The 72,089-nt window shown below is 41.6% G+C and overlaps 1 long non-coding RNA gene across 1 annotated transcript; it reads right to left on the reverse strand.

Annotated features, from left to right (window-relative positions):
• Window positions 1-9,858: 9,858 nt before the first annotated feature.
• On the reverse strand, window positions 9,859-46,852 carry LOC126215096 (uncharacterized). The gene is made up of 3 exons (XR_007542084.1): window positions 46,738-46,852; window positions 45,976-46,171; window positions 9,859-10,337 (listed from the first exon to the last, which is right to left on the reverse strand). It is a non-coding gene; the product is annotated as an uncharacterized LOC126215096 (long non-coding RNA).
• Window positions 46,853-72,089: the final 25,237 nt, after the last annotated feature.

Raw genomic sequence — 72,089 nt, forward strand, 5'->3', positions numbered from 1 at the left:
TAACTGTTGCAGTCATTTCGTAAATACACTGGTTATTAACCAATCATGGGCAAAAGTATTGTTACAATCAAGCACAAATGCTGCATATAATGTTTTCTTTTCCCTCTTTATGTTAAAGTTTGAAATGCATTTTCTGAAAAATCTTGTCAGAACAAACTCATACGGGCATTTACAAACTAATTCCTGGATTATGACATGTATTAGTAATTCATCCAGGACAATGAAAATGCTTACCACTAAGATGAAAAGTTTACTGACCCCAAGTTTGAAGAACATGTAATAAACTACAAAAAGATATGTATAGAAAGTTAATAATAAAATCAAAAGTACTAAGTAGTGATATATTAATAAGAAAATCGGGCAATAAATCAAGAACTACTTGGGAAATAATGAAAAGGGAAACAGGTAATAACCTCGTGGATCAGGAAATAGTACTCAAAAATTGTGAAAATATTGAATTAAAAGATGAAACTCTGGCAAATTACATTAATAACTATTCTTTAAGTGTACATGTGTCATTAAGCAAAAACTTTACCAAATGCAAGAAATTAACATCTTTGAAACTAGCCAGTAGCATGATGTTAATTCCGATTTATTTATTTATTTCATGTTCCTTAGATCCATTAGTGAGTCAATCACAAGGATATGGAACGTGTCAAATAGTACATGTTTCAATTTAAACCTACAATAAATACAAGGGCAATTCAATGCCAAATTGTACATAATTCAAGTAAGCCATACTATAAATACAGTAATAGATACAATGTCAGCTAGATAACATAACAACCATTTAACAGAAAAAGGAGTTTGAAATAAAGGTTAAAAATAAGAGCACAAAGTTAAATCAGATATTAGGCCTACAAGAGTAAATACAGGTACAGCCAATCTGTTGTTACAAAAAGTGTGCTAATGCTCAAATGCACAATAAAATCAATTGAACTACTTCTAGACACAATAAGTTTAGTGGTGGTATACATTTTCTTTCGAATAATCGTCCACAGTATAAAAAGATGAAGGTGACGAAAATTTAATAGTCATGGGTAACTGGAATTCGAGAGTAGGAAAAGGGAGAGAAGGAAACGTAGTGGGTGAATATGGATTGGGGGAGAGAAATGAAAGAGGAAGCCGTCTGGTAGAATTTTGCACAGAGCATAACTTAATCATAGCTAACACTTGGTTTAAGAATCATGAAAGAAGGTTGTATACATGGAAGAACCCTGGAGATACTAAAAGGTATCAGATAGATTATATAATGGTAAGACAGAGATTTAGGAACCAGGTTTTAAATTGTAAGACATTTCCAGGGGCAGATGTGGACTCTGACCACAATCTATTGGTTATGACCTGTAGATTAAAACTGAAGAAACTGCAAAAAGGTGGGAAGCTAAGAAGATGGGACATGGATAAACTGAAAGATGGTGGTGGTGGTGGTTAGTGTTTAACGTCCCGTCGACAACGAGGTCATTAGAGACGGAGCGCAAGCTCGGGTTAGGGAAGGATTGGGAAGAAAACCGGCCGTGCCCTTTCAAAGGATCCATTGCGGCATTTGCCTGAAACGATTTAGGGAAATCACGGAAAACCTAAATCAGGATGGCCGGAGACGGGATTGAACCGTCGTCCTCCCTAATGCGAGTCCAGTGCGCTAACCACTGCGCCACCTCGCTCGGTGAAAACTGAAAGAACCAGAGGTTGTACAGAGTTTCAGGGAGAGCATAAGGGAACAATTGACAGGAATGGGGGAAAGAAATACAGTAGAAGAAGAATGGGTAGCTTTGAGGGATGAAGTAGTGAAGGCAGCAGAGGATCAAGTAGGTAAAAAGACGAGGGATAGTAGAATCCTTGGGTAACAGAAGAAATATTGAATTTAATTGATGAAAGGAGAAAATATAAAAATGCAGTAAATGAAGCAGGCAAAAAGGAATACAAACGTCTCAAAAATGAGAATGACAGGAAGTGCAAAATGGCTAAGCAGGGATGGCTAGAGGACAAATGTAAGGGTGTAGAGGCTTGTCTCACTAGGGGTAAGCTAGATACTGCCTACAGGAAAATTAGAGAGACCTTTGGAGAGAAGAGAACCACTTGTATGAATATCAAGAGCTCAGATGGCAACCCAGTTCTAAACAAAGAAGGGAAGAAGGGAAGGCAGAAAGGTGGAAGGAGTATATAGAGGGTTTATACAAGGGCGAAGTACTTGAGGACAATATTATGGAAATGAAAGAGGATGTGGATGAAAATGAAAGGGGAGATATGATACTGCATGAAGAGTTTGACAGAGCACTGAAAGACCCGAGTCGAAAAAAGGCCGCGGGAGTAGACAACATTCCATTGGAACTACTGAAGACCTTGGGAGAGCCAGTCCTGACAAAACTCTACCATCTGGTGAGCAAGATGTATGAAACAGGCGAAATACCCTCAGACTTCAACAAGAATATAATAATTCCAATCCCAAAGAAAGCAGGTGTTGACAGATGTGAAAATTACCGAACAGTCAGTTTAATAAGCCACAGCTGCAAAATACTAACACGAATTCTTTACAGACGAATGGAAAAACTAGTAGAAGCCAACCTCGGGGAAGATCAGTTTGGATTCCGTAGAAATACTGGAACACGTGAGGCAATACTGACCTTACGACTTATCTTAGAAGAAAGATTAAGGAAAGGCAAACCTACGTTTCTAGCATTTGTAGGCTTAGAGAAAGCTTTTGACAATGTTGACTAGAATACTCTCTTTCAGATTCTGAAGGTGGCAGGGGTAAAATACAGGGAGCGTCAGGCTATTTACAATTTGTACAGAAACCAGATGGTAGTTATAAGAGTCGAGGGACATGAAAGGGAAGCAGTTGTTGGGAAGGGAGTATGACAGGGTTGTAGCCTCTCCCCGATGTTATTCAATCTGTATATTGAGCAAGCAGTAAAGGAAACAAAAGAAAAATTCGGAGTAGCCATGTATGGAAGTGAAACATGGACGATAAATAGTGTGGACAAGAAGAGAATAGAAGATTTCGAAATGTGGTGCTACAGAAGAATGCTGAAGATTAGATGGGTAGATCACATAACTAATGAGGAAGTATTGTTGGTGGTGGTGGTTAGTGTTTAACGTCCCGTCGACAGCGAGGTCATTAGAGACGGAGCTCATGCTCGGGTTAGGGAAGGATTGGGAAGGAAATCGGCCGTGCCCTTTCAAAGGAACCATCCCGGCATTTGCCTGAAGTGATTTTAGGGAAATCACGGAAAACCTAAATCAGGAAGGCTGGAGACGGGATTGAACCGTCGTCCTCCCGAATGTCCAGTGTGCTAACCACTGCGCCACCTCGCTCGGTATAAAGGAAGTATTGAATAGGATTGGGGAGAAGAGAAGTTTGTGGCACAACTTGACCAGAAGAAGGGATCGGTTGGTAGGACATGTTCTGAGGCATCAAGGGCTCACCAATTTAGTATTGGAGGGCAGCGTGGAGGGTAAAAATCGTAGAGGGAGACCAAGAGATGAATACACTAAGCAGATTCAGAAGGATGTAGGTTGCAGTAGGTACTGGGAGATGAAGAAACTTGCACAGGATAGAGTAGCATGGAGAGCTGCATCAAACCAGTCTCAGGACTGAAGACCACAACAACAACAACATAAAAAGTATTCTCTGTCAGGTAATCTTTGAGAACTTGTTTAAATTTTGGCAGTTCTGTATGAACACATTTCATATGTAGTGGTAGAGCTCTGAACAGCTTAATGCTGGAATAGTAAACTCCTTTTTGTACCAGAGTGAGACGTTTCATTTCAAAATGTAGATTGTTTTTGTTTCTGGTGTTATAGCCATGGAATTTACTGCTGTCTTGGTAGATAGAATAATTTTTCCACACAAAGGCCAGCAAGGAAAAAATATACTGTGCGGCAGTTGTTAGGATACCTATCTTGTGAAACAAGTGCCTGCAAGAGTGACTTTGATGGACCCCACACATTATTCTGATTGCTTTTTTTTGGATGGTGAATACCTTTTTTGCAAGTGGTTGGTTCCCCCAGAATATGATAGCATATGACATCAATGAGTGGAAGTAGCCAAAGTAGACAGCCTTAATGGTGTCAACTTCAGCCACTGAAGAAATTACCCATAATGCAAATGTTGCCGAGCTAAGTTTTTCACATTTATGAAGATTGTGAACTGACGAATTACATTTGCTGTCAATGTAAGCACCCAGGAATCTTCAACTTCCTGTACTGGTTGATCTCTACATTTTATGTTAATTTCATCGAGATTACTTTGTGATGTATGGAACCTCATATAATGAGTTTTATCTGCATTGAGTGAGAGACCATTTGAGGAGAACCAATTTAAGATGTCATTAAAAACAGGATTTGTAATTTGTTCAAGATCGTGATCTATCAAATCATCAATTAGAATTGTGGTATCAGCAAACAGGGTAAATTTACTGTTTGTCTCAGAACAAAGAGGAAGATCATTAATGAAGATGAGGAAAAGCAGTGGGCCCAAAACGGAGCCTTGAGGCACACCACACGTTATCGTGCCCCATTCAGACGAGGCAGGTTCTCCAGAAGAGCCATTTAGCATTACAGTCTGCTTCCGATCCTGTAGATATGATTGTAGCCCCAAGCCAACAGTACCACCTAAACCATAGTATTCTGCCTTTTTCAAAAGAATTTGGGGGTTTACACAGTCAAAGGCTTTCGTAAGATCACAAAAAATACCCATTGGAGACATTTTTTTGTTAATGGCTTCCAAAACTTGGTTGCTGAAAAAGAATACTGCCTGTTCAGTAGAAAGACCGGTACGAAAACCAAACTGATTTTTGCGTAAGATACTGTGGAAGTTGAGATGGTGCACGAGTTTTTCAAGAATTTTCGAGAAGGTAGTTAATAGGGTTATTGGGCGATAGTTTGTAACAATGCTTTTATCAACTTTTTTAAAGAGAGAAATCACTACAGCCAGGGACAATCCCTTCTTGTAGGGATGTACTGTATACAAGATGGGACTAACAAATTTATAACAGTGTTTCAGTATTTTACTAGAAATATTGTCCACACCAGCAGAATTTTTATTTTTTAATGATCTAATTACTCTTATGACTTCGCTTACAGTTAACTGGACTGCTACAGTGCTTGAGAATGCTATAGTAAAGTTTGTAGTGTTGTTGTTTCTTTGGATCATTACAAGTCCTGAGAAAACTGTATAACATCCTCTTTGTTCTACAAGATGTTATTATCCCTGTAGTGATCAAAGACTTCTTGGCATTGCCTATATGACTATTTCTGACTAATTTTTTGGGAAAGATGGACTCAAATACAGACATGAATTAATTTAAAAATGAATTGTACTTTTTGTTTACATCTGTTTCCCTATCAACTGGGCTCCAATCTCTCTCTTTTAGGCTGTCATTGAATTTTTTAAGGCCCTGTTCATTTATTATCCTAAAAGATTTCCAAGAATGCTCAGAACTGTTGCACACATTGATGTGATTGAGCCTAAGCAATTGACCACCATGATCAGAAAGGCCAAGGATTGGATGTACAATGATGTCATTGCATTTAGACTTATCTATAAATATATTATCTATCAGACTTTTACTGTTAACAGTAACACTAGTTGGGAAATGTACTATTGCCATCAGATTATAATACTCCATTAAATGTACTGAATCAGCTTTACTATTGCTCTCATTTACGAATTCAACATTAAAGTCACCAGTAATTATCAAGTTCTTGGACTTTGATTACAGTATGGATAATAAAGAATCGAGGTGCTTAAGAAATACATTCAAATTCCCTGAGGGAGATCTATACAGTGCTAACACTATAGCCGTGAAGTCATTTACAGTAATCTCAACACCACATGCTTCAATTTGTTGCTCTATATAATGGCTCTTTAAATCTAATGCACTGTAAGATATGTTATTTTTTACATAAATTACCACTCCACCTTTTTCCATGATGGTTCTAGAGTAATGTGTTGCCTGACAGTAACCACTTAGCTGCAACCTTTCAATATCTTTCACATGATGTTCACTAAAACATAATACATCAGTATCTTTTATTCCTTGTGGTTCCTCTAACAGAACAGTAATGTCATTTACTTTATTACCAAGTCCTCCCACATTTTGGCACAAATATAAATGAAACATTGAAGGTGATAAAAAGTCTTAAACCAATAATGTCTGCAGGTATGTATGAAGTGTTAGTAATTAAAAAAGTTACGCAACAAATTATAAAGCCCCTGGTACATATTGCAAATTTGTCATTCAGCTAAGGGGCGTTTCTGAAGAGGTTGAAAATCTCTAATCATTTTCCAAAATTTTAGAGACGTTAGTGAAAAATAAGACTTCAAAGTTACTTAGATGCATACAAACTTCTGGACTGCAAGCAACATGGCTTCTGTTCAGGCCACAGCACACAATCAGCCATCCATCCCTACACTGATGACATTGTTAGGAATCTTGACAACAAAAAATGTGTAGTGGGAAATAACTTAGGTCTATCAAAAGACTTTGATACAGTAAATCACCAAATTTTGTTAAACAAGAAAGAGGCAATAGGAGTAAGAGGAGTGGTGTGGAAATGGTTTGGATCTTACCTTCAAGACAGAACTCAGGTCATAGAAATCATCTCAGATCACAATAACAAGAAAGTAAAATGGGTTTCAGATGCAAAAAAAAAGGGGAAATATGCGTACTGCAGGGCAGTGTTCTTGGACCCTTCTTGTTCTTGCTTGATATAAATGACGAAGAATCTAAATATTGCTACCAAAATTATGTTGTTCGGAGAAGAACGAGCATAATTAGAAATGATGATAAGAATAACTATCCACCACAACTGACATAGTCCTGAAATATATACTCCAGTGGTTTGTTGTTGTTGTTGTTGTTGTTGTTGTTGTTGTTGTTGTGGTCTTCAGTCCTGATACTGGTTTGATGCAGCTCTCCATGCTACTCTACCCTGTGCAAGCTTCTTCATCTCCCAGTACCTACTGCAACCTACATCCTTCTGAATCTGCTGAGTGTATTCATCTCTTTGTCTCCCTCTACGATTTTTACCCTCCACGCTGCCCTCCAATGCTAAATTTGTGATCCCTTGATGCCTCAAAACATGTCCTACCAACCGATCCCTTCTTCTAGTCAAGTTGTGCCACAAACTTCTCTTCTCCCCAATCCTATTCAATACCTCCTCATTAGTTACATGATCTACCCACCTTATCTTCAGCATTCTTCTCTAGCACCACATTTCGAAAGCTTCTATTCTCTTCTTGTCCATACTAGTTATCGTCCATGTTTCACTTCCATACATGGCTACACTCCATACAAATACTTTCAGAAACGACTTCCTGACACTTAAATCTATACTCGATGTTAACAAATTTTTCTTCTTCAGAAATGCTTTCCTTGCCATTGCCAGTCTACATTTTATATCCTCTCTACTTCGACTATCATCAGTTATTTTACTCCCTAAATAGCAAAACTCCTTTGCTACTTTAAGTGTCTCATTTCCTAATCTAATTCCCTCAGCATCACCCGATTTAATTTGACTACATTCCATTATCCTCGTTTAGCTTTTGTTGATTTTCATCTTATATCCTCCTTTCAAGACACTGTCCATTCCGTTCAACTGCTCATCAGAGTCCTTTGCTGTCTCTGACAGAATTGCAATGTCATCGGCGAAACTCAGTTTTTACTTCTTCTCCATGAATTTTAATACCTACTCCAAATTTTTCTTTTGTTTCTTTACTGCTTGCTCAATATACAGATTGAATAACATCGGGGAGAGGCTACAACCCTGTCTCACTCCCTTCCCAACAACTGCTTCCCTTTCATGTCCCTCGACTCTTATAACTGCCATCTGGTTTCTGTACAAATTGCAAATAGCCTTTCGCTCCCTGTATTTTACCCCTGCCACCTTTAGAATGTGAAAGAGAGTATTACAGTCAACATTGTCAAAAAATGACTTACTAAGAAACGTAGGTTTGCCTTTTCTTAATCTTTCTTCTAAGATAAGTCGTAAGGTTAGTATTGCCTCACGTGTTCCAACATTTCTACGGAATCCAAACTGATCTTCCCCAAGGTCCGCTTCTACCAGTTTTTCCATTCGTCTGTAAAGAATTCGCGTTAGTATTTTGCAGCTGTGACTTACTAAACTGATAGTTCGGTAATTTTCACATCTGTCAACACCTGCTTTCTTTGGGATTGGAATTATTATATTCTTCTTGAAGTCTGAGGGTATTTCACCTGTCTCATACATCTTGCTCACCAGATGGTAGAGTTTTGTCAGGACTGGCTCTCCCAAGGCCGTCAGTAGTTCTAATGGAATGTTGTCTACTCCCGGGGCCTTGTTTCAACTCAGGTCTTTCAGTGCTCTGTCAAACTCTTCACGCAGTATCGTGTCTCCCAGTTCATCTTCATCTACATCCCCTTCCATTTCCATAATATTGTCCTCAAGTACTTCGCCCTTGTATAAACCCTCTATATACTCCTTCCACCTTTCTGCCTTCCCTTCTTTGCTTAGAACTGGGTTGCCATCTGAGCTCTTGATATTCATACAAGTGGTTCTCTTCTCTCCAAAGGTCTCTCTAATTTTCCTGTAGGCAGTATCTAGCTTACCCCTAGTGAGACAAGCCTCTACACCCTTACATTTGTCCTCTAGCCATCCCTGCGTAGCCATTTTGCACTTCCTGTCATTCTCATTTTTGAGACGTTTGTATTCCTTTTTGCCTGCTTCATTTACTGCATTTTTATATTTTCTCCTTTCATCCAGTGGTTTAATGCAAATAAATTTACATTTAACTTAATTAAAACAAATTATAACCGATATGGCAAAGCAACTGAAGGAAATAACCTCCTGTTAAAACCAAGTGAGATGGAGAATGTGCAATCCATCAAGTTTCTGGGCATGCACATTTATCAAAACATAAGCTGGAAAGAGCATAACAAATATTTATCCCACAGGCTCAATTCGGCATGTTTCACATTGAGGATAATATGTAGAGTACCCAGCATAGAGTGTGCTAGATTAGTGTATTTTGCTTACTTTTGGTCTATTGTGTCTTATGGTATAGTATTCTGGGATAAACAGTGTAAATGAAGGAAATAACAGATGAAGTAAAATTTAAGACAGAGCTTAAAAATTACCTTTTAAGAAAAAGTTTCTATGATGTAGATGAGTACTTTGAATGTGTGTAAAATTGTCTTAACATTTACGTACATGTTCATTACAAATGTTGAACTCTCAAAAGTGCATTGAAAATAGCTATTTAAGTGGCATTCTGTTGTTATGTTTGTACTACATGTACTTTGCAAGTTAATTAAACTTGTGACAATTCCTAAATCACATAAATTATTTACAGGAAGATAATAAAATGAAATGAAATTATACATGTTGTATATCATATGACACTCTGATCATTTATGACAGTCATATATGAAAACTCAGCAATCTATACTTTGTATGCAATAGTATACTATGTGTATTACAACAACATTAGCATTGACAGTCATGAAGTGCTAGTAAGTAGTAACTGATATATTTGTATTCTCTTCTATCTGAATTTTCTCCTCCTCACATTTTGTATGTGCAATGTTTTCCTCACACTGTGACCTTTGAGGGAAACAACACTTTTTAGTTTTAATGTAAGTGGAGTACAAGAAAGTACATTTTAGAACATTTTTATGTATGGTAAGTTACTGTCTTCAAGTAATATGTACATATGCTCACAGTTAGGTTCTGATTCATAGGAAACATTAACCACAGTGAACTATAATATGTAGGCTGACAATATCTAGGAACATGGTTACATACACAGTATCTTATTGATGGTAACATGCACACACAGTGAAAATTAATACACTAAGTGATAAAACAATAGTTCCATATGGTGTATAGCTAATATGAATTGACTAAATGTTGTACAAGGTAACAGAAACACTTCATCAGACTGCATTGTATTGACAGTTACATATGAAATGCATTTCATGAGTTATCTCCCTTGATACACAGAATAACTGATAATGATCTCTTGGTGGTCGAACAATGATGTTTTCTCAAATGCTTACGAGCCGTGTGGTACTGCCATCACAAAATACGCAATAAAAGTATTTTGTGTACAACAGTATTGTTATGTTTCCCTTATGCAGTATGCCCAATCTATGTAAGGCCAAAGGCTGCTGTGGCTTTGTTGCTGTGATCACTTTCAAAGTGGCACTGTAGAGCAACAACACTTGTGGCATGTGCAAACACACCACCTGTTGATATAGCATAAAGCAACACATAGCTCTAGACTGCAGATTTGTCTTGCTTGTGTTGTCAAGAAAAGGACTTAGGCTTGTGATTTATGCTTTGGACTGATGATGCTGAAAATGAAGCACACAGATAAGACATTAGGTGAATTGGCAGGGAGAGATATATGTGCAAAACAACTCTGCTAAAACATCAGGGAATAACTTCCATTTTACAGCAGGGACTGTAGAGGGCAAGAACTGCAGAGGCAAACAGAGATTAGAATATATACAACAAATAATTTAAGGTGGTGGTTGTTATTGCTGCTCTGTAGATGATGAGACTGACACAGGAGGAAATTTGCTATATGTAAATTAACATGTAGAGCTAAAGAAAACCTAAATATTTCCTATCACTGAAGTTGTAATTACTGTGTAAATTGGTACGTGGGAAGTAATCCTACATTTTTCTACAGTAGAGACTCTGGAAAGTGTGAGAAGTTGTTCACATTTGTCTTGTTACTGGTAGAGAGGCCAAATGAGCACACTTCTATTAATAATACAGTTCAGTGTCTTTAGCTACTGGAGTATTTAGTGTTAAGTGTTTAACTGACAGCAATAAACTTCATGTAGGATACCTACGTATCTTGCCCCTTCCAATAACTATTGGCTGTTCCAAAGTGTAAAAATAATAAAAGGGAGAATATTATTACACATTATTTATCCACAAATTTTGTCATTATGGCTTATAATGCCATTTTGAAACAATAGTTGTTACAACATAAATCCCAACTCTTACTTCGCCTCACTAAGAAACACATCCATGAATAGCCCCGTTTATGAATAATGACTTGCTTGCCCACCAGCTCTTCCTCCCCCCCCCCCCCCCCTACCCACCACCTCTCTCTCTCTCTCTCTCTCTCTCTCTCTCTCTCTCTCTCTCTCTCTCTCTCTCTCTCTAAACGGGCTGAGAAGATAAGCAGCAGACCTGCCTTGCATGTGTTATCAATGAACGATGCATGTGTTTTGATGCACTTTTTGGTGAGGTAGGAAGAGCTATAATTTTTCAAAAAAAATTTTTTTTCTCTTCACCAGATATTTTATGAACAAAATATATTCCCAGTTAAACTGGTCTTTAAGCAATATATGTTATTACAGCTATTGCTTGGAAAAACTGAAAGGAACTTTCAGAGGTTCTCATGTGCGTGCATGAGCTAGGAGCAGACAGTGGGCAGACAGCTCAATTTCTCCCTAGGACTATCGACCACTCTGTGTTCACAGCTCAATTTTCGTGTGGTGTGACTCTGTCCAATTTGTCAACACATAACCCAACTACAGTTTGTGAGTTCACTTGGATGCTCAAAGCGCATTAATATTTGTTCAGTTGTTGTAGCAATAGGACAGCTTGTTTGTAGAGATATTCAGATTTTCACAATGTAAACAACAGTTGAAAATGTGGATACAGTTTTTGTTTACAATCACTGTCGTCAAACTGTTGGAGTAGTGGTGTTATCCTGTACTGGAACATGTCCTGATTGTTCCAATCCCACACGATCTTCAGTTGCAAACATAATGATAAATTCAAGAATTGCATTTTACTCTTCATATTTCCACCCTTAAAGAAAGAACAGTACTACATGAGAGAAATGGAACTAACATTGTAACTGCAGTAACACAAAATCAACATGTCACCAGTAGGAAGCTCTAGCAGATGAGAGGGATTAATCAAAACGAGTTTTCTGCAAATAGCGCATCCCGACCCATTTTAACCATTTCCACATTTCACTCCATCAACAGTTCATGTGACTGTTCTGGTGTCTATGAATGCAGTGTTCCTGTGTAAGATTTTGTTTATGGACAAAGCATCATTTACAGATCATGAACAAATAGATTTTCACAATATGCACTACCTGTCCACTTGAAAATCCACACTGGTTGAAAGAAATGGATAAACAGTTACCTCGGTCACCCAGTGTGCTGAGCAAACTTTATAGGAATCCTACCATTGGTCCCCGTTTTACTGATAGAAATTTTAAATGTATCTGGCTATATAGTCCTCAACAGAAGTTATTACAAACTATCACAACTAAGAAAAGGCAATCCATGTGTGGCACCAACATGACTTCCTGTTTCATCCAGATATCTAGAGCCCTTAACAAATCCAGAAGAAATTAAACTACATTTTGAGCACCTAATATAAATGTGATAACAATATACACACGAACAATACCAGAGTTAAGAGATTACTTACATTTAGAACATCATGGCAGATACTGTTATCTTGCTAAGTTCCACACACTATGGTTTTGAAATTCCCTTTGAAGACACATTGTTTCATTTAAAAATAAAAAAAATTAGTGTTATAATTTGGCATAAAAAACATAAAATTGTTTTGTACATCAGAAAATTCACCACATTGTCTGCTATAACTGAGTGAAAACCATACCTCGATATATTTACTACTTTTGTATATGTTTTGGATGGTGTGTTTCAACTGCACATCTTAAGTTTTCCCTCATTTATGACTTGTCGTGGGTACTTAAGTAGTTTAGAGGCCCAATGATGATCTCTTAGTTTGTAAGAGGTAGCATAGTAAACAGATTGATGTAACAACTGTGTGCAACTATTCCAAAACAACTTTGATACCTCCTGTGCTTTTTGTGCACCAATAACTTTTTTCAACATTCTCCATGGCCACTAAGTGAACTGTTAATTGACATTTCAACTAATTGTCTCTTGAAGACAGGTCCCTGAAGTCAGACACTGATGAATGGGCCAGAGTGGGCAGCTATGAGGTGTGGCGAGAGCTTGAAGCTGTCGAGTTGAGTGACCTGGTTCAGAGGCGGCTGCACAGTTTACGGAACCTGCAAGACTGTAATACCGCTTGCAAGCTCGTCCATGCCCTCAACAAGCTAGGTAGGGGTGTCAGTGAGTATGAAGTTGATGCTGGGCTTGCAAAGCATCGTATAACTGCCCCAGATACTCAGCCTGTTTATAATTAACTAGCTCATTATGTGGTATTATTTTATGAAAATTGTATAGCAATAAAATGATGCAGTGAGAATAATGGAAGGAGGAGATATAGCAATCACCATATAGTTTATATGTTTAAGACAATTACACATCATTGGAGGTTGGAAATGATTGCTGTATACTCACTTTAAACTCACTAGGGGGTCCTATGACATCATCTTTGAATTGGCCATCTCTGCAAACTGTTAATTTTTAAAATATTTATTCTCTATTCGGAAAATGTCTAACAATTATGTTACAAATACCATACAGAAAGGATCAGTTCAAGACACAGGTGACACAAATAGAGAACTGGAGCTCCAAACAGAGAGGCGCCAGGAACATCATAACTAAGAATTCTGTACAGCACATACCACAACTAATAGCAGATGCCTGGGGTACCAAGCTGACAGCATAACCCAAGTGCAAATTTTTTATGTACTGTACATCACAATTAGTAGTGGAAATTGACATGGATGAAAGTGCACAATGGCAAATGTGGTGAGGGAAGGGGGGAGGAGTACGATAAGTCACTTGTGCAGAAAAATGTTCCTGAATCGGCCCTTCATATTGTACATGCACTTAAGATATGTCGAAAATTCTTTGATGACTGTAGAAGAAAACTGGACATGGGGATTATGTGTATTCACTAAATACTAATCAGATAAATTTACAATAGTCTCCAAAAAAGTTACAGAAATGAGTGATAAGCTAAATAAATCACTATTAATCTACTATTGTAGGTTCTCATGACCAGTAGAATACAAAAACAGTGCGCTTTTAGGTTGTAGGGACGTTGCTCTGTGCCCACTTTCTATTTAATGGAGCACAATTGTGTGTGGTGGTGGAATAAGCAAGAATACAACTGTTTTGTTTGCATCAAAACAAATTTTGTATGTTTTTCGTCTGAAAGTTGGAATGTAGCATCAAACTTTATCCAGGCATCATTCTTTCTTTTATGGAGCATATTTGCACACCCAAAATCATCTTGCTCCTCACACCAGCAGCACCCTTCCACTTAATCCCCAAATCCAACAATCCCGGGTGGCCCATTGTAGCCAGCTATTGTGGTCCCTCTGGAAGAATTTCTGCTCTTGTTGACCAATACCTCCACCCACTTGCCTGAAACCTAGCCTCCCACATTAATGATACTAACCATTTCCTTCATCTTTCCACCATCCTCACCTCCTTACCCCCTGAACCCATATTGGTCACTGTTGATGTCACCACCTTCCACACCACAAAAATCCAATCCATGTAGCCTAACCACCTGTGGACAACACATCGGTAGTGACAGGAATTCTTTTCCCCACTACGTTTAAGGTCTCACAAAGGTCTTTAGACAGGCAATACCTTCCCCTCCCCCTCCCCCCAAACCAAGTCCACAATCAGATTTCCCATGCCATTTCCTTATACACCCCAAATACCACCACCACCACCACCACCACCACCACCACCACCACCACCAATCAGCCACAAAGGTGCATCCCCCTCATCAGCCAATATCAGTCCTGAATGAAACAACTGAATCATATCCTTCACAAGAGCTATGATTCTCTCTCACTCTTTCCTGAAGCGGGAGACATCCTACCCAAAATCCTTCCTGCACTTCCTAAAGTGGTGTTCCACCGCCCACCAACCTACACAACACCACCTTAGTGCATTCCTATGCCACTCCCACTCTGAAGCCCTTGCCACAGGAATTATATTCCTGTGGCAGACCAAACTGCAAGACCTGCCCAATCCTCCCACACCAGGCACCTCCTACTCCAGTCCTGTCAAGTGCTTATCACCACCATCAGAGGCTGGGCCACTTATGAAAGCAGCCATTTCATACATCAACTATTCTGCAAGCACTGCACAGCCTTTTATGTTCGGATGGCTACCAACCAATTGTCTACCAGGATGAATTGCCACTACCAATCTGCTGTCAAGAACATAGTTTACCACCCAGTGGCACAACATGCTCAGTTTCAATGGCTGCTTCACAACCTGTGCCATCTGGAACCTTTCCTCTGCCACAAGCTTCTCTGAACTGCACAGATGGGAGCTATCCTTACAACACATCCTCAGCTCCTGTAATTGTCCTGACCTCAAACTCAGGTACCCTCCTGTCCCCACACACTCCATCCAACAGTTTGCCCTTTCTCTGTCCTGAGACCCTCTTCCTTGTTGCATCCCCATGCGACCTCCAGCATGCATTGCTTCCCAACACCAGTTATAATCGGACCAACCCATATACTTGGCAAATGTTCCTCCCAAATTCCTAGATGGCAATCTGGCCACCTCCCTCCAAACTGCTAGCCACCCATCCCAGCCCCTCTTTCTGCCTCCTGCCTGCCTCTCCCTGTACCCACTCTATCTACAGGGTGTTTTGGAAAAAATATTAACATACTTTAGGGGTGTGAAAAAGGAAGCTGCCTGGTAGAATTTTGGACAGAGCGTAATTTAATCATCACTGACACTTGGCTTAAAAACCATGAAAGAACATTGTACACACAGAAGAGACCTGGAGACACCGGAAGATTTCAGATTGGTTATATAATGGTAAGAAAGAGATTTCGGGTACAGATTGTAAATTGTAAGACATCCCCAGGGGCAGATGTGAACTCTGACCACAATTTATTGGCTGTTGACTGTATATTAAAAATCAAGAAACTGCAGAAAGGTAGGAAATTGAGATGGGGCCAGAATAAGATGAAAGAACCAGAGGTTCTTGGGTGTTTCATAGGGACCATTAGGCAACAATTGACAAGAACAAGGGAAACAAATGCAGTAGAAGATGAATTGGTAGCTTTGAGAAATGAAACAGGGAAGTCAACAGAGGCTCGAAACAGAACTGATTTTAGTTATCTACTTCTCAGCCTTTGTGTTGTACAGAAAGGAGTGTGGTATTCAGCCATGAAAAATTGTTGACCACCTAATTAATGAAATAAACAATTTTAACAGATGATTTGGACAACCTGTATACTGCCATACTTTCCACTTTTAGTGCTAGAATTATGAAACTGGTTCATTCTATATCATAATGAGAGATTGCAATTATGATGCATGGAACACGGAAATAAGTAAGACATTTGTGTACTTTTTATATTAGTCTGCACTGATTCTTTCATTTACATGGTACTAGTGAACTACGTGATAAATGTTCTGGTCAACCATCAGGATATACATTTTGCGAGCAGGTAAATATGATTTTATGTGAGGCCAAGTGAATGGTAATGTACACAAGGCTGTATGAGAATGTGTTTCTGGATAGAAGACAACCTTCAGCGCTGTTTATCATAAAATTATTGAGATAAGATCAGTTGCAACACAAATGGTGCATCAAGTTGGGCTAAGACTTGCTAGAAGATGTGACAAAAATGTATGCACAAATCAGATTGTTGAGGATTCAGTTGTCACCATTGGAGAGACAGGTGTACCATGTGATGCATCTCATTAAGCCACATGGACAGTACATAACAAACAATTTTGTGTATGGCCTTCAGTGTCTCTTTTCCCCACTAGTAATAGGCCATGAGAGAACTACTGCCATTGATCTGTTCCACCAACTGCTAATCCACAGTTTGTGTCTTCTGTATTGTTTACACATGAGCCAATATTTGAAATAAATGGGATAGCAAATTTTTGTGAACAATTTTTGTGGGTGGATGATAATCCTTTTGTTACAATAATTCAGATTAAACACCAGTTGGAGTTTCTGATTAAAATGTAGGCTGAAATTGTAGGTAGCTGTCTACAAGAAATATATTGAAAGCACTCAAAGACTTCCTGCAGGATTGCCTCATGAAAATTTGAAGATGAGGCTTCAGCATATTTCAGTCACATTACCAGAAATGCAGAGGATAATGTTACTGAGTTTGGGCACTGATGATCTGCTGGACTGTTGTTGGAGGCATATATGGATTTTGACTAATCTGATAATGCGGAGTCCTGAAATGTGTAATGATGAGATGTTAATAAAAATTATGTTGATGAGCGAGACTAGTGTACTTCCATCCACTGCTAAATATGGTCACAGATCGACTAAGATGCTACCTGTCAAACATGATACAAAAAAATTTTAGTGATAGCAGTTGGATATATCGGTGATGATTAGTGCTACTGTCTACATGTTCTGCTGATGTCTGGCCATTATTTGTGGGTCCGCTTAAGACAATAAGCATATGCAGCAACATTCCTAATGCAGTGACCCTTCATCAGACCATCATGGATACTAGCTTACCATTTGACATAGGCCAGGGGTGTTTCAAAGAATTTGACTGTCTTTGGTGTCTATATGCTAACAGGGATATTTTGGTATTTGCCATCACTTTCTGATCTTATTATCATGGAGATTGTTTTTTTTCTCAATAACAAATATATTTTTTATGTATTATGTAGGTATATGTGTATATCAGTTTCATAACCTGAGCTTCTTCATTAGGGGAGAGATATCTGTACCGAAAGGATTTAAAACTATTTTTGTAACATGTTGCATATCACATTATTTGCTCACAGAAATTTATATCTTATCATATTAATCAATGGATTCCATTATTTCAATGTCTTCTATTTTTTAAGTTTGAGCAACATGAATAATGTTGAAGAAATGTGAGCTGAAAGCTAAATGGTTGGGATACTTGATGCCAAGTGTAATCCAGAACCAGTATTTTTGTCTAGATGTTTGTGACAAACCACCTAAATGTGCACTAAAACTGGACACTATATCAAACTCTGAATGCCCTAGAATTGCATTAACACAGTCCTGCAGTACCTAGTTTGATGTGTTGTTGAGCAATTTTGTCATTGTGTTACAGAATGGTGTCATTTTCTCTCTACACGTTGATGGGAAATACACGACACTTTAAATTGATCGAGATCAAAGGTGCAAGGGTGAAACCAGTCACAGTCTGGTTCTTCAGCAATGACACTGTGATGTGGAAAGGGAACTGAAAGATCACTTTGTTTTTATATTTCCAGAGAATAATGATGGCATTTCCTGGAGTAAAAAATTCTGGAGGTATATGTGGCCCCCTCCCAATTTGGATCTCCAGGTTGGCAGTATTTCAGGTGTCATCAAAAGAGATGACTATTTTAATATGAACACTTCAAAAAGCAGAGGAACTGGAAAATCTGAAGAAAGAAATGGAGAAATGTGATGTGAACATAATGTGTTTAAGTGAAGTGAGGTGGCTAAATAGTTGTGAAATACTGTCAGGTAAGTACGTGATGTTTTGTTCAGGTGGAAAAAGCTTTTAACACGGTGTAGCAATAGTGATAGTGATTCAAATACTGCAAAGTGTGATTCACGTGCTGTACCATAGTGATCATTTAATATTTGTGAAAACAAGTGCTGAACCAGTGGACATTCTGATAGTTCAAGTGTTGTTTGTTTGTTTTGTTTTAGGGTGCAAAAACAACTAGAGTCATACACGCACGCATCAGAACTGTAGAACGTGAAGACAAAAAGAGGAGTTAAAAACGACTACACGTTAACCCCAATCAATGGAAGAGAAGACAGCTAAAAAATGGAGAAAGGTCTATAAAACACACCATAGAGAAACAGAAGTCAGTGATACCACCTGCTGACAGACGGCAACACAGAGATCATTGGAGGGAATGTAAGAACTAGCAGGCTGAGGTACAAGGACTACAGCCTTGGTAGCATGCTCAGCAGCCTTGTTTCCTTGCAGACCAATGTGACCAGGAACCCACATAAACATCACAATGGCTCCATCAAGACTGAGCAAATGACAGCTTTCCTGGACCCATTACATTAAGGGATGGACTGTGTACAGCACACAGAGGCTTTGAAGGGCACAGAGAGATGACACCATCGAAGAGCCCGTGTCACTGGATGTACTGCAAGGCATGATACAGGGCAAAGAGCTCTGCTGTAAATACTGATAAGTGTTCCAGAAGGTGATACCAACCCCACCTGTGAAAATGGTTAAGGCACATTCGACATCACAGTCAGTCAGAGAGCCATCACTTTACACAAAGATACTATCACAAAGTTCTGTGCAAAGGTCACGAAACTGAAGGTGATAGAGCGAAGCTGGAGTAGTGTCCTTAGGAAGCTAATGAAGGCCAAGGTGAACTCGGGCTGCTGCACGAAGCCAAGGAGGTGAAGGGTTTACAACCATTGTGAAATTTTGCAGGTAGTGTGAAGTTAAATTGCCAGAGGAAGAGCCAATAGTTAACTCCAGGAGGTAACATAGAAAAGGGATGCACCCCATACTGGCAATCAAAGGAGTCATAGGATGGGTTGCCGCACGTGGCAGACAAACAGCATGCATACCTATTGAGGAGAATGTCACGGCAGTAGAACAGCAGTAGTTCGGCAGCTTCTGCATACAGACTCTCAACCAGGATAGTCTAAAAGGCGCCAGTGACCAAACAGATGTCACATTGGTGGATGGTATTGAGATGGCACAAGAGGGGTGGATGTGCAACTACATAAATGAAACACCCATAGTCTAGTTTTGAAAAGACAAGGGACTAGTACCAATGGAGGGGCGTGGTTCGATCTGTTCCTCAGGAAGTACCATTGAGGGGCCACATACAGTGGGTTGCCTATCAAGCATGAGCCCCTGGAATTCCCAAAAGACCCAAGATGTAAAAATGGTGGAAGAAACCAACTGCAGGAATTCATACAAACAGTTTTGACAGTGGAAAAAAGAAAGTCACTGTCGATGCTCCATGCGTAAAGATGATCAAGACATTGCTGAAGACGTCACTCAATGAGACAGGTCCATGGAGAACTGCAATAGATAGCAATTTCGTCAATGAACAGGGAGCGGGAGGTGCCCGGCGGGAGACAGCCCATTATAGGGCTAATGACAATAGCAAAGAGAACAACGTTCAGGACGGAACCCTGAGGCACACCATTTTCCTGGATAAAGGTGTCTGACAAGGCACAACAGACACATACCTTGACAACACAGCCTTTTAAAAATTCCTGAAGAAAACAGGACAGGCAGCCATGGAAGTCCCACATGTAAAGAGTATGGAGGGTACCAGTCCTCCATCAGGTATCGTAGGCTTTTTCCAGATCGAAAAACATGGCCACAGTCTGGGATTCCCGCAGAAAACCATTAATGGCTTATGTGAACAAAGTGACAAAATGGTAAACTGCAGAACGGTATGCTCGAAATCCACACCATGTAGGGGTATGTAAATTGCGAGACTAGCCACCGTAGCAGCCAGGCATGAATCATTTGTTCCATTACCTTGCAAAAACAGCTGGTGAGAGAGATGGGATGGTAGCTAGCAGGAAGGTATTTGTCCTTACTGGGTTTAGGTATTTGTATGGGTATGACAGGTGTCCTCTTCCCAGATGTGGTTGTACATATGAAACAGAAAGTGCTCACCCAAAGAAAAAGTTGCTGCAACACTTGAATGTGAACACTATCTGGTCCTGGGGCAGAGGATTGGGATGAAATTAGAGCATGATCGAGCTCCCTCAATAGTAAAGGCGCCATTCTAGCATTAATGATTCTGATAAGAGAAGGGTATTGTCCGAACATTCTCCGCTCATTTCTGATGGAGGAAGCCTGGGTGTTAGAGGGAGGAGCTCGAAATCTCCACAAAATGGTCATCCAAGGAGTTGGAGATAGCAATAAAATCAACAATGACATTGTCTGCTACTGTTGGGCCAGAAATTGGGGAATGGATTTGGTCCCAGAGAGCTGTTGGAGGTTGGCCCACAGAACAGAAGAGGGAGTGGAACTGATAAAAGAACTAGTGAATGAAATCCAGCTAGCTATTTTGCTATCCTGAAGAATACAACGCTGTGCAGACAACTGTTTACAATGAATTCAGTTGGCCATTGTAGGATGATGGTTAAAAATATGGAGATAACGTCTCACATGGGACATGGTTGCTCGAGTAAGTGTCAGAGAGAATGGACCACTCGAGACGATGGGCAAGCTGGGCAGTGCAGAAGATGATGATGATGATTGATTTGTGGGGCACTCAACTGCGCGGTTATCAGCACCCGTACAAATTGCCCAACATTTGCCCAGTCCAATCTTGCCACTTTCATGAATGATGATGAATTGATGAGGACAACACAAACACCCAGTCATCTCGAGGCAGGTGAAAATCCCAGACCCCGCTGGGAATCGAACCCGGGACCCCATGCTATGGAAGCAAGAACGCAACCACAAGATCAAGAGCTGCAGACCAGTGCAGAAGGATAGGTCCAAATGGCAATAGGTGTGTGTGAAGTTTCAAAGGAATGTGGGTACTCCTATGTTAAGACAGAAGAGGTTAAGTTGATTGAGGTCAGCCAAGAGGTCACCTCTCAGACAGGTTCTGGGAGAACTCCAAAGGGGATGGTGCACATTGTCGGCCGTGGTGGCCGAGCGGTTCTAGGCGCTTCAGTCTGGAACCGCGCGACCGCTACGGTCGCAGGTTCGAATCCTGCCTCGGGCATGGATGTGTGTGATGTCCTTAGGTTAGTTAGGTTTAAGTTGTTCTAAGTTCTAGGGGACTGATGACCTCAGATGTTAAGTCCCATAGTGCTCAGAGCCATTTGAACCATTTTTGGTGCACATTAAAGTTACCGAGCAGCAGCAGAAAGGGATGAGGTAGCTGCCAATAAGCTGAAGGAAGTCTGCCCTGGTGACACCCAATGATGGAGGGATGTGAACAGTGAGGAAGAAAAAGGCAAACTTCAACAGCGATGCCGGGTAGTCAGGGAGCTGGATTGACCATAAACGTCATCCCATATAAGGAGCATGACTCCCCCGTAAGAGGGAAGGTCAAAATGGACCAGGAAGAAATGCAAGAGCTACAAGTGGCTGTGGGGATGCAGTTTCATTTCCTGAAGGCAGAGAACAAGTGGACACTGCAATACTAAGAGCAGCTGCAAACCCTCTTTGTTGGATCAAAGACCATGAAAGTTCCACTGAAGGAGAGCAGTGACAAGGAAAAAATGAAGGGGTGACACCTCACCTACCACTGAGTGACAGCCTTCGAAGACTCACTGCTGCAGGGCACAGAGGCTGGAGGATCCTGCCCCATGAGGACTACAGAAGCATCGGCTTTCTCCTTCAGTCAGCCTGCACAGTCCAGGGCAGACAAACAGTTGGTAGTGTGCACCAGCGACACGGAGGTCGGCCAGACAAAGGTATCACATGGTGACACTGCTGAAGGGGATTTTTGAGTCGGCGAAGGAGAAGACCATTTGCCTTTGTTTGACTTCTTTGAGCCTTTCCGGTTGGCAGAGGAAGATTCAGATGTTGGTTGGCTGGAGGGACATAGTAAGTCTTCATGGGAGTATTCCTTCTATTCTTTCAGGCATGCCAGTTATGTAGCTGGTGACTTCGCTCTGTGAGGCAATAGTCTGGTGGCATGTTGCACAGCTGGAGGAGGAGAGGGGAAGCTACCATGATGCTGGGCGATTTCACAACCACGGTGCTAAATTTGAGGTCACATGTCTGCATGGCCATGTCCTTCGTGGAGTGAGACGTTGCAAGAACACAGGGTTTCCGACTAGTCAACATCTTGCGAGTGACCAAGTAAGGCACTTTTTCCTTCACCCGGATCTGCTGGACAGTCCGCTCATCGGGGTACAGGGGACAATTGCAGGAGGAGGCCACATGGTCGCCATTGCAGTTGATGCAGTGGGGAGAAGGAAATGGACAATCACCCTTGTGAGCATCCCTACTACAGGTTACACATTTGGCTGGGTGTCGACAGGCTCTTGAATGTGGTTGTAACAATGACACTGGTAGCAGCACATGAGGTTCACTATATATGGTCAGACTGTGAGCTTTGATGAAAGAACCGCTCTATCAAATGTGAGAAAGACAATGTTTGTGAGCACTAAAGAGGCCTCTACTTTTTTCATCACCTGATGGACTGCAATGACACGCTGATCAGAGAGGTACATTTGGATTTCTGCCTCCATCAGACCATTGAGCAGCCTAGTGCAAATAGCACCACGTGAAGAATTCAGCAATCGATGGGCCTTGGCACAAACAGATTAGCCATGGAGGAGCGAAGCTGCAAGCAGTTGTGCTTGACAGTCAAATGTAGTTTCCAAGAGCAAAGTTTCATTGCTTGCACAAGAGAAGGATTTCACAGGGCCAGGAATTGCATCATCACATTTCTGAATAGTAAATGGTGAATGACTGATGTCTTCAGCACATGAAACCATAAGGAACTATGGTGCAGCTGGGAGGGTCTCTGAATTGTTAGCCTCATTTTGTTTACATTTCATAACTGTTGACGGTGAAGATGACTGGCTCATTGCCAGAAAATCCCCACACGATTTCCTGCATCTCTGACAGCATGCTCCTTTTAACTGTGGGCCCCCTTCAGAAGGGGCTGCACCGACTTTAGGTGACTGTTTACACTTCAGGCCACACTCCCTGAATACCTGATAGAGGGACAAATTAGGCAATTTGGGAAGATTGCTGCTCAGGCCATCATCCCTCCCTGGGCCTGGCCTGTACCAGAGGGTACGTGCGAACCCTACCTGTCGACCTGGGGCTGGGAATAATGCATTATCCAGTCACTTATTACACATCAGATGCATGGGCCAGCCTTCGGGAGCACACAGAGAGGAGGAAGAAAAAGAGAACCTCACATGCCGAAGTGGAGGAAGAATAGGAGAAGGTGAATGAGGGAAGAAGAAAGCAATGAAAAACAGTGGAGAGTAATCTGATATTGATTACCAAAAATGCAGAATACACTTACAAAAACAGCCCAGGCATGTTCCCCCATGGGAGGGGAAAAAGAACAGGGTGAGGATAGACATGCAGCATGGAAGGGAAAAGATACTGTAAAGGCTGGGGCCCCGTGGTAGCCAAGCACAAACCTGCCAAAGAGTGGTGATCCTCCTGGGCAGCAGTTCAAGTGTACGTGCCAATATCAGACCATGATAACAAAGGAAGAAAAATGCACTATGAAATAGGAGACATCATCTGCACAGAAGCAGAGGAAGAGTAAACACCATAGTCGTGGTTGCCTGGAATAGTGTGGTTGGGCAAGGTAGTGATGTAAACATCATGGGACAGATGCATTAGGAAGAAGAAATTACAGGACGAGGAATGGTGGTGGAATTCTGTTGGTGAAACAACTTGGTGATGAACACTTGATTCAAGAAAAGGAAGAGTAAATTGTACATACGGAAGAGCCCCAGTAATTAATAGATATCAGATAACTGCATACTTGACAGAGGTTTTTAGAGCAGCATAGAAGATACCAAGACTATGCTGCCTGCTGATGTCAGTTAAGATCTTGGCCTTTGGGTTGTAGGTATCAGTACAAGGCTGAAGAGGATAGGGCAGTGAGGGAGGAGGAAGCAGGGATGGGACCTGGGAAAGCTACGAGAGAAAAATAAAGCAGTAAGAGAATTCTTGGATCAACAATTTAGTGAAGTGTGAGGTGAAAATGCAAGCATAGAAGTGCAGTGGCAAAATGTTACTCTGGTTTTGTTCAATACATTAAATGTTGGGAGCGAAACAAAGAGAGTAAGGAAATGCTGGATCACCACTAAGACGTTGGAAAAGATGTAGGCAAGGAGGAAGTGTAAAAATGTTAATGAAGATAAATACAGAAAAGTTAACAATGCACTCACGAAAGAAACAAAATGAAGGAAAGCACACAGAAGAAATGTGTGATGAATTAAAGCAACTACAAAGAAGAGGAAGGTACAACGTCATAACCAGAAAATGAAGGAACTGGGAGGGAGTGAGAACAAAGGAGTAAGAACTTTCAGAATGGAAGACTGTAGATGATATATAGTTACTGAACAAATACACATGCTGAAAATATGGGAAGAATATGTAAAAAAAACTTTATGATAAGGAACATTGTCCAGAAGACATCAAAATAGGGACAGAGAAGGCTACTGATAAAGACGAAAAAGGGTCTCCAGCATACTGACAATGGAAACAGAGAAGGCAACTAAGTACATAAAGGGGAGGAAAGCTTCAGGAAATGACAACACACCAATGGTTTTGCTAAAAGAAATTGCAAACAGAGGTTTGAAACTGATGACGCAACTCATCAACAAAATTTACAAAACTGGACATGACAATGATTACTCTTGAGAAGAAACCAAAAGACAAGAAATTTAGTGACTACAAAACAATTGGTCTGATCTCACACATGGTGAAGATCATTCCAAGAATACTCAACAGGCAAATGGAACACTAAATTGAGGAAGTAATAGGAGAGGACCAGTTTGGATTTAGGAAATGAAAAGAAATCAGGGACATCATAGAGAAAGTTTCGGCTGTTAATGAAAAAAATTGTGCTTCTTGTATAGACTGGAAGAAGGCCTTTAACAGAGTCAAATGGACAACATTGATGAAGATCTGTAAGGAGATAGTAATGCACTGGAGAGACCAGAGACTAAGTCTCAACTAGTACGTGAGGCAAATAATAAAGCTGCAACTGAGCTACGGAGAAACTAACAGTGTGGAAATAGGAAGAGGAATAAGACAAGGATGTTGTCAATCACAGAGTCTCTTCAACCTGCAAGGAGAATGGCTGGTGAGAGGAAAGCTTTGAAAAGATGTGGAAACTTCAGGATAGGACAACTACTCATCAACACCATCAAGTACACAGATGATCTGGCAGTGCTCACCAAAAATCAAAAACCAATTGGTTGATACTGGAACAAAATATGGAATGGAAATCAACACTGAGCAATCAAAAGTGATGGGGATTACAAACCGGGAAAAACCTTTGAGGATAACTGACGAAAATTGAGAATGTGATGCAGCTGGAGTGCTTGGGAAGCTCACTGACAAAGGATGCACACTGCATAAATGAAATTTGGAGCATTGCACTGTTTGAAGCAGAGACGTGGACCATGAGAGAAATTGAGAAAAAAATACCAGGAAAATTTTGAAGTGTAGTGCTGGAGAATAATACGGAAGATCAAGAGGGCAATTCAGTGACAAACTGTATACAATTATTCAGAGGAAGTTCAACAGGATCGGACACGTACTCACACACGAGGAGCTCATATACAATGTCATCGGATGGAAATCAAACGAAATACAAGATGAGGAAGAAGAAAAATTCAATATCTGGATGACTTGAAAGATGGAAGGAGATGCAGCAAACTGAAGGAACAAGCTCAGGACAGGGAACATTGGTGTCAGAAATTCTCCATATATTGATGTCAACATGCCACTAGGCAGAATACTACATAATAACAATAACAATAATAACAGCACCAATGTAGATTAAACCATGGTTTAGTACAACCAAAGACAACTATTTCTATACGTGCAAGAGAATTCTGCAGTGCATAAGAAAAGTGTGTTGTAGATTTTAGAGGAGTAAGAGCCGACAACCTGTCCTTCGTCCTCTTCTTCCATTGTAGATGCCTGTGGGTCCCAAATTGACAAGCAGTCCTCCAGTACTGCTTGAATGAATGTTTTCTAAGCTAAAATCAACACACACACACACACACACACACACACACACACACACACACACACACACACACACACACACAAATACAATTCGCACACGAATGACTGCAGCCTCGTGTGTGTGCGCACTCGCGCACTATTTTCAACAAAGGCCTTGTTGGCCAAAAGCTTATATTGTGACAGTCTTTTTGCTGCGCCTATCTGTGATCAACATCTCTGCTGGTTTCTAAGCTAAGCTACACCCTTTGTGATTTCTCAGGATTCTTTCAACGAATCTGTCTGGCATTTGCCTTTCCTATTACTACTTTCATGTAGTCATTTAACTGTAAATTACTACATATGCCTATTCCCAGATATTGCTTCTTAAACCTCTCACAATAAATTCAAAGTTGAACTGTGCTTTGGAGTCTTCGTTACACTACAGGTCCTCTTAAAAGTGCCTGGTTATGTAGTGCAAAAGTCAGAGGAAGATAGCAGCACAACACCTCCAGTAAGATACTGTTCCTGGTAAAGCACCATGATGTTCAGACCAGTGTCTGGAGTTGAGGCCAGCATATCTTTATTAAACATTATATCAGACAGGAAACAAAAGGCTGTTTCTTCGATGAGTACATCATTATTTCTTAGTGACAGTAAATACTTCACTTATTCCAATTGTTAGAAAAGAAATTAAGTCTATATTCACATAACCTAGTACTGGGGCTCTCACCTAACTTGTGCATTATTGTTCATATTTTTAAAAAAAATTTTTGTAAATATTCTATTGAAACTGTTAAAGTAGAAGTAGAGACATCTTGTTTGAAGCAAAATCGATACTGAAACTTTTTGATAAGATTAAAGTGAATGTACATATTAAGAAAAAGTGTGTAATATTTACTTTTAAATATTGTAAAGATATCTATTTGTTATAATTATTAAATGTAAAAAGGTGCTATAATGTAATTATGTATGTAATAGTTACTGGCACTCACTTAGGGCTGTATGAGATGTGTGTAGTATAATAGATGGAGTAGTTCCGTCAGGAACGGAAAGCTGTGTAAGCGTAGGAAAAGGTGGGAGTGGAAATGTTTGGCGCACTTTGGCGGGCGCGAACAAAGTCAGTCGGTGGCCAGTGATCTTAGAGGCAGCACGTACAGCGCCAGCATAGTGTGGAGTGCACCATATTGTTGCATCTTGCCTCGGTTGGAAACTGCAGTTTATCACGGCCTGGTATGTGGAGAAAAACTGCTATTGATTATAAGATGGATCATCGCTATGAAGAGGAAATAAGTCCGACATGGGTAACTGCTCTTGGCCGTTCTGATATTAATGCAGTTGTTGCCACCAACACCACCGTCGCTGATCACAGCTTACAGGGTACGACATTTTAGCTACGTATTGTAGTGTGTGCCAGGAAGTTGAAATGTGCTTTAAGAATAATAACCATCATGCAAATTAACAATTGTGTCCACCTGGTAATTTATGCCGCTCATAAACCAAGCAAAATCCTATTGCTATTATTTTCTGTGTTAAAATGATTACATAAGGTTATGCCAGATTCAGAGACCACATTAGATAAATTGTTTGCTGCTTTACATTACGTATTAATGAAAGGGAATGCTAAGTTTATGGTTAATGGTGATAAATAGTAACGTTAAACAGTTTATAGTGAATCAATTAAATGTTGCGTACCAAATATGTTGATGTAGAAACCACCCCTGCAGAAATTTACTTTTGCTCTCATGAAATCAGTCTGTTTGCTTAAGCAATTGGGTACTGTAGTTTTGTTTCAAGCCGCTGAACTTTTCTTGTATTGCTGAACCATCTTTTATCGAAATCTAAAGTGAAGTCTGTTAGGTGACTAGGGAGTTGCAATCTGATTGGTTGTCCTACTCAGCTTCATTACGTGTGACTAATTAGAATGGCGAATAATAGTGTACCACCAAACACATATATTGTTATCAATGCAGAATAGTAGTCTAACTACTGTTATTTGCCATACCTCTGAACTAATGGCTTATTTGAAGAAATGAGTTAAAGTCTGATGCTTATTCCTTAGGTTAACACATACAGTTATTACACTTGTTTTTGTGGTTTTGCTGTCTGGATAGGTAACTGTATTTCTGTTTGTTACATTGCTTATTGTTAACAGTAAAGTTCTGTAAACCAATTCAGAGAACACAAAATGCATGCAAGTATTACATCTGGTTTTACATATCAGGATAGTAAATAACACACACAAAATAAGGAGGAATATTACACTTGGCGCCGCGTGCCAGGACTTTTGAGAGAGGTACAGGAAGTTAAGGGGCATGGATCTGTTACAGTCATTAGGAACAATACATGTGGTTTAAGAAATTGTTAAAAATGGATAAAGATAAGGCAATGCAATACAGGGAAGTGAAGCAGGAGGATGATAGTGAAACAAGCTCTGTATACAGTGATAGTGAGCAAAACATAAATGAATCTCTCTCACTGGTGGAAAAACAAGTACAGCAGGTAGATCTGGAAGATGAAACTTTTATGTTGTTAAGTCCTTCCCAGATAAAGAAAGAAAAGTTAGATTCTGAAGAGGAAGACAGGGACCAGGGAAATGACATAGAACAAAAAGCACAATCACAAGTAGATTGGTATGCTATGTTGGACAGCATTAATATGCACATACAGCCACAGACCAAAACTGAGTGAACAAATCAAATCCCAAAATGAACAAATCAAATCCCAAAGTGAACAGCTTAAAATTCAAACAAAACAACAGCTTCAAAGGCAAACCGAACAAATTAAATCTCAGAATGAACAGCTTAAAGAACACACAAAACATGTAGATACACAGCTTAAAAAACAAACTGAACATATAGAAAAGGTAAACAATAAAATAGGATTTCTTACTGAGGAATTAATAAATATGAAAAGTGACATTAAGGATCTGAAGGAAGTTGTTAGTAACATTCAAACTGAAATAATTGAAATCAATGCTAGGTTTGAAACAGAAGTAGAGAAAATAGACGAGCAGGTCGAACCTATGGTTAAAGCTGAAGTGAAAAAGGAGGTTTCACAAGCGAAGGAAACCACCATTGAGATGAATAAGGAACAGATATCTCAACTGAGAAATACTGTTTGAGAAACTGAAAAAGGGCTAAAGAAACAGATAGAACTTCGCCAGGCATAATACTGTAATAATACGACTTGCATTCATGAGAAGGTTAGCAACCTTGAAAATCAAATTAAGAACAACATCTCTTACGTAGTAAAGGGAGTAAGTCATAGCAAAGTATTGGAGGGCGAAGAAAAATTCAGCCCTTACAAAAAACACAGCAGATTATCCCCTGTGGATTTCATAAAAAACTGTGAGAGGCTTTTTCCTGAAAATACCACCGATCAGGAAAAGATCAACATCTTAATTAGTGGATTAGCAGGAGATGCTAAAAGATGGGGCATAAACCTGAGTACTGAAGAAATGTCCTTCAGTACGTTTAGGCAACAATTTTTGGACAAATACTGGTCCGAAAACATACAAAATAGCCTATGGCGTGAGTTTGTAATGGTCAAAATGTTTGAAATGAACAACCCAAAGACCATGAAAGAATTTTGTGAGTCCTGGTATAGGAAGTTAGCTCATTTAAGGAATCGTAGATCAGATTCCAAAATTATTTGGGAACTCTGGTAGAAGTTGCCAGAAGATTCTAAGAGATATGTGGGTAGCAACCACAAATCGTTCTCAGCGTTTCTGGAAAAGGTCAGTGATGAGGACCATTGGCACGAAAACAATAATAACCACCAGAATAGAAATAATGGGAATAGGAACCAAAGATTGCATGATGACAAAAGAGATAATGAACATTATCAAATCAATATGGTGTGAAGGGGAAGAGGTAATTTTAACAGACATGGTAGAAGAAATGGATCGCGCAATTATTCCGCGCAAAACTGCTCGGAAAACGAGTCCGCGAATGTTAAGGATCAGATGGACGCAGTAAAGAAACACAGTAAATGGCCCAGACGCAAGAAAGGTTTTCAACATCGTGATCGCAGTGCAGAAGTACTGCAGCGCTGTGCTAAAGCGAGCTGGAGCAGTCACCGCGCAGCAACAGATGGCGTGGAGTGTGTGCCTCAATTTGACAGGCGAGAGTGCAGTGATGGCGCTACGGTGCATTTACCAGTAGCCACGGCAGAATGCAAGTTCTCTCAAGCAGTTTGGACGGCAGAGGACGCAATAGTCAGTCAGGAACCCGGCGACGCAATCAGCTGAAGTAGTAGATGAGCAGGTGGAAGGAGTTTCGCTCGCAGTAGGAATTTCTCAGGCAGGCGATAGACAATGGGAGGCAAAGGAAACGGAGAATTGGTCCGAAGGAATAGGTAAATGGCGTATGAGCAATTTGTATGATGGCCTGAAGCAGTGTAAAGATACACAAAGTAGCGCTAAATGGGGAACTCACCCGGAAGGGAGGAAAGTTTCTGTAGTGGAGCCGTGCAGAGTTCGCGAGCTGCCGATTCAAACGAAACAAAACGCACCGTGCAAAGAACATGAGTGGCTGAAAAGGAGGAAGCCGTACTTAGTTGTACAATGAAAGAAGGAATCTTACACGTTGCTGATGAGTCATTCCGCAGCCATGAAACAAAGGAAAGTGTTGCTGTCAGTCATAAGCCTGAATTAAAAGACAATGAATGCGTGCGATTAATTGAACTCCACAAGGATTACAGTGTATTTTAAGTGCAAGCTTATGTCATTGCCGAAGATGTAGGAAGTAGTTCAGATGAAAACAAACTCTGTGTTAGTAAAGACCTGAGAACTGCAAAGGAAAATACGGAGGAAGATCTTACTACTCTCGAAAGAATCCAACAATGCATGGACTATGAGACTAGTAATGACTTGGAATTTACCAAGAAGTTACGACAAGCATTCTTGCTAGAGCCTGGAAGCAATATAGAAAGTGCTCCCTCAGACGAAGACAAAGAAAGTAACTATTCGAGTGACTCTAAAATTGAAGTAAGAGAACTATCAGAAGAACTTTGTTGTGTAAAGGCAGAAGGAACAGAAAACGAAAACCTTTCATGCGGAAAATTGCCGAAAACTGGTGCTAACGTAGAACAGAAAGAATTTACAGATGAAGGAACCAAAAACGACAAGAGAGAACTGAATGACGGAATATGTCAGGCATTGCAGGAGGAGATCATGAAGGAATTTGCGATCAAAAGGAAGAAAGAGCCACCAGATGTACAATCAAAGGAAACAAACGCCATTTCGTGGGAAGATGCAATGGTGGATGAGGACTTGGTATGGGAAGGACAAGGCGATACAGAAGAGAGCCTAAAAAACAGACTATTATACCGATTGAGATATATGGTTATAAGTTAAGAGCATTATTAGACACAGGATCGCAGGTCAGCGCGTTGTCCAAGTCGTTTTATGAATACACAGAGAACAAACCTGGAATAGTAGTAATGACTGTCCAAGGAATATGTATTGTATGTGCTACTGTGAAAAGAAACAAACCGGTAAAGAAACAAATCTTGATCAACTTTAAGATAAAAGGACAAACGTTTTCACACGACTTTCTAGTAATTGAAGAACTTAGTACTGAAGTAATCCTAGGTGTGGATTGGCTGCACAAACGAAAGGTGATTATCAATTGTGCTAACGAGATAGTTAGCATAACCAATGAGGACGTAAATTTGGATATCGGTTTTGAGGAAACGTACGAGAAGTTAGAAGCGGATTTTACATCTATGATGATTGAGATAGAAACAGATAACAAAGGGTTATCTGAACTGTTTGAAGCTTACCATATGAGAAGCATGAAGAGTACACAACAGATGTTGGGAGAAATTAAGAACCTAGTAAACAGTATACATGAGTTAAATCAACGACAAAAGGAGGAACTGTTACAAATTTTGGAAGAAAATTGTACAGTATTTTCGGACAAACCAAGTAGAATAAAAGGTTTGAATACAGAATGGAAATTCTACCACACAAACCGTTTTTTGTTCATCCTTATCCAGTGCCTGCAGCAAAGAAACAGGCAGTTCAAGCAGAAATCGACAAAATGTTAGAATGGGGAATTATTGAGCATAGTAATAGTGAGTACAGTAACCTGCTTTTTATTGTGGCCAAACGGGATGGTGGAGTGAGGATAGTCATTGATGCAAGGACACTGAATAAAATAGTGAAAAAGGAAATTGATCGTCCTGAATCTCTTGACGATATGCTACAGAAATTCTATAATGTAAGGCATTTAGCTAGCCTTAACACGACTGCTAGCTACTGGCAGGTGCAGCTCAGTGTCGAATCGAGAAAGTATACCGCTTTTCTCTTTGCCAGAAGGTGTTACCACTATAAAGTGTTGCCATTCAGACTGAACACATCAGTGTCAGTATTTATTCGTGCTTTGGATTGGGTACTTGGGAGAACTTTGAGTACCGCATCGTCGATGCCCAGATAGTCGGAGATCACCTCCGGCTCGACTGATGACACCAGCAGAAGGCGGCGAAGTACAACACGCCGTCCATCAGGCATGCTGTCCTCGGCCTTCATCCTGGCATCCAGAGTGTTGTCTTCTCCTCGGCCACCCTGAACTGGAGGGGAATCTGGTCCCTACAATCTGCACGTGACCTCTTGAAGCTGGGCTTCAAAGTGCAGGAATTTTCCATCATCTCATCAAGGGTGTTAACGTCGCGCTGCACTTCTTACAAGATCTTCGAGTGTGTGATGGTTCGTCGCCCGATGCCCAGGGCTGGCATTGGATAGTGCGCTGGCTCTTTTCTACCCTGACTCCTGGGGTCTTTCACAGGAGCAAGAACCAGTCTTTATTCCTTTCTTCCTTCTGCATTTTGTTATTTAAGTTATGTTTATTTCTATGTGTATACATTGAGGTGTTATGCCCTGTAAACCCTCGATCCGGAGGTATGGCATGGTATAAGACACCCAGTACCTGTATCTAATGTATGTTTATTCCTTGGAATAAAGACAGCTTTAAATATATGTAGACAATCTATTAATAGCTACCCAAGAGTGGGAGGAACACTGAATTGTTGGAACAAGTGTTCATGGCTTTACAGAAGGGAGGAATGACTCTGAAATTTAAAAAAAATGTGAACTTGTAAGAAAATAACTAAAATTTTTAGGCCATATTATTACGACACCTGGTACTGTATAGGACCCTGAAAAACTTAAAGCCATTGAAAGGTGTCCTCCTCCTAAGAATAAGAAACAATTAAAGGCATACTTACGGTTATGCGGATTTTACAGAAAGTTTATAAAAGGACATGCAGCGGAGTGAAAATCTCATTCTGGAAACATCCCCCAGGCTGTGGCTAAGCCATGTCTCCGCTATATCCTTTCTTTCAGGAGTGCTAGTTCTGCAAGGTTCGCAGGAGAGCTTCTGTAAGGTTTGGAAGGTAGGAGACGAGACACTGGCAGAAGTAAAGCTGTGAGGACCGGGCGTGAGTTGTGCTTCGGTAGCTCAGATGGTAGAGCACTTGCCCGCGATAGGGAAAGATCCCGAGTTCGAGTCTCGGTCGGGCACACAGTTTTAATCTGCCAGGAAGTTTCTAATGGAATGTTGTCTACTCCCGGGGCCTTCTTTCGACTCAGGTCTTTCAGTGCTCTGTCAAACTCTCTACGCAGTATCATATCTCCCATTTCATCTTCATCTACATCCTCTTCCATTTCCATAATATTGTCCTCTCTATATACTCCCTTCACCTTTCTGCTTTCCCTTCTTTGTTTAAAACTGGGTTTCCATCTGAGCTCCTGATATTCATGCAAGTGGTTCTCTCTTCTCCAAAGGTCTCTTTAATTTTCCTGTAGGCAGTATCTATCTTACCCCTAGTGAGACAAGCCTCTACATCCTTACATTTGTCCTCTAGCCATCCCTGCTTAGCCATTTTGCACTTCCTGTCGATCTCATTTTTGAAACGTTTGTATTCCTTTTTGCCTGCTTCAGTTACTGCATTTTTATATTTTCTCCTTTCATCAATTAAATTCAATATTTCTTCTGTTACCCAAGGATTTCTATTAGCCCTTGTCTTTTTACCTACTTGATCCTCTGCTGCCTTCACTACTTCATCCCTCAGAGCTACCCATTCTTCTTCTACTGTATTTCTTTCCCCCATTCCTGTCAATTGTTCCCTTATGCTCTCCCTTAAACTCTCTACAACCTCTGGTTCTTTCAGTTTATCCAGGTCCCATCTCCTTAAATTCCCACCTTTTTGCAGTTTCTTCAGTTTCAATCTACAGTTCATAACCAATAGATTGTGGTCAGAGTCCACATATGCCCCTGGAAATATTTGCTCTAAATCTACAGTGAAGTCTGTTAGGTATGTAGGCAGTTGTTGCAATCTTATTGGTTGTCCTACTCAGCTTCAGTATGTGTGCCTAATTAGACTGGTGAATAATAGTGTATCACCAACAACATATATTGTTATTGATGCAGAATAGTAGTCTAACTACTGTTATTTGCCATACAAATGACTTATTTGAAGAAACTAGTTAATGTCTGATGCTTATTCCTGAGGTCAACACACATGGTTATTACACGTGTTGTTGTGGTGGACCTTGCCGTTGGTGGGGAGGCTTGCGTGCCTCAGCGATACAGATGGCTGTACCGTAGGTGCAACCACAACGGAGGGGTATCTGTTGAGAGGCCAGACAAACGTGTGGTTCCTGAAGAGGGGCAGCTGCCTTTTCAGTAGTTGCAAGGGCAACAGTCTGGATGATTGCCTGATCTGGCCTTGTAACATTAACCAAAACGGCCTTGCTGTGCTGGTACTGCGAACGGCTGAAAGCAAGGGGAAACTACAGCCGTAAATTTTCCCGAGGACATGCAGCTTTACTGTATGATTAAATGATGATGGCGTCCTCTTGGGTAAAATATTCCGGAGGTAAAATAGTCCCCCATTCGGATCTCCGGGCGCGGACTATTCAAGAGGACGTCGTTATCAGGAGAAAGAAAACTGGCGTTCTACGGATCAGAGCGTGGAATGTCAGATCCCTTAATCGGGCAGGTAGGTTAGAAAATTTAAAAAGGGAAATGGATAGGTTAAAGTTAGATATAGTGGGAATTAGTGAAGTTCGGTGGCAGGAGGAACAAGACTTTTGGTCAGGTGATTACAGGGTTATAAATACAAAATCAAATAGTGGTAATGCAGGAGTAGGTTTAATAATGAATAAAAAAATAGGAGTGCGGGTTAGCTACTACAAAAAGCATAGTGAACGCATTATTGTGGCCAATATAGACACAAAGCCCATGCCTACTACAGTAGTACAAGTTTATATGCCAACTAGCTCTGCAGATGATGAAGAAATTGATGAAATGTATGACGAGATAAAAGAAATTATTCAGGTAGTGAAGGGAGACGAAAATTTAATAGTCATGGGTGACTGGAATTCGTCAGTAGGAAAACGGAGAGAAGGAAACATAGTAGGTGAATATCAATTGGGGGGAAGAAATGAAAGAGGAAGCCGCCTTGTAGAATTTTGCACAGAGCATAACTTAATCATAGCTAACACTTGGTTCAAGAATCATAAAAGAAGGTTGTATACCTGGAAGAATCCTGGAGATACTAAAAGGTATCAGATAGATTATATAATGGTAAGACAGAGATTTAGGAACCAGGCTTTAAATTGTAAGACATTTCCAGGGGCAGATGTGGATTCTGACCACAATCTATTGGTTATGAACTGCAGATTGAAACTGAAGAAACTGCAAAAAGGTGGGAATTTAAGGAGATGGGACCTGGATAAACTGAAAGAACCAGAGGTTGTAGAGAGTTTAAGGGAGAGCATAAGGGAACAATTGACAGGAATGGGGGAAAGAAATACAGTAGAAGAAGAATGGGTAGCTCTGAGGGATGAAGTAGTGAAGGCAGCAGAGGATCAAGTAGGTAAAAAGACGAGGGCTAATAGAAATCCTTGGGTAGCAGAAGAAATATTGAATTTAATTGATGAAAGGAGAAAATATAAAAATGCAGTAAATGAAGCAGGAAAAAAGGAATACAAGCATTTCAAAAATGAGATCGACAGGAAGTGCAAAATGGCTAAGCAGGGATGGCTAGAGGACAAATGTAAGGATGTAGAGGCTTGTCTCACTAGGGGTAAGATAGATACTGCCTACAGAAAAATTAAAGAGACCTTTGGAGAGAAGAGAACCACTTGTATGAATATCAAGAGCTCAGATGGAAACCCAGTAATAAGCAAAGAAGGGAAGGCAGAAAGGTGGAAAGAGTATATAGAGGGTTTATACAAGGGCGATGTACTTGAGGACAATATTATGGAAATGGAAGAGGATTTCTGATGAAGATGAAATGGGAGATAAGATACTGCGTGAAGAGTTTGACAGAGCAATGAAAGACCTGAGTCGAAACAAGGCCCCTGGAGTAGACAACATTCCATTAGAACTACTGACGGCCTTGGGAGAGCCAGTCATGACAAAACCCTACTATCTGGTGAGCAAGATGTATGAGACAGGCGAAATACCCTCAGACTTCAAGAAGAATATAATAATTCCAATCCCAAAGAAAGCAGGTGTTGACAGATGTGAAAATTACCGAACTATCAGTTTAGTAAGTCACAGCTGCAAAATACTAACGCGAATTCTTTAAAGACGAATGGAAAAACAGGTAGAAGCGGACCTTGGGGAAGATCAGTTTGGATTCCGTAGAAATGTTGGAACACGTGAGGCAATACTGACCTTACGTCTTATCTTAGAAGAAAGATTAAAAAAAGGCAAACCTACGTTTCTAGCATTTGTAGACTTAGAGAAAGCTTTTGACAATGTTAACTGGAATACTCTCTTTCAAATTCTGAAGGTGGCAGGGGTAAAATACCGGGAGCGAAAGACTATTTACAATTTGTACAGAAACCAGATGGCAGTTATAAGAGTCGAGGGACATGAAAGGAAAGCAGTTGTTGGGAAAGGAGTGAGACAGGGTTGTAGCCTCTCCCCGATGTTATTCAATCTGTATATTGAGCAAGCAGTAAAGGAAACAAAAGAAAAATTCGGAGTAGGTATTAAAATTCATGGAGAAGAAGTAAAAACTTTGAAGTTCGCCGATGACATTGTAATTCTGTCAGAGACAGCAAAGGACTTGGAAGAGCAGTTGAACGGAATGGACAGTGTCTTGAGAGGAGGATATAAGATGAACATCAACAAAAGCAAAATGAGGATAATGGAATGTAGTCAAATTAAATCGAGTGATGCTGAGGGGATTAGATTAGGAAATGAGACACTTAAAGTAGTAAAGGAGTTTTGCTATTTAGGGAGTAAAATAACTGATGATGGTCGAAGTAGAGAGGATATAAAATGTAGACTGGCAATGGCAAGGAAAGCATTTCTGAAGAAGAAAAATTTGTTAACATCGAGTATAGATTTAAGTGTCAGGAAGTCGTTTCTGAAAGTATTTGTATGGAGTGTAGCCATGTATGGAAGTGAAACATGGACGATAACTAGTATGGACAAAAAGAGAATAGAAGCTTTCGAAATGTGGTGCTACAGAAGAATGCTGAAGATAAGGTGGGTAGATCACGTAACTAATGAGGAGGTATTGAATAGGATTGGGGAGAAGAGAAGTTTGTGGCACAACTTGACTAGAAGGGATCGGTTGGTAGGACATGTTTTGAGGCATCAAGGGATCACAAATTTAGCATTCGAGGGCAGCGTGGAGGGTAAAAATCGTAGAGGGAGGCCAAGAGATGAATACACTAAGCAGGTTCAGAAGGATGTAGGCTGCTGTAGGTACTGGGAGATGAAGAAGCTTGCACAGGATAGAGTAGCATGGAGAGCTGCATCAAACCAGTCTCAGGGCTGAAGACCACAACAACAACATAGATAACAGTATTTCTGTTTGTTACATTGCTTATTATTAACAGTATAGTATAAGAATACTACAGTTGGCTTTGCATGACAGTATGTTCTGTAAACCAATTCAGAGAGCACAAAATACACGCAAGTATTACATCTGGTTCTACATATCAGGACAGTTAATAACACCCACAAAATAAGGAGAAATATTACAAACTCACTCACACACCAGAAATGGCACACTCACTAGGTAACGAATTCATGTTACAAACAACACAAAAACAAATTGGATACTGTGGCTGGAGCCAGAGTCGTGATATTTCAGATCTCTTAAACCTTAAAAGAAGAGCTAAATGTAAACAAGTGAAACCAGGGTTGATGAACAGCTGATCCCATAGAGCTATACGAATAGCTTTGGGTGGTATGTTGCACAGAACTGTTACAGTATTGTGCTGGTATTTATTTGGGGCAGTGAGAAGTGACCATACATACGTGGCTCTCTTAGAACTAGTGCTGTTGATGAAATATCAATATATCAATACTTTTTTCCAAAAAATATCCATATCTATTGGAGATATTTTTTTCATTGATATATCAATATCAAAATGGCAGTATCAGTTGCCCATATTTTTATTTCATGTTTTTTTTTCTTTTTTCTTCTTCTTCAATTTTCAATAAATATTTGAAGTCTTACTACTTTTTGAGCTTTCATCACGTCCAGTCTTTCTCAGTTTGATGAGCACAGTTCATTTTTTAATGCCAGTAGTATGCTATTTCTTCACATTGGCATTCTTCAAAAACAGTTGCTGAAAATATAGAACAAAAATCTAAATGACAAGATTGGTTTTTTCCATGGGTGGAGATGTGTGAGGAGAAATGCTGGCGTAACGGTGCTCGGCACTACCAACAGAAACTGCAATGTTTAACTTCACCATGCAATTTTGACACTACAATTGATAGGTTCCTGACATTTGCACAAATGAAAAACCAGGGAACTCAACATGAAGTGTTCAGGACAATTCCAATGTGCAACAAAACTCAATGAGAGACCCATCAGACACCTTATATTGAGCCACTTACATGCAGTTACCACTACTACCAAAGTGGTTATCGCCAAGCATGAACATGCTCATTTTCCTTTAAATCCTTAAACCCCTTAGGCTGCTGGCTTGCTCAAGTACAGAATATCTAATAATAAATCAATACTTAATAATGCATTGAAAGTTCTGGTTCAGAATTAAGAATTTTGAGTCATTTCCTTTAATCGCAAAGAAATCAAAACTTAAATATACAGCTCTAAAACCGGTGGTACATTTACAGTGTGCAGTCAATATTTTTATAGGCCAGTATATCAATATTTTCTCTGTCAGGTAGGCAGTCTGCTAATTGGGAGGAAGCAAAGCTGTGGGATAGAGTGAGGGTCAAAATTCCGCAATGTCACCTAGGCTTGATTACTGCATGCAGATTCTGATGGATGTAGACTGCACTATGGAGAGCACCAAGTAAAATGATGAAAGCTGAATTAGCCGATGCTTGACAATTATCTTATAAAAGCCATCTTATATATGCCACTCCTCCAGGGAGTGCAAAGACAAGACTAGAATAATTATACCACTAATTACAGATTAATCAGGGCACGATATACATGAATGGAATAGAAAGGAACACTGACCTGTAGTACATGGTGAGCACTCTATGCCATGCACTTCAATGGTCCACAGAATATGTATGTAGATGTAGTAATAAAGAGGGTTACACAGGATATACTAGTGTAGAGAACTGCATGAAAGAAATGTTCGGCTTCAAGACCAAAGCAACATGAAATTTTCTCATTGAATATCCTTCGAATTGTGATCACTTATTTGCCTATTGCTTTGATTGCTTGTTTTACCTTCCTCATGAGACAATCTTGTGATTTCTGCTGACTTTGTTCTAAAATATTCATGTATTGCTCTACAGAGCTGTGGCTATGGCTACCAACTGCACCACGCAGTGTACTGATGGTTGGTTGCAAACTGCACCCAGCAGACTATGCTCCTCAAGCCTAAACGCCAGCAGTACCAAAAGGGGGCTGGGACGAGCTGACTCAACTCTTATCAGACACATGCACTGATGCCGACGGCAGCTCCAGGTCTCACTGGCCCAGTGAATAACTACAATGATCAGAAGTGTTACCATTCGATGCTGCGGCACAATTAGAGGCAGAAAGAGGGGTGACTTTCAATGTGGACTACTCATTGGATGTCACCTAAACCACAGATCCATGATGTGCATTTCAACTATTCTAAAGCTGCCCAAGTCGACTGTTGGTGAGTTATTGTTAAGCGGAAATGTGAAGGAACAACCACACCTAAACCAATACCAGGCAGACCTCATCTACTGATGGATAGGGACTTTTGAGCACTGTGGAGAGCAGCTGTATGAAATTAATGAAAGGAGTCGCTCATGAGTTCTAACATGCTACCAGCAGCACAGATACCACAATGACTTGTATGTGGGAAGTTAAAAATAATGGTGTACAATGGTTTAGCAGCTGCTGATAAGCCACACATTTCTATACTCAGTGCTAAGCAACACTCAATATGGTGTTAAGAGCAACATTACTGGAAACAAGGGATCTGGAGTTATACACTCCTGGAAATTGAAATAAGAACACCGTGAATTCATTGTCCCAGGAAGGGGAAACTTTATTGACACATTCCTGGGGTCAGATACATCACATGATCACACTGACAGAACCACAGGCACATAGACACAGGCAACAGAGCATGCACAATGTCGGCACTAGTACAGTGTATATCCACCTTTCGCAGCAATGCAGGCTGCTATTCTCCCATGGAGACGATCGTAGAGATGCTGGATGTAGTCCTGTGGAACGGCTTGCCATGCCATTTCCACCTGGCGCCTCAGTTGGACCAGCGTTCGTGCTGGACGTGCAGACCGTGTGAGACGACGCTTCATCCAGTCCCAAACATGCTCAATGGGGGACAGATCCAGAGATCTTGCTGGCCAGGGTAGTTGACTTACACCTTCTAGAGCACGTTGGGTGGCACGGGATACATGCGGACGTGCATTGTCCTGTTGGAACAGCAAGTTCCCTTGCCGGTCTAGGAATGGTAGAACGATGGGTTCGAAGACGGTTTGGATGTACCGTGCACTATTCAGTGTCCCCTCGACGATCACCAGTGGTGTACGGCCAGTGTAGGAGATCGCTCCCCACACCATGATGCCGGGTGTTGGCCCCGTGTGCCTTGGTCGTATGCAGTCCTGATTGTGGCGCTCACCTGCACGGCACCAAACACGCATACGACCATCATTGGCACCAAGGCAGAAGCGACTCTCATCGCTGAAGACGACACGTCTCCATTCGTCCCTCCATTCACGCCTGTCGCGACACCACTGGAGGCGGGCTGCACGATGTTGGGGCGTGAGCGGAAGACGGCCTAACGGTGTGCGGGACCGTAGCCCAGCTTCATGGAGACGGTTGCAAATGGTCCTCGCCGATACCCCAGGAGCAACAGTGTCCCTAATTTGCTGGGAAGTGGCGGTGCGGTCCCCTACGGCACTGCGTAGGATCCTACGGTCTTGGCGTGCATCCGTGCGTCGCTGCGGTCCGGTCCCAGGTCGACGGGCACGTGCACCTTCCGCCGACCACTGGCGACAACATCGATGTACTGTGGAGACCTCACGCCCCACGTGTTGAGCAATTCGGCGGTACGTCCACCCGGCCTCCCGCATGCCCACTATACGCCCTCGCTCAAAGTCCGTCAACTGCACATACGGTTCACGTCCACGCTGTCGCGGCATGCTACCAGTGTTAAAGACTGCGATGGAGCTCCGTATGCCACGGCAAACTGGCTGACACTGACGGCGGCGGTGCACAAATGCTGTGCAGCTAGCGCCATTCGACGGCCAACACCGCGGTTCCTGGTGTGTCCGCTGTGCCGTGCGTGTGATCATTGCTTGTACAGCCCTCTCGCAGTGTCCGGAGCAAGTATGGTGGGTCTGACACACCGGTGTCAATGTGTTCTTTTTTCCATTTCCAGGAGTGTACATCACAGTATGTCTGGTGGCAATTTGATGCAACAGGTTACGTCTGGTGAATGACTGGAGAATGTTACCCATCATGAAGTATAGGACCAACAGTGAATTGTGGAGGAGCGAGTTTTAGGGCATTGGGACATTTCATGTGATTATAAAGCTTTAGAAAATGCTTAATGCAGAAGGATATGAAGACATTTTACAGAACTGTGTACTTTGCATACAGCAGAGCAGGAGTTCGCAGACAGTGATTGATTGTACCATCATGAAAAAGCACCCTGCCACAAAGCAGCATTTGCGAGGCAATTGTTTGTGGACTATAACATTCCTGACATGGAATGGCGCCTAAAGTTCCCATCTGAACAAAAGGGGTCCTTTGGGATGAGTTAGAAAGTCAACTTCGCTCCAGACCCCATTGCCCAACATCCAATTACATTCTCTGGTTGCAGATCTTGACGAAGAATGGGCTCCCATTGCTCCACAGACATTCAGAAATATTTGGACATCTCTGTGCAGGCATAAAAGAGGAGCAAGGCAGGGAAAATCCCTTACCCCACCAAGAATCAAACACGGGACCCAGTGTGCGAGAAGCAAGAATGCTACCGCAAGACCATGGGCTGCGGACACTATTTATGGTAAACACTACATTTTTAACTGTGAATGACAGCTGATTAACATTCCAAGTCGGCACCAGAGTTTCACCTGTGCACTGTTGTAGCCAGAGCCAGACTGAGACTCAGGTACTGGCTTGCCAGATTAAAAACAAGCATTGCATAGGATTACTTCAGAAATTTCAAATGTGATGCCAAAACTGTGACGGAAATTTGTCACCAAAAACCTAATTATTTAGGAACTGTTGTATGCATAGGGTCTTTATTTATGTACATGGCAAAGCACATGTTCCTTGATGTATTGACATTTGCACACGCAGGGGGAGGCATGAATAATGTCTGTCAATAATAATAGAGACTGAGCATCCTAAGTGCCAAACATAAGTGTGAACTGTAAAGTGGCATCACATGCCATACGCCATAAAGGAAAGTTCCAGTATTTTGAACCAGAGATATATGCTACAGAATTACTGTCAGTCAGACATCTGACTCAGCAGACAACACTTACTCATGTTAATATAATCAAGCATGATAGCTCCATGACATATGTTTCAGTGCGAGTGGAGAAATGCTGCAATGCAAGATGTGATAAGCTGAGATTCTAGTCAGACAGGATGGTTAAGACAACTCTTCTGGAAAATCTGAGCATCTAGGTTCGAGTCCAGGTCTAGCACAAATTTTCAACATTCACCACTTCAATGCTGCAATGCCCTATTTGGCTTGGAGACATGATTTCCCACCTACTCCTTTTCTTTCTTTATTTTTTTATCTGTTTACAAATACAGCTGTTGCCAGAGAAGTAAAATGAACCCCTTATCTCACATAATTACATTACAATCCTATTATTATTATGCAATGATCCACTGTGAAACTAACACTAGCCATATCCTATTGTCTGCAATGTGCTGGTGGCAATTTGTTACTAAGGTATTTAAATTTCATGATGTATTCTTGTATTGAATTGCAGATATAAATAGGTAAACTGTTCCACTTCTTTATTCCTCTACCAACTTACGAGTATTTACCACACTGTTGTTCAGTAATCTGACACTTCTTTTGTACTGATGGTCTCTTCCTTTATATACTCTGTCAGTGATCATTTTATGTCTGATGTTTTCCCGGCCATTCTCTCAGATGTACACTGGGTAAATTCCCTAAGTGTAGCTCTTATCCTTCTTCATGTGGGACTTGCTTATTCAAATTTTTTAACAATTTTCGCGACAGTGCTTGTCCTGTAGTGTCTCATTATATACCTACATATACTTATGCACTGAACAACATGTCGTGTTTAAAGTTCCTTGGGGTCCTATTGGTTAAGAAGTTAAAATGCAGTCCTCCTCTAGATAAACTAAACAAGAAGCTAAGTTCAGTGTGTTATGTCCTTGATAGCATTTCTTTGCTGTTGCTGTATGGAATTATTTTCTATGATTGTGCACTTCAAGTAAATAAAGTATTTATTCAGCGAAAATGAGCAGGAAGAGTAGTGTCTAAGTAGATAATGTGGTGGTACATGTTGCTATTGAAGGTAGCAACATGTCTCACATCCTTTCTATTGTGCCAATGGAAGATGGTTATGCAGAAATCCTGATTTATGGTAGTAGTGGTAGAGGAAAGACTGCATACTGTGGATGAATCTTTTATTTATAGGTAGATTCAAAACCCAAATGTAAGCACAATAAAGCCACAAGGTGCAGTAGAAAGCAAGTGTTTTAGTGGTGGGGAAGGAGCCGTTTACACTATGATGTCACGACTTGGGAGTGCCATGGACATCAAAGAAGAAGAGGTCAAGATGACAATCGCTGTCATTCCAAAATGAAAAACAAAAGAAGACTGTAGGGAATTAATTAATTACTTACTTCTTGGATTTGTGATACTAACAATATGTCTGTTAACAAGTTTGTTTAGTAATTGTTTAAATGTGAATATGTGATATGTAAAAAGTGTTATGCGGCTGTTAAATGCAGAAAGATTTTGAAAAGAAGTTTTTATGAGATTTTGCAGCCAGTAGGTGGCAAACTTAATTTTCCAGTACTGCAGCATTTTCCTTCAGGCGGTGAAGAAGTTCAATATAGCTACGAGTGCCAACGCATAGCAGGAATACAGCTTCAAGGAGTGACATGAGTGCAGCAAGAAAAGACTTAATGTAGAGGTAATTATGAACATACAACTGGCAGGTCACATTCATGGGAATAGTACCCTGGGTAACTACTCTCCAGCAGCGAATACCAGCGGTAACATTCCAACAAGAATACACCTTAAAGAATGGTTTTTGCCACTGATAACAAAATTAGCGTCACCTAGGCAGCACTGGGCAAAGCTTAGACTCAGAATTTGAAAGGTCATGGTATCAAAACATGGTCAGAACATGGAATATTTCGGTCTGTCTTTAACACTGAAAGACTTAGATCACAGAGTCACAAGGAATTATTATTATTATTATTATTATTAGCTGAGCTGTGAGTTACACAATCACAATACAATTAAAAAACAATTCTTTTCAGTAGACTTTGCCTTCTTGTTTAATTGCAAATAGTTATGTACTCTGGTGGCAAGAGATTCAACGTGTTTCCTTACAACATAAAGAAAGAAACTTGGAGTGTGTGCCAATTCAAAAGAAAGTTAAAAACATATCCCATTGCCCAACTATTTAATAAAAGAATACATTGTCCATTATAAGCTGTATAGTGCGATTAACATAGTGCTATTAGCTAATTTTGGTCATAATCCATTATCAAGCACTGCCAACTCTTCCTGCACTGCTGCCAAATCAGCATCTAGTTCCAAGATAAGCCGCTGTTTATCAAATACTGTGTAGCAAAAGTGACTATCACTGCAATTACAGAAGTGACACTCATACACGAATACTGAACATAAAATGGCATTACAAGCTAAGAAAAACAAAAATAAAACAATTTACATAGACAGACATTTGCATACTTACAGATATAGTATGACAAGGATGGAACAGGTAGTTGGCTGTGGCCATATAGTAGGAACCATCCGAAATTTCCTGAATTAATTTTGAGAAGCGATGGAAAACTAGGATCAGGATGGCTGTATGAAGACTGGAGCCTCCATCCTCCTCCAACAGTTCGTACATTTGTTCATAATAACACTGATCGTATTTGGTTGGCATGCTATGATCATGAAAGATAACACGTAAGGGAATTTTATGCAAAACTGTTTGACAATAAGAATTATTTTACGGCAAATCAGCTACATAATTTACGAGTAGTTTTTAAGCGTAAACATTATGCACATCCTAATGAAACTTGTTTTACGAGAGAATATGAAAATTGTTAATTTAGATTTCAAGGTCGTTTATAGACACAGAAACGGTGGTTAGGGTAGTTCACAGCTACTGCACAATCGAGATAAAACGAAGTAATTTGATGATATTCAACAGTTTAGTGAATACTGACGTTATACGAAACTAGTAACTGCAATTACACAAAATTATTGATATTTTCGTAAAACTAAACGCTAAAACTTAGCTATAGTTGTGGGATACAACGTCGATGCGGCGTATTTTCTCATTAATAAATATTATCTACTAAGTACAGATTAACTTAATACATTACAATAGATGTTAACGCACTGAACTTCTGTAACTACGAAACATTAAATAGTTACGTCTAAGCTACAATTTCAGCTAACAAGAGAAAGCAATTCAATAATTAGAATCTTGGGCTACATTACAAACCTATATTTCGCCGCAAGTTCCATCCAAAAGATATTGTCGAATCTGTTGAGCTGAAAATTCAAGGAAATTACGAATAACCTCAGCATAGAACGTCGAACAAGTTCAATTCCAGCGCTCGGAATATTTCCTTCGTTCCTTGTCTCTCATTGGCTACCTAAAACTATCCTCCCATTGGCTAAGGGAGCTGATGCATTGCCAACATATATGCTTGGAAAAAAGGAGTGGTTGACACGATCCTGATATGAACTGAAAAACTGGCATGTTTGATATTATTTCTACCAGTCAACTTTTGTGCTGTTAAAGGACCTAGCTATGCACCAATTTGTCTACCGACCTATGCCGTATTTTGCGTTGTCGTGGTAACCGTCCCACAAAAGTTCATCTGCTGTCACTGCGAGTGGAATATTTTTGTGATGAAGTAAGGGTAAAGGCGGTCAAATGTCCCAAATTCTGCGGGACCGTCCATCAATGGAACCTCTAATCCCGCACTGGAAGAATTAGCAAAAAAGGTCCCGCAAAACGCCTAACATGTCCCGCATTTTTGTAATTTTCACGTTCCATCAATCACAGCTTATTTGCTTACTTCGTAGGAAGTATCGATCGACTTGTCAATACAGACACTCTGTTTGACTATATGCAATACAGCAATAGCATTCATTGTCAAGTGCAAACGAAAGAGAAAGAAATACAGAATAAGAACTTTTTAGCCAGTACACATCCCGCGAAAGTTGACCGATTAATCTGTTACGTGTGGGATGTTCAGGTGAAATCGTCTGGCTTTGCTTCAGAGCGGGAATACGAGAGGGAAAATGCTGACACTAATGCCAGCAACCTACGGGTGCGCGTGCAGCGGGCAGCGAATAAATTTCACACAGATGTAACATGCTATCTTGAAAGCGAATTATAAAACCCCTCTTGGAATGCGGTACTTATTTGTAGAAAAGAAAATGAAATAGAAATTATGGGTTTTGTAGTGAATTCGTGAAGCTAATAAATATGAAAACCAAATAAAGTTAATGCTAACAGATTGACCTGTAACGTAGCCTAATGTTTACATTTGCACGATATTCTAACGCATTTTGCCTTATTAAGAGAACCTATATCACATAATGGGCTATTCTTTGACATTTATTTTAATGCAAAGTCTATTACGTAACTTGTACCTCATACTCTAGCCCTAGTAATGTTTTAAACTGAGAGTTTACAAGTAATGGAGTGGAAGAATTTCATAGTAACTGCTTTGTGTCTATAAAGAAAATTACTAGCAATGGCTTTTTTCTCCCTAAAGTAGTTCTTTTTTTTTAAAGAATGATATAGAATTAATTAACTGGTATAGTTTACAGAAGCTGCATGTAGTAGCTTTTGCTGTCATCTAATGAATAATTTGACCTGTTGCACATTCCTGAAGGCTCTCCTTCATGTTGACATTTATTATGAGTGAATCAATGAATTAACTTGTATCTCATCTATGAGATTTAGTTTACAAAGAAATACACTTTTATGTATTATCATTCTGGTAGATATTGTATTGTGCATATTGGACTCCATGAGAGCAAAATGGAAGATTGAGAAGCCAGTGTGGTATGTGAACAAGAGACCCACTGACCGTTTGCAGTGTCCCCTTAATGTGGTCATGCCATAACTGAGAAAATACTCATACATACAGTGTATCAATAGAAACCTCAAACTTTCTGCAGATGGTGCAGTTATCCATAATAAAGTACTGTCTGAAAGAAGCTGCATAAATATTCATTTGGATCTTAATAATATTTCAAAATGGTGTAAGGGTTGGCAACATGTTTTTAATGTCCAGAAATGTAAAATCATGCACTTCACGGAACAAAGAAATATAGTCACCTGTGACTATAATTTCAGTGAGTGATTGTTGGAATTGACCAACTCACACAAATACCCGAGTGTAGGCTCAGTCATGGGTAAAGCACGCGATAGATTTCAGTTTATTGGTGGAATACTGGGGGGGAGTGCAATCAATCTATTAAGGAGATTCCTTACTAACCACTTATGCGACCAGTTCTAGAATACTTAACAGAAGGGCGGCACAAATGGTCACAGGTTTGTCTGATCCATGGAAGCATCTCAGAAATGCTGAAGGAATTGAACCGGAAATCTCTTGAAAATAGACTTAAACCATCCCAAGAAAGTCTACTAATAATGTTTCAAGAACAATCTTTAAATTATGACTTTTGGAATATACTGCAATCCTCTATGTTTCGCTCACATAGGGATGGCGAGGACAAGATTAGGATAATTACTGCATTCAAACAATGATTCTTCCCATGCTCCATACATGTATGGAATGGGAAGAAACCATAATAACTGGGACATATGCTCTGCAGTGCACTTCATGTGGTTTGCAGAGTATAGATGTAGATGTATTTGGAAGGAGTGGTGAGAAATAAGGAAGAATAAGCTCCTGTCTCTGGTCGGTTAAACTGACTGCTCAATATTTATGTACCTCTTTCCAGTCACTCAAGTGAGCTGGTGCCAAACTAATGTTTATTACAATGAAATGAACACCCTTAGTTGCTTACAGGCGTTGACATACGTCAACGGGGACAGATGAAAATGTGTGCCCCGACCGGGACTCGAACCCAGGATCTCCTGCTTACATGGCAGACGCTCTATCCATCTGAGCCACTGAGAACACAGATGATAGCGCGACTTCAGGGATTTATCTCTGGCACGCCTCCCATGAAACCCACATTCTCAACGTATTGTCCCGCACTACATTCGTAGTGCCCCCGCCCGTTATACTCATTACTCGCAGCGCGTTGCCGATTCCCGTAAGAGTTCGGGCACTGTGCATTCGCACAGAAGAAGATGGTCAAGTGGCCGGTGAGCCTTAACTATATATATATATATATATATATATATATATATATATATATATATATATATATATATATATATATATATATATATATATATATATATATATATAAGATGGTATCTGTTCTTTTGGACATGTCCGAAAGAACAGATGCCATCAGTGACCATGCAGCTCGTTAGAATGAGATTACAATGAAATGAACATCCTTAGCTGCTTACAATCTCAAAAATTACAATATTTGACTTCTCCAGTCAGTTGGAATAACCACTGCAAGGCCCATCTTCATTTATGGAATGTAATTATTTTATTCACAAACTGTAAGACAAACTATTTCAGGTATATTGAGAAGAATTATTGTACAAAAGTCAGTAAGTTGAATGTAATTGTTGAGATTCAAGTTGAATGTAATTGTTGAGATTCAAGTGGCTTCAGCAGATTTCATTTTTTTGTCAAGAAAAAGTACGGTCAAATAATTAGGATGTTACAGCAATAGTACGATCAGTCTTCCTTCATCAGATGATGATTAACTCTCAGAGAACATGGAACCAGTTAAGTGTGTTATCATTAAATGTGGGCTACTGTAATTGCGCCGAGACACAGTGTGTTTACATGGACTTATTACAAAATATTATGACAGTGTTCTACATTTGTATGGTTCGTATATGACAGAAACATATGGTTGATATATGTACAATATTTTCTCCTCAGAGATGACTGTAACAATTGAAACCGGTAGAGAATAAACATGAAATTGTACAGCTTATGGCACAAATATGCTTCCTCCAAGCTACAGAGTGTACATAAAGTACGGGAACACTTTCAACTATTTATTTCACAAGAACTAAACATTGTACAGATGTCATACATATTGCATTTTGGAGAGAAACTCTGAAAGTATCTTTTACAAACATTTGATATGTGAACCATGAGTGACCTGGCAGATGTCAATACAGAAATCGAATTCTTGCCTTACCCGTCCCAGCATGGCATCACCGACTGTGGCAGTCACTTCCCGTATTCTCTCCCACAGCTCTGCTACGTCACGTAGTAGAGGCAGTACATACACCAAGTCTTTAATGTGTCCCCGCAGAAAAACGTCACACGGAGTGAGATCTTGTGATCGGAGAGGCCATTTCGTGAAACAGCTGTCCCCATCTGTAGCACGGCCATGTTTATGACTAGTGCTTTTGGAAAACTACCAAACTACGCTGTGGCAGTATATATGAAAAAAAAAAAAATTCAGGGTTCCTCTTCAAAATGACATATATATGATATCTGTACAATATTTGGGTCTTGTGCAATAAATAATTGACAGTTTTACCAGACTTTATGTACATGTTGTATTTAACAGTTGTACCTGCTAAAAGCTCTATTCAGTATACATACAATTCGACAGGGAAATAGCGACATCCCATCAAGCTGTGGTTTGTTTCAGGGTCAATTAAAACAAAAAAGCTTCCCCTGCCTAAAGAATGACCCATCAATTTAGAAAATTTTGCACAGGCACTTACCAGATAGTCAGACACTCCAGAAGGCATTATTAGTATGTGTAACGAAGAAAATAAATCATTGGGTCAACTAATTTCATACACTTAACAAAATTTCATTGAAACATGCAATCAGCGAAAAATAAAATACAGCAATTTGAAGTGGAACTCCAATATCATGCAGGACTAACTCTGGATGTTGAACATGTAGAAGAAGGGCAGCACAAATGGTCACAGGTTTGTTTAATGCATGGAGAGTGTCGCAAAGATGGTGATGGAACTGAAATGGCAGACTCTTGAAGACAGACGTAAACTATCCTGATACAGTTTATTAACAAAGTTTCAAGAACTGGCTTTAAATGATTACTCTAGGGATATGCTACAACCCCTTACATTTCACTCACACAACGAGTGTGACAATAAAATTAAAATAATTACTGCATGCACAAAGGCATTCAAACAATCTTCTTCCCACTCTCCATGCATGAATGGAATGGTGAGAAACCCTAATAATTGGTACTATTGGATGTACCCCCTGCCACGCAACTCCTAGTGGTTTGCAGAGTAAAGCTGTGGATGCATCTAAATCCTTGCATTTGTCCTCTAGCCATTCCTGCTTAGTCATTTTGCACTCACTTCCTGTCAATCTTATTTTTTAGACATTTTTATTCCCTTTAGCTTGCTTCATTGTCTGCATTTATATGTTGTCTCCTTTCATCAATTAAATTTAATATATCTTGTGTTATCCAAGAATTTATATTAGGCCATGTCTTTTTACCAATTTGATCCTGTACTGCCTTCACTATTTTATCTCTTAAAGCTAACCATTCGTCTTTTACTTTATTCCTTTCCCCTGTTCTAGTCAACCGTTGCTTGATGCTCACTCTGAAGCTCTCAACAACTTCTGGTTCTTTCAATTTATCCAGTTCCCATCTCCTTAATTTCCTACCCTTTTCCCATTTCTTCAGTTTTAATCTACAATTCATAAACAATAAATTGTGCTCAGAGTCCACATCTGGCCCTGAAAATGTCTTACAGTTTAAAATCTGATACCTAAATCTCTGTCTAACTATTATGTAATCAATCTTAAACCTTCTGGTGTCTCCAGGTCACTTCAACAAATACGAGGTGGAATACAAAATTTTTGGGACGGGTGCTGCCATCTGTAAAGTTGCAGTAGTAGAGCTTTGCATCGCTAGGTGATGAGAACTGCATATCTGATGAATCAGTGTGTGGAGTAGCATTCACTTAGGAGGACGTGTTGCGTGTCTACAGTGATTTCCGTAATACTCTGTGTTTGGTGTGTGGCGAACAGAACAGCGTGTGTGTATCAAATTCTGTGCAAAATCTCGGGAAAAGTGCTACGGAGATTCTTGCAATAATTCAACAAGTGTTTGGGGGACAGAGCATGAGTCATACACGTGTGTTTGAGTGGCATGCTCAGTGCAGTGCCGGCCGTACAGACGTTAAAGATGATGCTCACACTGGAAGGCCCGTTAGCCGCACAATGCCAGACATTGTTGCCAAACTTCAACAACTGGTTTGTGCGGATCAACGTCGAACCATTCAAGACCTTGTGGATGAAGTGGGTGTTGGTTATGGGACATGTTAACGAATGTCGACTGATGAATTGGACATGCATTGTGTCGCCACAAAATTTGTGCCAAGGATCTTGACTGCTGATCAGAAGGCACAGCATGTCGAAGTGTGGATGGACCTTCGTCAGACCGCATCTGATGATCCAACCTTCTTGCCACTGGTTATCACCAGTGACAAGAGCTGTATTTACAGTCATGACCCAGCGACAAAGCAACAATCGTAGCATTGGAAGAGCCCAGGCTCTCCAAGACCCAAAAAAGCAAGACAGGTGAAGAGAAAAGTGAAGAGCGTGGTCATCGTTTCCTTTGATACCAAGGGAATTGTGCACAAAGAATTTGTCCCACCCAATCAACCAAACAGTGAATTCCACGCACTACTGTGACATTTTGTGGCAGCTCCGTGAAAACATGCGGCAACAATGGCCCAAACTTTGGTGTCGAGGTAACTGGCTGCTGCATCACGACAACGCGCCCTGTCACATGTACTTGCTCACCAGGACCTTTTTGGCAAAAAACAACATCACGGTTGTACCCCACCCACCATACTCGCCAGATTTGACACCTTGCAACTTCACACCATTCCCAAAACTGAAACACAAGTTGAAACGCTATCAGTGCGACACTCCAGAGAGGATTCAAGAAGCGTTGCTGGCGGTGATAAACACCCTCAAACACAGAAAACGTTTGACCAGTAGCAGAAGTGCTGGGACCGGTGTGTACGTATGTATGGGAACTACTTCGAGGGTGATGGTGACCATTAGTCCAAAGAAAAGGTTTTCAACAGATGGCAGCACCAGTCCGAAAATTTTGGGTACCACCTCATACAACCTTCTTTTGTGATTCTTACAGGAAGTGTTAGCTATGATTAAATTATCTATCGAATTCCTTTCCCTCAGTCCATATATACTCCCTCTGAAGCTCTCAACAACCTCTGGTTCTTTCAATTTATCCAGTTCCTATCCCCTTAATTTCCTACACTTTTTCCATTTCTTCAGTTTTAATCTACAATTCATAACCATTAAATTGTGCTCAGGGTCCACATCTGGCCCTGGAAATGTCTTACAGTTTAAAATCTGATACCTAAATCTCTGTGTAACTATTATGTAATCAATCTTAACCTTCTGGTGTCTCCAGGTCCCTTCCGCATATACAACCCCCTTTCATGATTCTTACAGTAAATGTTAGCTATGATTAAATTATGCTCTGTGCAAAATTCTACCACATGGCTTCCTCTTTCATTCATTTCCCCCAGTCCATATTCACCTACTATTTTTCCTTCTCTTCCTTTCCCTACTATCGAATTCCAGTCCCCCAGCCCCAAATTTTCATCTCTTTTAACTATTTGAATCATTTCTTTTACCGCATCAAATACTTCTTCAGTCTCTTCATCGTCTGTAAATTAACTTAAGTTTAAATTCACAAGATAGTGTACTGGATCATTATAAATCTATAGTTAGTGTAAATAACTTGAAATGGTGAATGAAGCATTACTAGTACCAGTCAAATAGAAATTATGGTAATATCAATGGTATGTTAAGTGCTACTCAATGTACTATCTAATAAATTAAATGTCACATTAAGAGGAAGTTTTGTAATGTGGTAAGTCTTGAGAGGAAGCCTGAGACTGCCATTAAGAGCTATTTGTTAAAGGTGTGGAAATCAGGAAAGCTTCCACTGCTGTAGTAAGGCTCAGAATACAAACACTATAAGACTGTCCACAATGAGTGTAGCGGAAAGACATGAGCAGTGTATGAGCATAACCAATAGTTTAAGCTGCTGAAGAACACCAGTTATGGCTCCCTTCTGGGAAACATGTCCAACACGGAATTACTAAACAAAAATGTTGATAGTGCAGTGTAATGGATGGAGGCTGAGCAAATCATAATAGGTTCCACCGAGGACAACAAGACAAGGGCCTATGGATATAGGACGGATTAGCAGGAGTGAACATCTGGCCTTAGGTGATAGACACTTATAGATAAAAGCCAAGAAGGCTGCCAACAGCTGAGGTGTTCAAAGCTGTGTTGTATGGAAATAGCAAAACTCTGAACAGAATAAACATGCTAATAACTTAGAATGAGACAGGGGATATTGATGCAGTAAGCCTAAGGGTTATATGTGTGTCCAAGAGATGCAATCCCGTGTGCAAAAGCACCAAATGCAATGTCATGCATAACAAGACTCTGCACTATAAATAAGAAACAAGGCAGTCTTACGAGGTAGACATAATATCAGATAATGGCACTGTACAATAGTCATTATCACAAGTTGAGTGCTCACATGAAGTGAGTGTGTCATACCAGAAAATACTCTACACATACACTTGTGGCGACTATCGACCAAGTCGCGGTTAATATCTTTGTTTTTGGCAAGCTCTTTGCCCCAGTCTGTGGTCGCGCGCGAAAGTGTACAGACGTGTACCGAGAATTCAGAATGTAAACAACTGTATATGTGTGCTTACGAGAAATAAAAATAGCGTTTATTACATGTGGTGTAGCGTGCATCATTGGATTCGGCAACCCTACACGTGCACCCATACTGGTGACCCCGAATTTTGTTCGCGAGTGCTACAACGAAATCTTATACCGTCGAGCAGTACACAAAGGAGCGCTTGCCGCCTGCTACACCGAACACGTGCCAACTAAGTGTTCCAACGGACGCTTCGGCATGGTTTTACAATTATCCACCGGGCGTCCGCAATAGTTCTACGCAGTTTCCGTACACATCGATTAGCTGTACTCAACAGGACAGTGTTTATACAATTCCACAGCCACGTGTTCCGAGTGCTCAACAGCCGACACAATGTGCTCAAACCCCAGTGACTATGTTTACAGGTTTCCCAAGTGCAAGTGTGAATTTTCCACCCGAATCAGTGACTGTACAAATCGAGCCGGACGCTCAAGACAGGAGAGTTCATATTTCTGCCGGAACTCCGGATTTTGCACCAACCCCCCCTACACCACCAGCGTCCGCTTTACGAGTGTTTCCGACGGCACACGCCATTCCTGCCGCGTGTGTTCCACAAACATTAGGTGATTTTAACTATTTTAATGCACCTGTAGGGGAGGGGCCCGGAAACTGTATTCCGTCGTTCGCCGCACATCGGTCGACTACGGTCGATTCTACCGCGCCGGTCCATTCTACGCCCGTCGGCGTTACTCCGTCGACCGCTCGATTCGTTGATTTCTCGACCAAGGTCGAGCCAGCCGCGCCTACCGTGCCACTGACAGTGGCGGAAGCTGGTGCACCGCTACTGCACCCGAGACAATTACGTTGCAGAACTATGGACAGGGAGAGACAGTTTCTGATAAACATTTATGTCAAGACTTTCCCACCCGTTGGCCGAAGCTACCACCCCTTCGCAAGGATCACCCACGCACATGGTTTGCCTTGGTCGACCACGTCCTGCAGCTACACGGCATCGCTGACGACAATTCGAAGTTCCTATGCTTACTGTGTCACCTCCATGACGAACTGGATCTGATCTGCGACGTTGTGGCTTCGCCCCCCGCTACGGACAAATATGCGTTCGCCCGACGCACCATCCTCGAGCGACTAACCACATCGACAGAGGAAGCTATCCGCCTCATCAGTCAGGAATCGCTGGGATCCAGGTCCCCGTCGCAACTCTGGCGTCATCTCCGCGCTATGATTGACACGCATCACATGCCGGACATTACACTTTGGACCATCTGGTTGCTGAAACTTCCCCCGCAAGTTCAACTTCACCTTCTACATGTAACTTCGACCCCACTAGATGCCAAACTGAAGATCGCAGACCAGGTTTACAACATTCTGCCCCCCCCCCCCCCGCATACCCCCCCAGGGTGCCCTCAGGCCTCAGGGGTTGGCACACCTGCGCGGCAGTTCCCATCCTGCAGTACAGAGTGCGCACGACTCACTCCACGCATGCGCGTGGAGCCAACGCCTCCTGGCAACCGCCGCAGTAACTCCTCTCCTACCAGCACTACTGCAGCGTCGCCATCGGAGGGAACTACATACAAGTCCCCCTCCACTGCCGTTTCGACCTCAACCAGCGCGACGGGCGACGCCACGCACCGCCCCGCTTGGTGTTATTTCCACTCCCGCTTTGGCGACGCGGCTAAGAAATGTCGTTCTCCATGCGCGTTCCCAAACTAATAACGCGACCCAATTCAGGCGCTACGGGCCGCGTTGCAACGCACAGACGTCTATCACTAAATACTTCTTCTCCTCACGCGCCAGGATGCTTGTACGTGAAAGATGCAGTGTCTTGCCTTTCATTTCTAGTCGACACGGGGGCCGAGGTTAGTGTGATACCTTTGTCCGCAGGTATTAAATTCGAGCTTCAGCCTTGCCCCCCGCTTCGAGCCGCCAATAATTCCCTGATCCGCTCTCATGGAATAACGAATTTAAGCCTTAAACTGCAGGACATTAATACGCCCTTACAGTGGACTTTCGTTATCGCGGATGTGGATGAACCCGTGCTTGGGGTAGATTTTCTCTTAGCCCACGCACTGTCACCCGACCTACAACGAGGTACACTAACCTTTAACTCGGGAGACCGTACCACCGGTTCAGATATCTTACCCCTCTCATCCGAAAGCGCCATTCTGCTGTGTGAGCTAGCGGAAACTGCTCTTGCAGTGCTTTCTCTTAGATCACACAACGACGAACTTCGGGACAGCAATGGGGCCCTCCGCTTACGCATCGCCGCCGTGCAAGCCAAGCTCACGGACGCGCGTAAGCAGACCGCCCAGCTGTCGCACACGGCCACGCCCCCAACCCCCGCACCACCTCCTCGCACCTGCAGCCGACGCCGCGTGACATTTCTACTGCCGGACGGAAGCTGTACCCGCGACGCTACCAGGTACCCCACCGAGCTCTTCGACAAGGACTACCAGTGGATCACCGCCACTGCTGCTGAACTGCCGGCCTTGGACACACACACGTGTGCATTACAGGTTAGTCACAGTGCAACGGGTGCTGGTCCAGCATCCCCATCGGTGTTCGCGATCAATAACGGTACTGTCCACAGAATAAATACCACAGAAGGCCCACCAGTACGTGCAAAGGCTAGGCGTTTAAATCCGGAAAAACTTAAACACGCTAAAGCTATTGTTCAGGAACTTTTAGATAATAAGACTATCCGCCCTTCTTCTAGTTGTTGGTCGTCACCCATTCATTTGGTGCCCAAGAAAGATGACACTTTTCGCCTCTGCGGTGACTATCGGGTGCTTAACGCCAGAACAATTTTAGATAATTATCCCGTCCCAAATATTCAAGACTTTGCTTCCCAGCTGCATGGGGCACAAATTTTCAGTGTAGTCGATTGTCATAAGGCGTACCACCAACTGCCAATGGCACCTGAGGACGTTGAAAAGACCGCTATCATCACCCCGTTCGGGTTGTTCGAGTATTTGTTTATGCCATTCGGCCTTAAAAATGCTGCACAGATGTGGCAACGGTTCATCGACTCGCTGGTTGGAAAACTGGACTTTGCATATGCGTACCTGGACGACTTGTTAATTTTTTCTTCCTCCCTCGAGGAACATGAACAACATTTAAATACAGTGCTCCAACTATTAAAAGCAAACGGTATCGCAGTGAACAATACTAAGTCACAACTCCGCCACACCAGTGTCACTTTTCTGGGCCACAGAGTTTCTGGCGACGGCATCCGCCCCCTAACTGAACGGGTGGAGGCCATTAGTACGGTGCCTTTGCCCAAAGATTTTCAGGGCCTCCGCCGCTTCCTTGGAATGGTAAATTACTACCGCAAACATATTCCCCGCGCCGCCGACATACAAGCCCCACTGACGGATGCCCTCGCAGGAAAAAATACATCAGGGTCTCGGGCGGTCACGTGGACTCCAGATATGCGCCGCGCATTCGATAATCTAAAGTCAGCCTTACAGACAGCTGTTACGCTTGCTCACCCCATTCCTGATGCTCCCATCTCGCTTACTACAGACGCAAGTGATACAGCAGTGGGGGCAGTACTTCAGCAATCCGTGGGTTCTGTTGTACAGCCGCTCAGATTTTTCTCCCACAAACTGACCGCTTCCCAACGTAAATGGTCGACCTTCGACCGGGAACTGTTTGCTATTTACGCTGCTATCAAATATTTCCAAGACGATATCGAAGGTCGCCATCTCGTGGTATTTACCGACCACGAGCCTTTGGTTTACGCTTTCCGTAACCCAGGTAAGGACTCATCCCCGAGACGTTTTAGGCATATGGACCTTATATGTCAGTTTATGAATGACATATGTTACGTCAGAGGCGCAGACAATGTCGTCGCTGATTTTCTGTCTCGGGTGTCGGTTTTATCTTCACAACTGGACCTCAGTGAGCTCCCTAAATTGCAGACAGAGGATACTGAACTCGCAGCATTGCGTTCCGATATCAAAACAGGACTCAAACTAGAGTTACGGACACTTCCTGGGTTTTCATCACCCATCTGGTGCGACATTTTAACAGGACGCATACGCCCGGTGATTCCTGCACCTCTCCGCCGGGACATATTTAATAGTATCCACGACTTGGCACACCCTGGCATTCGCGCCTCCGCACGTCTGGTATCTGAACGTTTTGTTTGGCCCGGGGTGATAAAACAGTGTCGCAGTTGGGCACGAGCATGTGTGGCTTGTCAGCGCGCAAAAGTAGGACGTCATGCACAGCCCCCCATGGGTACGTTCGATGTGGCAAAAAGAAGATTCCAGCACATACACATCGATATCGTCGGGCCCTTACCCCCCTCAGGCCCCTTCCGTTACATACTGTCCGCAATTGACAGGTTTACCCGCTGGGTAGAGGTAATTCCTCTCACTAATATCACAGCCGATGCAGTGGCCCGAGCCCTGCTGTTAATGTGGATCTCGCGCTTCGGCTGCCCAGTCTCTGTCACCACCGACCAGGGCCGCCAGTTCGAGTCTGCCCTCTTCCGACAGCTTTGTGAACTGTGTGGGGTGAAACGATTTAGGACTACAGCATACCACCCCCAGAGCAATGGGCTTGTGGAACGCTGGCACCGAACGCTTAAAGCTTCCCCGATGTGCCACGGAGGTGAGTGGGCCGATGCCTTACCATGGGTAATGTTAGGCGTTCGGGCCGCGTACAAAGAGGATCTTGGCGCATCCCTGGCAGAGGTACTGTATGGAGAACCCCTCACACTCCCAGCAGAGTTAGTCGAGCCTTCACTTCCTCCAGATCAAATCTGCGACTCGACATTCGTCGGGCAGGTCAAGGAGCTAATTGCTAACATCCGCGTGCCGCCTCCTCGACCACACACGCCCCCTCCCGTATTTCTGCATAAGGACTTGGCGTCGTGCACTCATGTCATGGTGCGTGATGACACCATCCGACCGGCACTCAGACCTCCATATACGGGCCCGCACAGAGTCATATCACGGCGTACCGACACGTTCGAAGTGCTCATTAACAGCACGCCTCAAACGGTATCCGTCTGCCGCCTCAAACCTGCATGGACTCTGGGAGAACTGCCCGATACCCCACCAAGTCAGACCCCATCCCCTGCTGCACCCACCTCGCATGAGGCATCTACCGACAGTCCATGGATGAGCGACGCCCATTCCCACACGTGTGACGTTCCCCACTCCCAGTCGTGTGACAGTGCTACAGGTGCGTGTGACATTCCTATGCAGAGTGATGCGTGTGATGACTTACCCTCCTACAGGCAGCCCCTTGCCTCTCCCCTGTTAGGATTCAGTGATGTATCAGGGACCAGCCTCAGAGCGTGTGATGTCACCGATGACGACTCGTGTGGAGATTCTGTCAACCCGTATCAGGAAGTGGTAGTGAATGTCAACACAGATCTTATTTGCAGCTCTAATGTGTTTTTTGTTATACAGCCGGGTAATGTGTACATCTTCTACGAACAAGCCAGCTTCCCCAGTGACAACTTAACTCACATTCATCTCCTCCAGTCTGTCCCCTTGCCTGTTGGTACTGACCCATCAACGGTCAAAGTCCTACGTACCGCCACAGGCATTCAGATCCGCTATCCTGGCCCCTCAAAACCCACCATCCCCTCCCCAGATCCCTCAACTGCTGTACGAGGATTCACCCGGTCAGGCAGGACCATCCGCCCCCCTCGCTGGCTCGAAGACTTCAATTACTAATGTAATGTAATGTAAGGTATGGTTTCTGATTAAACACCCTCTCCCTCCCCCCTGGGTGTTCCCTTTACATGTATGCCCCAATATTTATGTTTGTGCTCCACACTCTAGGGGGGGGGGGGGGGCTAATGTGGCGACTATCGACCAAGTCGCGGTTAATATCTTTGTTTTTGGCAAGCTCTTTGCCCCAGTCTGTGGTCGCGCGCGAAAGTGTACGGACGTGTACCGAGAATTCAGAATGTAAACAACTGTATATGTGTGCTTACGAGAAATAAAAATAGTGTTTATTACATGTGGTGTAGCGTGCATCATTGGATTCGGCAACCCTACACGTGCACCCATACACTTATAAATGAACGGTTATGGGGTAATTTAACATACTGTCCTTACTGACAGTATTTGATTGAAGGTGCGATAAATGCACATTCTTATCTATGTAAATCATAGATCTATGTTTCATGGAATAACAATTAGTGTCTGTAGACATGGTATCAAATATTGTTTCATGCAACACATGTAAATTAAGTGCAGAATTATTTGTGTATCGATGGTGGTCCAATTCCATTTACATTTGCGTCTCAAGTTCATTTTCATTCTATTTCAAGTACAATGATGTGTCAAAGCATTGCAAAAAGTGCATTATGTGGTGGGAGCTACTTGTTTTCTTCCTGATCGGTAGTGCAGCCAAGAAACAGATTATGAACAGACTTGTGAGAGTGACTTTGACTGTTGGAACATGTGACAGTAATTTGTCATACAGGGACTTTAGTTTATGCATCACGGCTTGGATTTGGAAGAACTGGTGTACAAACGCACTTAGTAATTTGAGAATACTAAAAGGAGACTGTCGTCACTCGTGTACCGCTAGTTAAGTTGATAATGGGACATTCTTACTGGAGGAACTCACATTTTTATTTCATTAAGTACCACCATTCAGTAGGAAGCTGTATTTTGCTGAATAAATCAGTTATGCAAAACATAAATCTGGAATGCAGCATACATTACTACTGACACTCCACATTTTAACAGACAGAATCACACATTAGCCCAGGAAAGTTAAGCCACAGGTGAAATATTGCAATTTATTATTGCGCACTGGCAAAAGCGTACAGCACGAGACGACAAAAAACATCAATCTCATAAGTATGACAAAGGCAGGTCACAAAGGCAACAGTACAAAAGATGTTACACACTGTATCCCTTCAGCAATTATCTTAGCATTTGGATAATAGTGTTGCCATACAGCTCCCACCACCACTCGCCCCCTCACCACTGGTGGGGTGGAACTGGTGTCCTAGGAGTATTTGTAGTGTGCCATCTGGCACAGGTACAGACTTGTGATGGCTTCTGTAATTTATGGACAGATCCAGTGGTGGCAAAGGCTGTGATGTTGAAGATGAATGCGTCGTTCACCATAGGCTTAGAGCGAAGGGCACGATGTCGAGTCACAGTAACGTTTGAGAACACAATATTGTCTGTAGATCAAAGTTGTAATGATGATAGCTTGCGAGCCTTGAAAGTTACAGGAGCTCTGGGAGTAGTCTGAATGCGATATTTTGCACTGTGTGAAATAACAGAACTAGGCGTAGGTTGATCCGTAGCAGCTATGACCAGAGAAACTCGTGATGCTGATGCAAGCTGGGGCAGAGAAAAATCTCTGTATTTCATACAAATTTTGGAATTTAACAGTTTATATTCAATAGAAGTGTTTGTTTTTTCCTTTCTTTATTGATGATAACTTATCTTTCAAATAACAGGAAGCACACTTTAAAATATGAGAATCGTTCGAGATGTAGTTATGGGCACGAGGCCTGCAACCATTAGAATCTACATTGGTTGGCAAGGGATCTTGTGCAGGAGAGCAGTGAACCTCACTATGATGTGGTGTGACACGAGGCACGGTGTAGTGCAGAGGATGCGAGCCGCTTGCTTTACCGAGCCATACGTAAACTGCCTCAAACCCCATATGGATTTGTGCTTGCCATGTGGAAATATCTTTGTTAAAATGGTGCAAGAAATGAATGCCAAGAATGGGTTCTGTGGCATCAGCTAGAAGGAAGCCTAAGCTCACAATCACAGTTCATTTCCCAAATGTAGAAATTTGGGAGTTATTAGCACCTGTAAGCCAAGAGTCAGCTTATGTTTGTTTGTTCATCTTGATTCATTGGCAGTGCTCTGACATCTGATCCTGACACACTGAAGTATGTGCATGGAACACAAGTGACTGTGACATATAATCAGCAGGATCCACAAGAAGTACCTGGAATGTTTTGTCACTCCTCAGTTTTGTAAATATCGACACTGCCAGTGCTCGGTGTAAAGGCAGATCCCTTGACTAATTTGGCAACAGTTGTTTGTTGGTCACGTTTTTTCGCAAAAGCATTGAAAACTTGCAAAGAAATGCAAACATCAGTTTTGTCATTGTTGAAGGATAGGCATTGCTTCTAGGAACAGTGGCCAGCTGTTCCAAACCCAACCACTATTGTCATTTGTAAGTGCAAGGAGAGACGCTCTTTCACGCTTGAGTTCCCCACTGTACCAACACCAGTCTGAAGTTCATTCGTAGGTACTACAGCACTTGTTGCTGTAGCTGCTGTCTTCCGAGCAGGTGTTACCCAACATTTTGTTTATCACTTCTTTGAGCAATCACTGGAAAGCACTTACTTCTTGCTCCAGCATATGAATCTGTTCCGCTAGCAGAAGCTGCTGCCGCCTTCTAGTAGTGTCTGGTGAGACTATTCCTGTGATGCTATTATCAGTTTGAGGGGACACACTCAAATTGATATTTTGCAAAATACTGTCAGCAACACTCAATGTGAAGACTCACTGTCACTGTTTATGGTAAACACGACATTTTTAATTGTGGCTGACAGCTGATTAACATTTCTAAGACAGCACCAGAGTTTCACTTGTGCACTGTTGTAGCCAGTGCCAGAGTCGAGACTCAGGTACTGGCTTGCGAGATTAAAAACAGGAGCTGCATAGGGTTACTTCAGAAATTTCAAAGGTGATGCCAAAACTGTGACGGAAATTTGTCACCAAAAACCTAATTATTTAGGAACTGTTGTATGCATAGGGTCTTTATTTATGTACATGGCAAAGCACATGTTCCTTGATGTATTGACATTTGCACACGCAGGGGGAGGCATGAATAATGTCTGTCAATAATAATAGAGACTGAGCATCCTAAGTGCCAAACATAAGTGTGAACTGTAAAGTGGCATCACATGCCATACGCCATAAAGGAAAGTTCCAGTATTTTGAACCAGAGATATATGCTACAGAATTACTGTCAGTCAGACATCTGACTCAGCAGACAACACTTACTCATGTTAATATAATCAAGCATGATAGCTCCATGACATATGTTTCAGTGCGAGTGGAGAAATGCTGCAATGCAAGATGTGATAAGCTGAGATTCTAGTCAGACAGGATGGTTAAGACAACTCTTCTGGAAAATCTGAGCATCTAGGTTCGAGTCCAGGTCTAGCACAAATTTTCAACATTCACCACTTCAATGCTGCAATGCCCTATTTGGCTTGGAGACATGATTTCCCACCTACTCCTTTTCTTTCTTTATTTTTTTATCTGTTTACAAATACAGCTGTTGCCAGAGAAGTAAAATGAACCCCTTATCTCACATAATTACATTACAATCCTATTATTATTATGCAATGATCCACTGTGAAACTAACACTAGCCATATCCTATTGTCTGCAATGTGCTGGTGGCAATTTGTTACTAAGGTATTTAAATTTCATGATGTATTCTTGTATTGAATTGCAGATATAAATAGGTAAACTGTTCCACTTCTTTATTCCTCTACCAACTTACGAGTATTTACCACACTGTTGTTCAGTAATCTGACACTTCTTTTGTACTGATGGTCTCTTCCTTTATATACTCTGTCAGTGATCATTTTATGTCTGATGTTTTCCCGGCCATTCTCTCAGATGTACACTGGGTAAATTCCCCAAGTGTAGCTCTTATCCTTCTTCATGTGGGACTTGCTTATTCAAATTTTTTAACAATTTTCGCGACAGTGCTTGTCCTGTAGTGTCTCATTATATACCTACATATACTTATGCACTGAACAACATGTCGTGTTTAAAGTTCCTTGGGGTCCTATTGGTTAAGAAGTTAAAATGCAGTCCTCCTCTAGATAAACTAAACAAGAAGCTAAGTTCAGTGTGTTATGTCCTTGATAGCATTTCTTTGCTGTTGCTGTATGGAATTATTTTCTATGATTGTGCACTTCAAGTAAATAAAGTATTTATTCAGCGAAAATGAGCAGGAAGAGTAGTGTCTAAGTAGATAATGTGGTGGTACATGTTGCTATTGAAGGTAGCAACATGTCTCACATCCTTTCTATTGTGCCAATGGAAGATGGTTATGCAGAAATCCTGATTTATGGTAGTAGTGGTAGAGGAAAGACTGCATACTGTGGATGAATCTTTTATTTATAGGTAGATTCAAAACCCAAATGTAAGCACAATAAAGCCACAAGGTGCAGTAGAAAGCAAGTGTTTTAGTGGTGGGGAAGGAGCCGTTTACACTATGATGTCACGACTTGGGAGTGCCATGGACATCAAAGAAGAAGAGGTCAAGATGACAATCGCTGTCATTCCAAAATGAAAAACAAAAGAAGACTGAAGGGAATTAATTAATTACTTACTTACTTCTTCCCCCCCCCCCCCCCCCCATGAACCATGAACCTTGCCGTTGGTGGGGAGGCTTGCGTGCCTCAGCGATACAGATAGCCGTACTGTAGGTACAACCACAACGGAGGGGTATCTGTAGAGAGGCCAGACAAACGTGTGGTTCCTGAAGAGGGGCAGCTGCCTTTTCAGTAGTTGCAAGGGCAACAGTCTGGATGATTGACTGATCTGGCCTTGTAACATTAACCAAAACGGCCTTGCTGTGCTGGTACTGCGAACGGCTGAAAGCAAGGGGAAACTACAGCCGTAAATTTTCCCGAGGACATGCAGCTTTACTGTATGATTAAATGATGATGGCGTCCTCTTGGGTAAAATATTCCGGAGGTAAAATAGTCCCCCATTCGGATCTCCGGGCGGGGCTACTCGAGAGGACGTCGTTATCGGGAGAAAGAAAACTGGCGTTCTACGCATCGGAGCGTGGAATGTCAGGTCCCTTAATCGGGCAGGTAGGTTAGAAAATTTTAAAAGGGAAATGGATAGGTTAAAGTTAGATATAGTGGGAATTAGTGAAGTTCGGTGGTAGGAGGAATGAGTCAGGTGAATACAGGGTTATAAATACATAATCAAATAGGTGTAATGCAAGAGTAGGTTTAATAATGAATAGGAAAATAGGAATACGGGTAAGCTACTACAAACAGCATAGTGAACCCATTATTGTGGCCAAGATAAACACGAAGTCCACACCTCCTACAGTAGTACAAGTTTATATGCCAACTAGCTCTGCAGATGATGAAGAAATTGAAGAAATGGATGATGAAATAAAAGAAATTATTCAGATAGTGAAGGGAGACAAAAATTTAATAGTCATTGGTGACTGGAATTCGAGTGTAGGAAAAGGGAGAGAAGGAAACGTAGTAGGTGAATATTGATTGGGGCTAAGAAATGAAAGAGGAAGCCGCCTGGTAGAATTTTGCACAGAGCACAACTTAATCATAGCTAACACTTGGTTTAAGAATCATGATAGAAGGTTGTATACATGGAAGAAGCCTGGAGATACTGACAGGTTTCAGATAGATTATATAATGGTAAGACAGAGATTTAGGAACCAGGTTTTAAATTGTAAGATATTTCCAGGGGCAGATGTGGATTCTGACCACAATCTATTGGTGATGAACTGCAGATTGAAACTGAAGAAACTGCAAAAAGGTGGGAATTTAAGGAGATGGGACCTGGATAAACTGAAAGAACCAGAGGTTGTACAGAGTTTCAGGGAGAGCATAAGGGAACAATTGACAGGAATGGGGGAAAGAAATACAGTAGAAGAAGAATGGGTGGCTCTGAGGGATGAAGTAGTGAAGGCAGCAGATGATCAAGTAGGTAAAAAGACGAGGGCTAATAGAAATCCTTGGGTAACTGAAGAAATATTGAATTTAATTGATGAAAGGAGAAAATATAAAAATGCAGTAAATGAAGCATCAAAAAGGAATACAAACGTCTCAAAAATGAGATCGACAGGAAGTGCAAAATAGCTAAGCGGGGATGGCTAGAGGACAAATGTAAGGATGTAGAAGCTTATCTCACTAGGGGTAAGATAGATACGGCCTACAGGAAAATTAAAGAGACCTTTGGAGAGAAGAGAACCACTTGTATGAACATCAAGAGCTCAGATGGAAACCCAGTAATAAGCAAAGAAGGGAAAGCAGAAAGGTGGAAGGAGTATATAGAGGGTCTATACAAGGGCGAAGTACTTGAGGACAATATTATGGAAATGGAAGAGGATGTAGATGAAGATGAAATGGGAGATACAATACTGCGTGAAGAGTTTGACAGAGCACTGAAAGACCTGAGTCGAAACAAGGCTCCCGGAGTAGACAACATTCCATTGGAACTACTGACGGCCTTGGGAGAGCCAGTCCTGACAAAACTCGACCATCTTGTGAGCAAGATGTATGAAACAGGCGAAATACCCTCAGACTTCAATAAGAATATAGTAATTCCAATCCCAAAAAAAGCAGGTGTTGACAGATGTGAGAATTACCGAAGAATCAGTTTAATAAGCCACAGCTGCAAAATACTAACACAAATTCTTTATAGACGAATGGAAAAACTAGTAGAAGCCGACCTCGGGGAAGATCAGTTTGGATTCCGTAGAAATACTGGAACACGTGAGGCAATACTGACCTTACGACTTATCTTAGAAGAAAGATCAAGGAAAGGCAAACCTACGTTTCTAGCATTTGTAGACTTAGAGAAAGCTTTTGACAATGTTGACTGGAATACTCTCTTTCAAATTCTAAAGGTGGCAGGGGTAAAATACAGGGAGCAAAAGGCTATTTACAATTTGTACAGAAACCAGATGGCAGTTATAAGAGTCGAGGGACATAAAAGGGAAGCAGTGGTTGGGAAGGGAGTAAGACAGGGTTGTAGCCTCTCCCCGATGTTATTCGATCTGTATATTGAGCAAGCAGTAAAGGAAACAAAAGAAAAATTCGGAGTAGGTATTAAAATCCATGGAGAAGAAATAAAAACTTTGAGGTTCGCCGATGACAATGTAATTCTGTCAGAGACAGCAAAGGACTTGGAAGAGCAGTTGAACGGAATGGATGGTGTCTTGAAGGGAGGATATAAGATGAACATCAACAAAAGCAAAACGAGGATAATGGAATGTAGTCGAATTAAGTTGGGTGATGTTGAGGTTATTAGATTAGGAAATGAAACACTTAAAGTAGTAAAGGAGTTTTGCTATTTGGGGAGCAAAATAACTGATGATGGTCGAAATAGAGGGGATATAAAATGTAGACTGGCAATGGCAAGGAAAGCGTTTCTGAAGAAGAGAAATTTGTTAACATCGAGTATAGATTTAAGTGTCAGGAAGTCATTTCTGAAAGTATTTGTATGGAGTGTAGCCATGTATGGAAGTGAAACATGGACGGTAAATAGTTTGGACAAGAAGGTTCTCGGTTTGAGGAGATGAGGAGGTGGCTCTGGTTATTTGCTTCTGTACCAGGTCGGGAGGGTAGTTGCGGGATGCGAAAGCTGTTGTCAGGTTGTTGGTGTAATGGTTCAGGGATTCCGGACTGGAGCAGATCCGTTTGCCACGAAGACCTAGGCTGTAGGGAAGGGACCATTTGATGTGGAATGGGTGGCAGCTGTCATAATGGAGGTACTGTTGCTTGTTGGTGGGTTTGATGTGGACGGATGTGTGAAGCTGGCCATTGGACAGATGGAGGTCAATGTCAAGGAAAGTGGTATGGGATTTGGAGTAGGACCAGGTGAATCTGATGGAACCAAGGGAGTTGAGGTTGGAGAGGAAATTCTCGAGTTCGTCTTCACTGTGAGTCCAGATCATGAAGATGTCATCAATAAATCTGTACCAAACTTTGGGTTGGCAGGCCTGGGTAACCAAGAAGGCTTCCTCTAAGCGACCCATGAATAGGATGGTGTACGAGGGGGCCATCCTGGTACCCATGGCTGTTCCCTGTAATTGTTGGTATGTCTGGCCTTCGAAAGTGAAGAAGTTGTGGGTCAGGATGAAGTTGGCTAAGGTAATGAGGAAAGAGGTTTTAGGTAGGGTGGCAGGTGATCGGCGTGAGAGGAAGTACTCCATCGCAGCGAGGCCCTGGACGTGGGGAATATTTGTGTATAAGGAAGTGGCATCAATGGTTATAAGGATGATTTCCGGGGGTAACAGATAGGGTAAGGATTCCAGGCGTTCGAGAAAGTGGTTGGTGTCTTTGATGAAGGATGGGAGACTGCATGTAATGGGTTGAAGGTGTTGATCTACGTAGGCAGAGATACGTTCTGTGGGGGCTTGGTAACGAGCTACAATGGGGCGGCCGGGATGACTGGGTTTGTGAATTTTAGGTAGAAGGTAGGGGTGCGGGGTATCGGTGGGGTCAGGAGGTTGATGGAGTCAGGTGAAAGGTTTTGTAGGGGGCCTAAGGTTCTGAGGATTCCTTGAAGCTCCACCTGGACATCAGGAATGGGATTACCTTGGCAAACTTTGTATGTAGTGTTGTCTGAAAGCTGACGCAGTCCCTCAGCCACATACTCCCGACGATCAAGTACCACGGTCGTGGAACCCTTGTCCGCTGGAAGAATGACGATGGATCGGTCAGCCTTCAGATCACGGATAGCCTGGGCTTCAGCAGTGGTGATGTTGGGAGTAGGATTAAGATTTTTTAAGAAGGATTGAGAGGCAAGGCTGGAAGTCAGAAATTCCTGGAAGGTTTGGAGAGGGTGATTTTGAGGAAGAGGAGGTGGGTCCCGCTGTGACGGAGGACGGAACTGTTCCAGGCAGGGTTCAATATGGATGGGGAGTTGGATCATTAGGAGTAGGATTAGGATAATTTTTCTTCGTCGTGGCAAAGTGATATTTCCAGCAGAGAGTACGAGTGTAGGACAGTAAATCTTTGGCGAGGGTTGTTTGGTTGAATCTGGGAGTGGGGCTGAAGGTGAAGCCTTTGGATAGGACAGAGGTTTCGGATTGGGAGAGAGGTTTGGAGGAAAGGTTAACTACTGAATTAGGGTGTTGTGGTTCCAGATTGTGTTGATTGGAATTTTGAGGTTTTGGGGGGAGTGGGGCTGGAAGTGGGAGATTGAGTAGATGGGAGAGACTGGGTCTGTGTGCAATGAGAGGAGGTTGAGGTTTGCTGGAAAGGTTGTGGAGGGTGAGGGAGTTGCCTTTCCGGAGGTGGGAAACCAGGAGATTGGATAGTTTTTTGAGGTGGAGGGTGGCATGCTGTTCTAATTTGTGGTTGGCCTGTAGGAGGATGCTCTGAACAGCCGGTGTGGATGTGGGAGAGGAAAGATTGAGGACTTTTATTAAGGATAGGAGTTGACGAGTGTGTTCATCGGCTGAGTTGATGTGTAGGTGAAGGATTAGGTGGGTGAGGGCAATGGATTGTTCAGTTTGGAACTGGTATAGGGACTGATGGAAAGAAGGGTTACAGCCAGAGATGGGAACTTTAAGTGTGAGGCCTTTGTGGGTAATACCAAATGTCAGACAAGCCTGAGAAAATAAAATATGGGAGCGTAATCTGGCTAGGGCGAAGGCATGTTTGCGGAGGGAATGTAAATAAAACTTAATGGGGTCGTTGTGGGGGTGTTGTGAGGGTGACATGCTATTAGAGGGTGGAAAGTGTAACATGAGGCTGAAATGAAAATGAAGATAAAAATATATGGGGAGAGATAAAGGTGAACTAGAAGGCAACTGGAGATCTGGTGTGAAAAAAGGCGAAAACGTGTTGGTTAAAGCTGGGCTGTGTTGATCCTGTGGTGAACTTGGGTTGGTAGACAATGATGTGCACAAATGTTAGGTGGTTGAGTTGCCGCCAGAACACGTTAAAGGGTGGAGTCATACCACACAATATCCACCAGTACATCAACGCAATACAGCTGCATCCAAACGTATGTATACAACTACAGAAATCTGTAGTTATTGATACATGTTCAATTACCCAAAAGTTCCTAAATGCTATGTAACATATACCGTACAGTTAAAAGGAAGTCACACTTGATCAAGGTCCGCGTCACTTTCCATTTTTGACCAGGCACAACGTCTGAGAAAAGAAAGAAATAATAATAATAATAATAAAAATAATAATAATAATACCCAATACAACAAATATACAAAAGAAAACAGGAGAAAAAATTGAAAAATACATCCAACTGGCTGAGGAAGTCAAAGACATGTGGCATCAGGATAAAGTTGACATCATACCAATTATACTATCAACTACAGGAGTCATACCACACAATATCCACCAGTACATCAATGCAACACAGCTACATCCAAACATATATATACAACTACAGAAATCCGTAATTATTGATACATGTTCAATTACCCGAAAGTTTCTAAATGCAATATAACACATACCGTACAGTTAATAGGAAGTGACGCTTGATCAAGGTCCGCGTCACTTTCCATTCTCAACCAGACTTAACGTCTGAGAAAGTAAAGAAATAATAATAGGCCTCCGGTATGTTCTGCCAGTCGTAAAAGGCGACAAAAAGAACAAACCACTAATAGGGCTAACCCCCCTTTTAGTGTGATTAGTTGGTTCAGAACAGAACTAAAGAAGCCTCGGACAAGCACTGTCATGGTCGGGGACGACGCTTGAACCCTATGCCCGTCCACAATGGTAACGACACTGCTAGCCACACGGAAAATGATTTAAATCCAAATAGAGGTGTTTTGCACGATATGCCTCCTGCAACCACTCTAGAAGGAAAACAAAGACAGAGGACGAGATAGTCAGATGAAGTTAACCGACACCTCATGTTCTGTTATTACCAAGCAACAAACTTAGGAACCAACACAACAGGATACAGATCACAAGTATACACAACATTACCAGATACCCAGAATTAAAATTTTTAACAGAACAACGACTAGCCGATCAGATCTGTGTAATAATAAAAAATAACAGGATACCCCAGTCAGAATTAGAAAACATCGAACAACAAGTGCAACAAATACTGGAACAAAATAATGTGCAATCAGAAGAAGAAGAAAATACAGTAATGGACTCAAACATCCCAGAGCAAACAAACAAAGAACAACACGCAAAAATTAAACAATCAGAGGAAAACGAAATCTTAAGATAGCCACCAGAACAAGCATAAATAGAACA

Source organism: Schistocerca nitens, chromosome 12 (assembly GCF_023898315.1).
Source record: "Schistocerca nitens isolate TAMUIC-IGC-003100 chromosome 12, iqSchNite1.1, whole genome shotgun sequence".
Classification (NCBI taxonomy): Eukaryota; Metazoa; Arthropoda; class Insecta; order Orthoptera; family Acrididae; genus Schistocerca; species Schistocerca nitens.